Source organism: Nycticebus coucang, chromosome 7 (assembly GCF_027406575.1).
Source record: "Nycticebus coucang isolate mNycCou1 chromosome 7, mNycCou1.pri, whole genome shotgun sequence".
In the NCBI taxonomy this organism is placed as follows: Eukaryota; Metazoa; Chordata; class Mammalia; order Primates; family Lorisidae; genus Nycticebus; species Nycticebus coucang.
The window spans coordinates 92,202,136-92,274,224 of record NC_069786.1 but is presented as its reverse complement, the minus strand read 5'-3'; the positions used below and the strand labels follow the sequence as shown (position 1 = coordinate 92,274,224).

General features: G+C 37.0%; 1 non-coding gene and 1 pseudogene across 1 annotated transcript; both read right to left on the bottom strand.

Moving 5' to 3' along the window:
- Nucleotides 1-19,049: 19,049 nt before the first annotated feature.
- LOC128590592 (SWI/SNF-related matrix-associated actin-dependent regulator of chromatin subfamily E member 1-like) lies at nt 19,050-20,341 on the bottom strand (annotated as a pseudogene).
- Nucleotides 20,342-40,202: 19,861 nt separating this feature from the next.
- Nucleotides 40,203-40,309, bottom strand: LOC128590971 (U6 spliceosomal RNA). The gene has a single exon (XR_008381429.1). It is a non-coding gene; the product is annotated as a U6 spliceosomal RNA (small nuclear RNA).
- Between the last annotated feature and the right edge of the window lie 31,780 nt (nt 40,310-72,089).

The window sequence follows — 72,089 nt, the reverse complement described above, 5'->3', positions numbered from 1 at the left end:
AAAATATTTTTATGTTGAACATTCTTATGGGATTCTTAACTTTTTTTTTTTACTTCAAATTAATATGAGGGTACAAAATTTCAGGTTACATTGTTTTCAGTTCCTAGGTAAAGTTCAAGTGAGCCCTTCACCCAGCGGGCCCTGCTGACCACCCTCATATTGTGTACATTAGCTGGGATCTTGCCAATTATCCTCCCTCCACCTGCTAATCTTCCTCCCTCCTCCCCCCCTCACTCTCCGTCCTCTCCCCCCCACCTTTGCTAGACTATATATAGTTGTGTTTTTTCTTTCCTGTGGACACGTAGTTGTTTATATATTGCTTTCATATTAGTATTGAGTACATTGGACATTATTTTTTCTGTTCTTGAGATACTTTACTAAGAAGAATGCATTTCAACTCCATTCAGGTAAAAATAAAAGATGTAAAGTCTCCATCTTTTCTTATGGCTGAGTGGTACTCTGTGGTATACACATGCCATAGTTTGTTAATACATTCATGAGTTGATGGGCATTTGGTTTGCTTCCATGACTTGTCCATTGTGAGTTGAGGTGCAATAAACATTCTGGTGCAAATACCTTTGTGGTAAAATGATTTTTGTTCTTCTGGTAGATACCTAGTAATGGGATTGCAGAATCAAATGGCAGGTCGACTTTTAGTTCTTTAAGAATTCTCTTAACCTTTTTTGTAATTGAGGTTGCTCTGGCACTCTGTTGAAGTCTATTGTTATGCGTTGAATTACGTCCTCCCAGAAAAGATATGTTAGAATCCTAAATTCCAGTCCTTCAGAATGTGCCCTTATTTGGAGATAGGGTTTTTCTAAAGATTATTAAATTCAAATGAGGTCATTAGTGTAGTCCCAAATTTCAATATGATGATGTCTTTATACAGGGGAATTTTTTTTTTTTTTTGAGACAGAGTCTCACTATGTCGCCCTCCGTAGAGTGCCATGGCGTCACAGCTCACAGCAACCTCCAACTCTTGGGCTTCAGTGATTCTCTTGCCTCAGCCTTCCAAGTAGCTGGGACTACAGGCACCAGCCACAATGCCTGGCTATTTTTTTTTTTGTTGTTGTAGCTGTCATTGTTGTATTAGCTGGCCCCGGGCCACGTTTGAACCTGTCAGCCTCAGTGTATGTGGCCAGCGCCCTACCCACTGAGTTACAGGCGCCGCCAACAAAGGGGAAATTTGAAGGTAATCATATGTATGCAGGGAGAATAACAGGTAAAGGAGCAGACAGAAATTGTGGCAATGTTTCCATAACCCAAGAATATCAAATATTACCTGCTCAAGAAGATAGGGAAGAGTCACAGAACAGATTTTTTTCCTCACAGGTCCCTGTTGGAATCAACCCTTCTGACAACTTGATCTTGGATTTCTAGGTACCAGGACTAGGAGACAACAAATTTCTATTTTAGTCACCTCATTGGTTATACTTTGTTATGGTAGCCCTAGCAACTAATACACTTGTGGACTTCCCTTATCAGACTAACAGTTTTAAACTTATAAGAAATATCTAGGCGGGACTGGGTTTGAACCCAGCCCTGGCCAAACTGCAATGAAAATAATATCCAGGCCTTGTGGCAGGCTCCTATAGTCCCAGCTATTCGGGAGGCTGAGGCAAGAGAATCGCGTTAAGCCCAGGAGTTGGAGGTTGCTGTGAGTTGTGACACCATAGCACTCTACCGAGGACGATAAAGTAAGACTGTCTCAAAAAAAAGAAAAAAAGAAAAGAAATATCTAGGACTAAAAAAAGTGAATCATATTGAAATATAGTTATTAAAAATTATAAACATTTTATCATATTGTATAAAACATATTATTATCTATGATTACTTATGATCTCCCAGCAGGTAAAATAACTTCAACAATTCAAAATATTAATGGTTGTATGGGTTGTCTGTGACAACTACAATGTCATACAAAAATACCTGTGATTTCCTATGTTGATAATGTCACAAACACTGCTAATATTACTGCGGCTTTTTTTTTTTTCATTTATACTTGAAATTTTAGTGAGGACTTAGTGCAAATAAGAATGATAGGTTTTTTAAAATTCAAGTTCATGGAGCAGGTGAGGAATCCTCATTCTACATATGATTTTAAAAATGTTTCTACATTATGACATCATTGATTGTAGGATTCATGGCTTATAAGTAGTGGACACTCAAAAAGATAATAAATTTCTCAGTTTCAAATTTAAAATGATGGGGTTGGCTCGGCACCTGTGGCTCAAGCAGCTAAGGCACCAACCACATACACCTGAGCTGGCTGGTTCGAATCCAGCCTGGGCCTGCCAAACAACGATGATGGCTGCAACCAAAAAATAGCGGGGTGTTGTGGCGGGCATCTGTGGTCCCAGCTACTTAGGAGGTGGAGGCAGGAGAATCGCTTGAGCCCAGGAGTTGGAGGTTGCTGTGAGCTGTGATGCTACAGCACTCTACCCAGGGTGACAGCTTGAGGCTCTGTCTCCAAAAATAAATAAATAAATGAATAAAATTAAAAAATGTTGGGTCAAAGGAATCAAATCATGTATTCTACGAGACTTTCCACTGTGAAGTAGATTACCTTCAGCCAGCCCGGACGTACTAACCTTTAGATTCCTATATCTATTGCTGAACATTATCCCTTGAACGTCCTATAGGAACTTCAAACTCAACATGTAGTAATCTTGTTATTTTATTTTCTGGTACTAACCCATGTTTGCTAGAAAAGAGGACCTATAGAAAAGATTGCACGCTAGTACTATATTATGAGGCTTAATCCTACAGATGTCAGAGTGAGAAAAAAAGGGAAGTGAGTCAGGAGAGGGGGGGAATGGCACGTACAAGCGGCAGTGTTACCAAGCAGCCTCCAACTTACCAACAAGTCCCAACTGTTGCTTGGTTTCACAAGGAAGGAAGTATGAAATGATTGCAAGTGATATGACATCTTTTCTGGGAGAGAAGAGAGAAAAGAAGACTTGTCCTCTAGATCTTCTCATTTCCTATCTCTCATTGAACAATTTACTCAATGGGCTCTTAGCTCACCAGCTCTTCCAGGTTGTGATATCCAGCCCTCCAGAATAGCAGATTCCACAACAGCAGCAATAGCATTCATGGCACAAAATCCAGCACGCAGGGCCAACCCTAAGGTATTCTTGTCCTTCTGCAGTCTATAGCCTCACAGGGTCGGGGGTGGGGTGGAGGTGGTTACCTGGGTCCATGTGCAAGTGGTGAGTGGGCTCCCACTTGAGCCATAGGGTGAAAAGAAATCCCCAGGACAAGACGCAGGGGACGCATGTTATCAGGCATGATGTGGCATGCCCTCAGGTTGTGTCACAGGACTTTGGGGTCCCAGTGTCAGCTGGTGCAGTGAGCCTGAGTGGCCAAGCTGGTGGACAACTGAAATGAATTATCTGGCCATGGTTATAAAGGCAGAAGTTGAGTCCAAAGAGCCTTTGCCCAAGGAAAATTGAAAGCTCTTTTTTTGGATTACTTAAATATTGTTGGGCCAGGTGATTCTTTTAGAGGGACATCGAGCAGGAACATGGCTGAGCAAATCTGGGAAAGTTACAAAATGAGTCTGGTACAATCTTTTTCTAATTCATCCTTCAAAATTTGCTCTTTCCTTAATATCCCTATTGTATATAAACTCTGAGATAGCCAATGCATTAGACAGTCTTTAAGCTTATTCCTTAAGTATGTCAAGTGATTTCATCAAATCAGGTTATGAACACCACATAGTTAAAAAAAAAAAAAGAATGAAAGAAAAGTGCAATGAATGACGAGGGATATGGCATCAACTTTCATTTATCCTTTTTCTTGCATCTCTGGTTCCAGGGGAAGATAATCTCATGGGCCAAGTATTTTTCCTCGTGAGATAGATGATATGGCACATTTTAGAACATACGTCAATTGTGCTGGACATCCTGTCCCCTTTTGGTAAAGACAGAATGTCAGAAAATGTAGGATGGGTCTTCCTATCTAAATAGGTTCACCAACTTCAGCAACCCATTTTCAGAGGCTCTGAACCTGACTGTGGCATGGCTCCTTTTGCAAGGAAACAAATTCAGAGAGAATGCCTGGGGCAGACCTAGCCACCATTTGATTTGGCTTTAAATTAATAGGAACCAAGAGACAATAGGTAGTTGGTTTTGTGTTTCTTGGATTTTTTTTTGCATTTTGTGGCCCTATTTGATAGGCCTCCATCTCAATCTCAGATCACGTAGACAGTATTTTGACTTTGGGTAACCTCCTTGTCCTTCAGTCCTGCGATGCTCTCTTCTAATCTCCCACAAAGCGTGTAAAACTGGGGATTCAAGTTTGCAGTTCAGCTGGCTTGAGTGTTTACCACGCACACATTCTGAATCTGTTTATCCCTTTTCTCTACCCTGTGAATTACTCAAACAATGTCTGTTCTTGCTTTCCTGACCTTTGCCAGGTGTTTTCAAATGAAGGAGATATTACAATTTTCAACCCTTTTGCAGAGCCGTGCTGTGAGGGCACAGCTGACATTAAGATAAGGGGAGCACATAATGCTGACACGGTTATTAGTACAGGATTATACAAGTGGTTCTGTTATTTTTACCTCCCAAGTTATTTTCCAGCATAGATGTTCCTAGTTCTTTGTCAGTGCTCTTGGATCATACCAGATATCCCAGGGGTGTGGCCCATCCCCCATGCTCCTACAGTTTTGGGTGTTGATGGGATAATCTTCTTACACAAAAGCATCCTGAGCAAGCACTCTATTTTTTTCCTCACATGGTCTCATTTTATATTCCTCCCCCAACTTGAGTTAATAAATGCTTATTGTTTACAACGTTATTGTTAGTTTTCCTGAATGACCCATGCACTCATCTTCTTTCTTGTTAGTGGCTAGGGTGAAACCAAGGGGAGTAGAGCCTGAGTTCAGTGGCAAATACCACCTTGAGTGGTCCTCAAGGAGTTAGGGGAAGTACTTACATTAGAAAATTTAGGGATCATTGTAACATTCACAGCTTGTTCTATATTGAAACTTCACATTGACCAGAGACGTGCAGATTATTCACATTTGGGGAAGAGCTGCAGTTACTTAAGGCAAATCAGCAAATTATTCCCCAGCAAGAGCTCAATGCTAAGTGAGTACATCTTTAAACCTGAAATGTTTTGTTTCAGCTTTTACTGCTCTCCCTGTCCAGTACCATCTGAGCTGTCCTTCTGCTCCATTGTTCTTGGCAACAATCTCATAGTAGGAGAGGAGATTGTATGAACATGTTCCCACTGGGGTGTGCACTGTACAAATTATCTAGAGAAGAACTAAATAATAAAAGGCATTGTGCATTATTTGAAATACTCTTTTACATTTTTCTGAAATATCTCATTCCCTACAGCATATCAATGCTTATAAAAGGGATTCAATATAAATAATTTGAATCAAGTTCTTGAAATTAAACCTTTCTTCTTGACATTTGGAAAATTCTTGGAAAACTCCTAAGAAGGCCACTGAGAAGCAGCTTTAGAAATCAATGGGGTGTCCTGAACTCCAGAGAAATATGCCCAGGATTAAAGTAGAGTTAGAATAAAAGGAAAAATATGTTTACCAATCAAAACCTTCAAAAAATGTTTTAAAAAATAAACTTGCTTATATTCTGTTAGGTACCACAGACCTGAAAACTTTTAAGGATTGTATTGTGATAGTCAATAATTGTATAATTTAATTTGATTTCTAGAACATTTCTTTCTCAGTAGACAAATTCAGAACAGTAGGTAGAAGAGTCATAACTAGGGCAGTTATTGTCGCTCCTGATCTTCCTTGAACAAATGCGAAGGAAATTAGTTTAAAAAAGAATGTGAAGATTTATATACATTTTATTTTTAACAAATTCTGTCATGTATTTATTATGTCATGAATTATTTAATCTTCCTTGCATACAATTTATGGATTGAGGAGTGCATTTGTCAATATAGAACGTATTTTGTGACTTTATTACTAGGCTATATATTTTCTTGTCTGCATACGGTAGGCAACCTTTGTCATTTTTATATGCTTTCTTGAGAAAAATCTTCAACAAGCATAAACGAGTGACTCAGTGTTATATTTTTGTTCTCAAGATTGTACATATTCTCTTATCTGGTCTAATGTCTATATGGTTAATGTCTACAAGGTACTAAAGCATAAATTTTATAATCTCTTGGACAATTGAGTGCTTTATATTCGGATACACCAGGATTAAACTCTGGGTATTATCTTATCCAGCCAAAAGCCCTCCTGCTATTCTGTGATGCAAACATGAAGTGAGGGTATTGATCTTACCTGACAAGTCTAGATGTAGGTTCAGATACCAAAGGATGTGAATATAATCCCTGCTCAAAGTTTCTACACCTTATCCATATGAAACAATGCATTTGCTGGAGTTGAATGGAAGTGCAATTTATTTTTAAAACAGTACTCCAGTTCACTGTATTGTTATTACTTGTTGCAGAGCATCCAGGCTTGCTAACTAGGGACAGAAGTTTAGGCTTATGTATCTTTATTACATAGAATTTTGGAACATTGATTCTCTATACCTTAGTTGGAATAAAATTCTATTTTTTGGAGAAGGAATCATAAAATGGTATGTGGTGCTGATTAAAATAATTTGACATTCTTACAATGTTTAACTAATAGACTGTACTCTTTTAGGGTAAGAGCAGTAGGGTCTAGCACACCATTTTGTTAGCATTAGGGGACATTGGAAAGTGAAACATAAACTATGTTTGCAGTAGCAGGCTGAGGGGAGTCACACACTGTCTGTGGCCAAATGGAGAAAAGCATGCTTTTGGCTTACTGTTTTGGAACATCCTAACTTCATAGAGATTTATGAGTAGATGTCAGGGCCAGACTCACTGTATGACATCATGTGGACATAGACCATGTGCACGCATGAATGGTGAGATTTTCACATTAAGAAGACGTTTCATCTGCAACCAAAATGCTCTCACCTTGGGATTAGAGTGTGATGAGTGATTTCCCAGCTTCAGCAACACAGCACAGCAGTGTGTAGAAGGAACCAAAGGGTATAATAAGCAAATAATGCAAATTACCATAAACCAAATAAATCCTACCACTGCCCATGATTAGTAAAGGATTCAGCTCATTTGGCAGAAGGCTCTTTAGATTAAATTCAAACTCAGAAATGTACAGCTTGATCAGCAAAGTTTGTAAATGAATTTACAGATGAGGGGTACCCTTCAATGGTAAAGATGCACTGCAATCACTTGAGCATTTAAAAAACTCCACAGCCAAGATGTGCAGCAGCCCAGAAGCAGGTGCCTGGGTCTGTTTCAAGTTAAAAAGAGTCAGCAGAGTATTTACTTTCACTAAAAGCACAGGCCAAAAGGACCATAAATTACATAAAGTGAATGTCTTAATTATTAAATTCTGCAAGTCAATTAGCAGAGGAGGCAGCCATCTGACACTTACGTGGCGAAACTAAACAAAGAAATTTTAGCTTTATCAGGACTAATAATGATGTGGGGTCATGCAGTATATCTAGAATTTATGCTAGATCATAGTCAGCCTTCCTTAGGGAGGGCATATTCACAAGGAAAAATGACATGTGGGAGGAAAGTAATACTTTATTTTTGGCTGGTCTTGGGTCCTCAACCACACTGCAGGGAATTCCAGTGAGCTGATCTGGGTAAGGTGTGCTCACTGAGCTGCTTCAGAACTGGTTTTCAGATTTTACTACTGGTTGTGTATACAAAGCAACCAAATGGATGACGGTGCAGGGTAGGGAACTTGGAAATCAAGCAGTAGGGGTGAGGGACGGGGAGAGAATGAGAGGAAGAGAGAGAGGACAACAGGAGGAAGGTCGGAGAGAATGAGAGAATGAAAGAGAGGGGTGGGGGGAGGAGAGAGAGAGAGAGGCACATAGTTCAGGCACTTGCCAATTCAGGTGGATTTCACCTTTACTGCTTTAGTTCTGTTGGATGGAGAGAGGCAGATAGAAGTGACTGGAAATGTCAGCATGTTGCTTTGACTGCAGAAGAGTAACACTGTGTTACTCTCTTTACACACAGCTTCTCTAGCCTCTTATGAATGTGTCCCATAGGTGTCCAGACATAGGACAAAACAGATTTTGATTCCCAGTCGAGCCTCTCCTCTGAATTACTGATCTATCAAACTGTCTACCAGCAGCCACTAGGGGGTTTCACCAATTCTCAAATACAACATGTTTGAAGATCTTTGACTTTTCCTTCTACCCATATTCTTATTCCTTTCACACTCCCCACACCAGCAGTTTTTCTCCTTTTAGAAATCTACCTCCATCATCCTCTGAGTTTCTCAAATCAAAAATATAAGAGCCATCCTTGATTTATCCCTTTCCCTCATACCTGGCATCTAATCTATCAATTCAGCCTAACAATTCTTCCTCCAAAATGTCTCCAACATAGCCATTTTTATTAAACTTTGCTAACATCTTTTCTGTCTTTGTCTGTTTTTAATGCTACAGCAAAAATATCAAGTGGCTTCGAAATAACAAAAATTTGTTTCTCACGTCTCTGAAGGATGGAAAGTCCAAGGTCAATACGTCAGCAGGTTCAGCCTCTGGTCAGGGCCTGGCAGACTGTTGTCTTCTTGCTGTGTCCTCACATGGTGGAAGGGGCAAGTGATTTCTCTGGGCTCTTTTCTCTCCTTTTGTAAGGATTATAATCCTATTTACAACGGCTCTTTATGGCCTAACTTCCCCAAGTCCCCATCTCCTAATACCATCACATTTGGAAACTGGCTTTTGGGGGGACACAGACATTTGGTCTATAGAACCTTCTTCCAGGTCAACACCTTCTCTCACTAGGACTAGCCCAACACATTCCCTTATCTTCTCTTAGTCCCCTCCAATCCAGTCTCCATCCTGCAGCTAGAAGGATGCTCTTAAAACATAAATCCATCCGTGGCCCTCTGTTTATAACACTTGTGATGCTCTGTGGGCCTCAGAATCGTGCCTAAATGTCTTGTAATCGCCTAAAGAACTTGCCCTCTCTCCTTCTTGCTTCCTGTGCTCCTGACATTTTGGGCTGCTTTTCCTTCCTCAAACATGCCAAATTCTTCCCAGGCCCTGACACTTGCTCATATATTTCCTCTCTCCTGCCCCTGCAACTCTCTTGACTGACACCATTATCCTTCAGGCTCAATTTGCATGTTACCTTTTCTGAGAGGGCATCCCTGATCATTCTTCCTAAAACAGGTCCTCACCTCCCATTCTTACTTGGTTTAATTTTTTTAGAAATTTATTTTCTTTTTCATATTATAATTAATAATTATTTTATTTACTACTCCAAATTACATTTTTGGATGTAATAAACCATATTGGATATTTGGGTGACTTGGATTCAATCACAGGTAATGCCCACTCTTCCATCATGAGCTGTCTAGATATCACACAGTAGGTCTCTCTTTTGATATTCACTCTTTTTATCCATCCTACATCAAGTCCTCCCTATTCCATCTACCAATTTAGACTCTCACATGTCCATTGGAAAATAAACTTCAAGGACTACAGTTCTACCATTTAATAGACCATAAGTATAGTTTGCATGAAATGTGATTAGGGAAGACATCTCAATTAGATTCCATCTTATTAAACATATGAATGACATATGTTATCCACTGGAAATATTAGAACAAATGAGTAAAGATCAAATAAGTAAGAAAACTATTAGAAATTAAACTAGATTTTGTACATACTGAGGAGTAATGTTTTAATGGAAGATTACGTGCATTCCTAGAAAGGAATTTGCTATTGTGTTTAACAATTGCAGAGGAGCTGGATTTCTCGTAATGGGTCATCACTGCCTCCATTTATAATGATACACATGCCAAAAGGCTGCACATTCACTGAATTGACTATTGTCTCTAATTATACAAACATGAGACAGCAGGCAAAACCAGATATCAGAAAAATGCTAGTCTCAAAACCATATGCTTAGTTTAAAAGTTTATGTAACTTACTCCCTCCGCTCCCTCCCTCCCTTCCTTCCTGCCTTCTTTTGGAGGTGGTGGAAAGGTCATTGGAGAGAGCAATCATAGTCGCAAAACGATTTCCACTGTTCTGTTTTCTTGTTGTTTTGATCTTTGTGTTGACATTTAAATTAGTTTGCTATGGATGGCCATGATTATTGTGGTTTTCAAACTTTGGTATTTATTTATTTATTAGAGTTATAAGTAAAACAAAAATCTTTTTTTTTTTTTTATCGTTGGGGATTCATTGAGGGTACAATAAGCCAGGTTACACTGATTGCAATTGTTAGGTAAAGTCCCTCTTGCAATCATGTCTTGCCTCCAGAAAGTGTGACACACACCAAGGCCCCACCCCCTCCCTCCGTCCCTCTTTCTGCTTCCCCCCCATAACCTTAATTGTCATTAATTGTCCTCATATCAAAATTGAGTACATAGGATTCATGCTTCTCCATTCTTGTGATGCTTTACTAAGAATAATGTCTTCCACTTCCATCCAGGTTAATACGAAGGATGTAAAGTCTCCATTTTTTTTAATGGCTGAATAGTATTCCATGGTATACATATACCACAGCTTGTTAATCCATTCCTGGGTTGGTGGGCATTTAGGCTTAAAACAAAAATCTTTAGTAAAAAAGAATTCATTATAGGTAGAATGAAGTCTCAAGATAAAGCAGAATTTTTATTTATTATTATTTTTTATGAAAAAATTTATTTATTTATTTATTTTATTAAATCATAGCTGTGTACATTAGTATGATCATGGGGCACCATACACTTGGTTCATAGACTGTTTGACACATTTTCATCACACTAGTTAACATAGCTTTCGTGGCATTTTCTTAGTTATTTTGCTAAGACCTTTATGTTCCACATTTACTAGGATTCACATATACCCTTGTAATATGCACCGCAGGTGTAATCCCATTAATCCCCCTTCCTCCACCTACCTCCCCCCTCCCTCCCCTCCTTTTTCCCCTTCTCCGTATTCTTAGGTTGTAAGTGGGTTATAGCTTTCATGTGGAGGTCCTACTCTTCTTAGTAAAGTGTCACAAGAATGGAAGAAAAAGTACCCAATGTACTCACCCTTATTATAAAACTAATGTAGGAGCTCCACATAAAGCAGAATTTTTAGACAACTATAAAGCTGTAACACTACATACGAGAAATAATATTTGTGTTTGATTTTAAAAATTGATTTTATTTATTTATATATTGAAAAAGTAATTATTGAACTATCACTGATGCCAGGCACTGCATTAGGCATTGGGTGTATCAGTATTAATAAAGTAAAATTTCTCTCTTAAAAAAGTACATATTCTATAGGCAGAAGACACAAAATAGACAGACAAGCATGCCAAGAGTCTGATAAGTGCTATGAAAACAAACAACAATAGGATAAGGAGAATGGTCTAGAAGGGTCCATGTAATAGCATTTTTTTTTTTTTTTGCAGTTTTTGGCAAGGGCCGGATTTGAACCCACCACCTCTAGTATATGGGGCCAGCGCCCCACTCCTTTGAGCCACAGGTGCCACCCTGTAATAGCATTTTTTTTTGAAAGGGAAAATGATGACATTAGAACAGAAATCTAAAGGAAGTAAGGAGGGAAGAGGGAAGAGAATGAGCAAAGTTCTGGCACAAAGTGAGAAAGCTGGAATTAGAGGAGAGAAGCAGACCAGGGATAGTTGGTGTCCTAGGCAGAGATGAGGCCAAAGTGATGATAGTGGAGGCTCAGACCATGTGGGATTTCACCGGCATGACAAAGACTTTTGATTCAACTCAGTATATGAGAGCTCCTGAAAGATTTTGAGGATGATGTTTGCCTTTTATACTGTGAAATGATCTTTGTCTGAGACACAAATCTATATTTTCCATCACAAGTAGGGATATGGTAATCAATTTGCCAGAGTCAAAAATTTTAAACATGCTAGAAAAACCTCCAGATAGAATTTATTATTTATTAGTTATCTGTCTTCCTAAAATATTCAGACTAAATATATCATCAAAAAACATTTTTTCCCCTTGTCACAGTGTTGCATATGCTGGTGCTAGCAGTAGCAGATAGTAAAATTACTATTCTTATAGAATGGGCTTGATTGTTATTTGAATGATTTCCTTTATGATTCTATTAGAATGAGATTTTAGGAAAATATTCTGGTTACTAGATTATTTTCTTGATTAAAATATAATGAAAATATTCAAATTGCATTTTAGAAGCTACATACTAAGATATTGGTGGTGAAAACATTACCTTTCTGCCATTAAGTCAGAAAGGCCTTTTATCAAAGACATCTTTGGGGGTTCAGGTACTTTGCACAATGTTAAATACTCAAAATTGATTACACATTAAAACTACTATATATAAGATTTATTAAACCTACATATATATTTATAAGTTGGTCATAGTTAAATGATTTCTTATTTTACAAAGATTCCTTTTTATTACTTTTAATTGATGCATTAAATTGATCATTGATCAATTTAATTGATCAATTTAAATGATAATTGATCATTTCTGTTTATCTATAAAAAAAGAAGTCTCCTTTAGATGTGATCTTATATTGGCATATAACTTATACAGCGTAGGAGAAAAGAAAAAAGGAAGTCAAAGCAGTTTTGCTGGCTTTGCCTTTGAAATACTATAATAAATTTAAGACTGAGAATTGAGAGTGGCAATCAGAAATTATGTGGACTCTTTTAAGCAGAGTTACATTTCACTGACACAATCCAACAGGCTAGGTAATGGAGAAAATTCATAATAACTAGTTGCTGCTATATCAGTTTTAATATTCACACTCATTTTGAGAATTTGATATATCCCAACTCTCAAAGGTATACTTATAATTATGCTTTTGAGATGCTCAAGTGCTTTATCACAGAGAGACACTTGAACTCCAATGTGAGAAGGTTAATTATTTAGAATATCCTTGAAAACATTCTCTGGTATGAGTGGATTACATGAAGACACCTTGAAGTGACTACAGAAGTCCCAAGTAAGATAAATGTGAAAGTCAATGATTTCTCTATACTGAGTCTCAGAGGACTGCTTTAGAATATTAATGATATTAGCTGCTAATCCTGTTTCCAGAAACTGTTTAAAAATCTTATTTCTCCCTCTAACAATGCTGGAGGATTGTGGCTTAAATTGAGCTAGAATTTTGAATCTCCTGACTTTTGTTATGAGATTAATTCACGGAAATTCATTTGGTGATAAATAAACATGGCCTACCTGTCATGGGGTCTTTCATATGTGATTTTATAATTTTGAGACTGTTAAATAATTATAACCAGGGGATGTTATTATTTTGAATTACTTGTTAGACCACTTTTAGATTTAGACTATCCTCTATGTTATGAAAGTCTCATGAGAGGAAAGAATTTATCTAATTTCATAAGATTAAATTGAGGAGAAATTTAAATTTCAATAGTTTATGTCCTTGCCCACATATTAGATGTCCAAGAAATATTAATGAATGGATGTTCCTGGATTAAAGAAATTCATTGCTAAATCCTTATTTAAATTTTTCTGGTTTAACTATAAGCTTTCTTTCTTCATTAGAGAAATTTTTTTCTAAAAATACAAAATTTGCTTTCTTTATTCTATGTAACAACATTGAAGCCCGTTATTTTTCTCCTCAGACATTGTAGATTTTAATTTTTTTGTCTTCAGTGTTATCAGTGATCCAAAGAAAAGGGGTCCTTTCTCACTCTTAGGACCCCTTATCCAAGGAGTCCTGGTTCTTCTCAGAATTGCCTAGCAATGATTACAACTCACAACTGAACTTGGCTCGGCCTAGGTAGTAGCAGACTGCATGACACAACTCAGACAACGTCTTACATATTATATTATATTCTTACAGGATCTTAATATGATTTTTTTCAGAATCTTTTTTTAATTAAATCATAGCTATGTACATTAATGCAATTATGGGGTACAATGTGCTGGTTTTATATACCATTTGAAATATTTTCATCAAACTGGTTAACATAGTCTTCACCGCATTTTCTTAGTTATTGTGTTAAGACATTTATACTCTACACTTAGTAAGTTTAACATGTACCCTTGTAAAATGCACCGTAGGTGTTGTCCCACCAATTACCCTCCCTCCACCCAACCTCCCCACTCCCCTCCTCTTCGTCTCCCCTTCTTCTTGGGCTCATAGTAGGGCTGAGTACATTGGATACTTTTTCTGCCATTCTTGAGATACTTTGCTAAGAAGAATATGTTCCAGCTCCATCCATGTAAACATGAAAGAGGTAAAGTCTCCATCTTTCTTTAAGGCTGCATAATATACCATGGTGTACATATACCACAATTTATTGATCCATTCATGGGTTGATGGGCACTTGGGCTTCTTCCATGACTTAGTCAGAATCTTAATATGATTTGAACAACTGAGGAGGTGCTGGGATCTCTAAAACGGAATTTTTTTTTTTTTTTTGAGACAGAGTCTCACTCAGTTGTCTTGGGGTAGAGTGCTGTGGTGTCACAGCTAACAGCAACCTCAAACTCTGGGCTCAAGTGATCCTCTTGTTTCAGCCTTCTAAGTAGCTGGGACCATAATTGCTTGCCACAATACTCTGATAGTTTTTTCTATTTTTGGTTAGAGATGGGATCTTGCTTTTCCTCAGGCTGGTCTTGAACTCTTGGGTTCAGGCAATCCACCTACCTTGAGTACTAGGATTGCAGGCATGAGCCAGCGTGCCCAGCCTCCAAAACTGAATTGTGGATCTTCTCTTTACTATGTTGGTGTTAATATGATCTTGCTCCATTGACACCTGTTTCCATGATTCTTGGTATAACAGAAACTCCATTTCTCACCCTCTTAGAGAGAGAAATTATTTTGTTACTTTAGGTCTGGTTTTCATCCTGGTCAGTCATCTGTGACTACACATGGCATCTTCTAGTAGAACGTTAGAGAACCACTTCTATGGATCAGGTGCATTTTCCTGAGAAAGGGAAGTGATACTGAGTCAGGCAGTCAGTTTAGGAGCGTCTCCTGTACTCTCTAATAGGCTGTTTCTGCCCTGGGTAAAGGATCTGGAATACCTCAGCATTTAATTCCTTTTCCTTAGTGTAGTATTTACTAGATCTTATAATGCAGTGGTTCTCAACTTTTCTAATGCTGTAACCTTTTAATACAGTTCCTCATGTTGTGGTGACCCCAACCATAAAATTATTTTCATTGCTACTTCATAACTGTAATTTTGCTACTGTTATGAATCATATGAATCGTATGAATCATAACGTGATTCATCCCCTGTGAAACGTCCCGTGTTTGACCCCCAAAGGGGTAGTGACCCACAGGTTGAGAACCGCTGTTATGATTGATATTTTCCTATATGACATGCCTTGCTATCCTATATAATAATTTATGTAATTAAGGTAAAGAGGGGTTTCCTAGAATCTAAGCAAACTCTGCCAAGTGTCTTTTTTTCTCCTCATGTTCTTCCAGTCTTAGCTTTTCTCTACTGTATAATCTAGTATATAACTGTTTCTTCTGCTTAATTAAACAGATATTTATTGAACATATGCTGAATATTGGGCTAAGAAATGGGAGGCCCATTTTAGGACTACTAATGCTATTCAGTATAAAGTTCCTTTTTCCTTTGTTGGTTTAATCTCTCCTTTTCTGGTGTTTATGTAAGGTATCAAATGCTAATTAAATGCAAACAGTGCTTTCACTTTGCCCAGATTGCGTGCATTTTATCTTACTTATTCCTCTGAGACAAGCAGATAGGATGTTGTTATTCTGAAGCTCTGGGAAGTTGAGTGCTTTATTTGGGTTTTCATTGCTACTAAGTGGCAGACCCAGGATACAAGTGTCTGGTGTGGACCTAGTTCACATTGAAGATTTTGGTTTTATGATTCTCTCTCTTTACTATTGAAAGATCCACTAGCATCAAGTACTTTCAAGACATAGAAGTGTGAAACGAAAGATGACAAATTTTTGCTAAGTGAATTTTATACCTACGCATCTAAAAAACTGTCCCTAAACAATTTTGAAAATGTGTATCATAGGGTTAGTAATTTGGTTTGTACAGAAATATTGTCTTAGCCTGGCAAAAATCCTTTAGGTTTACCTTTGCTAAAAAATTAGGAAAAAAAAATTGAATAATTTTAAATCTCACTTCTTTTTCTCTGCCTCCCCTAAGACAGAGTCTCACTCTGTCACCCTGGATAGAGTGCCATGGTGTCATAGCTCACAGTAATCTCAAATTCTTGGGGTCAAGTGATCTTCTTGCCTTAGCTTACCAAGTTGCTGGGATTATAGGCACCTGCCACCATGCCTGGCTAGTTTTTCTATTTTTAGTGGAGATGAGGTGTTACTCTTGCTCAGGCTGGTCTCTTACGGCTGAGTTCAAGCAGTCCCCCCACCTCGGCTTCCCAGAGTGAAGGATTATAGGCGTGAGCCACGCTGCCAGGCCAAATCTCAGTCTAACTGTCTGATGACTAGTCTTCTTTGTTGTTTAGAGATGAAGAAATAAATACAAAACCACTATTCTATATCACTAGAGAAGATTTTTACAATGTAAATTTGCTAGTGATGAACAATCATTACTTGTACCAATTATCAAATTCTTAAATCTTTGGATTCCATGAAATAATTAGAATTTAAGCATTACTGCTGAATCAAATCTTATCTAGTTGGAAGGCTATAGCTACAAAATTAATTCTCCCATCAGAATATTTAGGTGGGTGCCATGATGAAGGGTGCACAAAGTAATTTTTTGAACAAAAACATCTGAGTCAGTGTCTATATAAATGCAATCAATTATCTTTTGAATCCACAATACATAGTATTTATTACATATTTCTTTAAGTTAATTTGGTCATTTGATTTGGTGAATTGTGCATCGAAAGGCTTATTGACATTTTCTACAATTTTTCAACAAAATTCCACATAAGATTTGAGACATCTCAGTCACTCTTACAATTTGAAAAATAGTTGTGGAAAACTCATCCCTGGGGTAATTCCTAAAACTTATTGCTGACTCTTCAGTAAGAAAATATCAAAGACTTTCTGAAATTAAAACATGAGAACTTTCCAGCACTACTTCATTGCCTCCTTCTGCTTTGCTGCTCTTCCCACAGGTTGCTTCCTGCACTCCCACTTTCCAGTCTTCATTTTGTGTCTCCACATTTTTGGAATTAACAACTTTGAGGCATTCAAAGTTAGCTCATTCATTTATTTAAATGCATATTTTAAATAACCCATTATGTAACAGACCCTGACCATGGTGAGAGGGAGGCTGTAGTCAAGGGTAGAGAAGATGATGGGATTTTATTAAGTTTTTGGCAGTAAGACTATAGAAAAGTAGATAAAGTTGAGCTATATGGGGGACATAATTACCCTTTCTTTATGACTGACGGATGTTGGAAGTATCTCTCTCCAAGGCTTGGCTACTGATTTGAACATATTAGTTGCTCAATAAATTTTTGTTACTTAAGTCCAAATTTATTTTTAATAAAAGCATTTAAAATTTGTGTTAGTGTTCCAAGATGCCTTATGAAGATAAATATATTTCTGAGAAGCATTCAGTTTTCCTGATGTTTGTTTTTGCATTATTATGAGATTTATACAAAATAAGTTCAACATAAACCTTTAAAACACACTTACAGAAAGTGGAACAGACTTGTCAACAACCCAAATAGGTTGTCAAAATAAATCTGTACAATGTCAGATAAAAGTTACAAACATTGAATAAAAAATTTCAATGTGTATTTTAAGGTTTCATTTTTAAACAACCGGAAACAAATGTCTTTCCAAAGCATTCTTCTGCCAGTAAGTGTTATTACTGAGGAAGGATAATTTCACTAGTCAGAGCATTCCTGCCACCTAATTTAGGAGAGTCCACAGCACCACAGATGTTCCTCAGACAGGCAGATGGGGACTTCATGGACGATTTGCCCTTCTTACCAGGCGCAAGTGTCAATCTGGAGGACATTTGAAATTCTGCCATTTAGTGCCGGGTCAAAATACTCACTTGATCTGAATCTATATTCCACTAGTTATCTCAGTGTGGAAATTTCTTTTTTCTTTCATTTTTTTTTTATTACATTTGGACCTTTAAGAAACATATACCATCAGATATGCCACTATTCAGTAAAAATCTATTCTAGTTTTTGGGAAGCACACGTGTCACAAATTATCTTGCTTCTAGTCTTTAAGTCTGAGGGTTTATTAAAAAGGTAGGCTCTGATCTATGGGATCCTAACCCTTGAGGTTTTGAATGTTTAGATTATTGTAAAACAATTTCAAGTGGATGAACTTAATTCCCAGCTGTTTTTCTTCTGGAATAGGCTAATCATTTTGAAGTTATCTATTCTATTACAAGAATATTCAATTCATGGAGCTTTGTAATCTATTCTGTTTTTGGAAGGCCTGGTAAAAAAGTAATTATTTTTTCTGTACAATAAGGATGAATTCACCAGACCATACCCAATATTACTTATAACAAAAGCAGCAGATAATGTGTATGTGCTGTTCCACTTTAATGAGTGCTCTTAAGTTAGTAACTAACTATGGAGACTATCCCTGGATCAATATGATACAAGGGTAGTAGCTGTACACTACATTCAACTCCTTAACTCAGATACTTGACAGTGATTAAAAGTAGAAAAGGGTAAGCAAACTGACAAATACTCGTACATGATTATGTTTTCAAGAAGGTACCCTTGTAGAAGTAAACAAGAGCGGGGACTTTCAGGAAGCTGTTGATGGGGATTGGGAAGGTTTAAAGCTATGGCTTTGGTAAGCACCCAAGTGAGCTGTAGGAAGGCATTTGTAAGAGTAGATTCTGCAGCATCAAAGGATAATTTTCTAAAAGAGGTGGGTGTTTTCTCAATTAACCTAAATTCTGAGGCTTTCAGCAGTTGAATGTTAGAAACAAGATCCAAAGAAAAAAGCCATCATCACGATGCTTAAGAAAGGTGACTGCCATTAGGCTCATGATGCTAAATGGTCCAAAAGCCTTCGGTGGTGTAATACGGACAATAAAAAAATTAATACACAAACCTATGACACCATTAAAACCAAAAAACATTTTTTCATTTAAAAAAGTATTTAGAACACATAAAACAAGGCAGCATCTATTCCTTTTTCTCATCTTCTGGTATGGGACCTGCTGGCGGCTCCTCACTGCGGCCCTGCGGCTCTCTGAGCCCGTGTTGCTCTCACTGGTTCCTTCCTCGGCCGTGCCGTCGACCCCCTCCTGCCCTCTCTCCTTGTCGTCAGGAGTCGATGTGCCTTCTTCACCATTCTGCTGGCTCTCTGTCGTTTCTTCAAGGTGTGTCTCCTCTGTGAGACATTGGAATGTTCTCGTCGTCTTTCTTTTCCTTGGCTTTGCTCGCCGCTTGCTCCTCCTCCGGGCCGACGCTGCTCTGACCGAGCTCGGCCTGTTCGGAGGCCTCCTCCTCCCTCTCCTCCTGCGGGCCTGCTCCTCTGCCTGCGCGATCTTGACGGCCATCTTCTCCATATCCACTTCTACCTTCAGACTGCACAACCTTTTAAGTTCATTGTTAAATGAATCTGTGCTTTCCAGAAATTTCCTCTTCCTTTATTTCTTTTCTTTTTTTTTGCACAGTTTTTGGCCGGGGATGGGTTTGAGCCCGCCACCTCCGGCACATGGGACCGGTGCTCTACCCCTTTGAGCCACAGGTGCCGCCCACCTATTTGAAGAAGTTCAGCTTCTAGTTTTTGCTGATGAACCATTAAAGATTAGACCTGTCGTTTGAGGACCTGCATCCTGGCTGTTGTGACAACTGACCGAACGTCCGGCACCACAGTCTCACTAAGGATTTCACTGAAGAGGCGGTGGTTTCTCTGGATACGGGCAGTGGCTGTATGCTTCACTGAAAAGCCATCATCATCATCACATCATCATCATCTGGATCTTCAGCAGGCTGAATGCTCATGTAAGCTTCTCCTTTCTCCAGGCGAGACTGTCTCTGTCGACTTTCTTCCTCTAAAGCAGCTTCTGCACGACTTTTTGCATTTATGTAAGCAAGGTACGCGGGGGAATTACGATAGGCCTCCATAGATTCATTGTACTCTATCTTTTCTGCTTCATATTCGTTTAAATATTCTTGTTTCTCTTCATCAGTGAGATCTCGCCACATGCCACCAATAATCCTGCCAATCTCCCACAACTTGAGGTCAGGGTTAGAAGCCTTTACTTGGTCCCAGACCTTTCTGCTGTACCTCATGTAGGGCATCAGCAGCTTATCTGGTAGCTTTGGGGGTTTGGGAATCGTAATACCAGAGGACGCCGGGTTCCCTCTCAGCCTGTAGTTGTTGTAGGCGAGGTGACTGTATGGATTGTATCCCACAAACCCTGGTGTGCTGGGGTGGGAGGTGGGACGTACGATGGTCTTTTTGACATTTTGGAAGATTAAGTTCTCAGTTCCTTAAGAATGAATCTGAGACGCCGCGGGCAGGAAAAGCGCCCGCAGCTCCGGCTCTGCTTCCCTTTTCAGTGTGGAAACTTTTATCTCATGCTTACTGTGTAAATAAAAAACTCAACACAAGACAAGGTGGTGTCTCACAATATCATGGATTGAAGTGTGTCTACTTCTCTCATTTTCTTTCCATAAAAGAACTCCATCCCTTGGCTGGTTTTTTAGTGACACATTTCCCTTGAACAGTGGTTCTCAATCTTCCTAATGCTGCGTTGTATTTTCATTGTAACAAAAGGGTCGACCCACAGGTTGAGAACCTCTGCCCTAGAGAATAATATAATCAATACTTTGAAATGTGCCATGCAGCTTAAAAATAAAACTCGAAAAAGTTGAAGAATGCTGTGTGATCCTTTTAGATCACATTTCTCGCTATAGCCATCAAGAGGTGGTCTCTGTTTTAAATTTTGGGTTTCCTATCTCATGCATTTCTTTATAAAACTTTAAATAAATAGTGTGCTGGTTACTCAACAATTGCCTCTCAACTTAGCACGCATTTTTCGCGCTCTGTTGTATGATGCTGGGGCTGAGACTCTACAAACTGCATTTCTGCTTTGCCAGCTGTTCCCCGATTAGTGTTTGCCAGTGGAGACACTAGAGAGACTAGAATTTGGAGCAAGAAGAAGGGACTTGGTTCCTGTTTGCTCCCCATTTTTAGTTTGTTCCTGCCCCTGTTTGTTACTCTTAGTTTGGCAACTCTTTTAAACCCTTGCAGCAACAGTTCCTTCCATTAGCAGTGGCTGAGTCCAGTTTGCAGTTTTTGCACTTTTAGAACCAGCCTCATTCTTGCCTCCTCAAAGAGTAGGCACCAGCTTTCAACGCCCCTCACCCTAGGGTCTGCAGCCAACTCCACGGGGTCCTCCTTGTTTGCAGACAATGGCCGCAGTCAATTAGTCCCTCTTTTCTCAGGTCTGATTTTTAGCTTTGTTCCCACAGCCCTAGTAGATGAAGCTGCTTCCTGCATTGACTGTCCTGTGACTCCAAGTGTTCCCTGTCTGCTTTTAATTACTTAGTTTTAACTAGATATAAAGTTGTTGCTGTTAATGATTCATTTTGTTAGATTCTCAATGTCTTCTGATTCTAATTCAAGTGGGATCATTAATGCAGGTAATATCCTCGAATATACAGTTTTTAGCCAGAGTTTGGTTTGTGAGGTTAGTCTATGATACTTTAAAAATAATTTTTACTGCTATAGTGTATTTAAATATATAAGCACAATATATTTTCTATTCTTGGGAAGGGTTATTAAAAAAATGGTGCTCTAAATTATTTTTGTAATGGCTTACTAGTGCAAATGTTGATCGAACATTTTATGTGTGTTGCAGATTCTCAAAGCAGTTACCAGATTTGCTGATCTGTAAAATACGTGTTTCTCTAAATTTACACAATTTTGTTAAATAGCTTTCCAAAGTTGCATCATTTCACACTCTCAAGAAGAGAGACATAGAAGTTCCCCTTTTTTCACTAGGTATTGTCAGGTTTCTAAATTTCTTAATTCTTAACGTAAAATGGTATTTTATTATGATTTTAATGTACATTTCTCCAAGGAAACATTTTTCTCTGTGTTTATTGGTCATTTGGATTTCTTCTTTTCTTGAATTTTTTTCAATATATTTTGTCCATTCTTTTCTCAGGTTATTAGTCTTTAATTAGTAATATTTTCTTTTTTTTTTTCTTAAATTCAGATTAAGGTGAGGATATAAACAACTAGTTTACAATGTTTGCATTTGTTCGGCAGAGTCCCTCATGTTGTGTCCCGTGCCCAAGAGACTTAGTAATATCTTTACATGTATGTTACAGACTATAATCATCTGCTTTTAAAAATTAATTTTCAAATATTTTTTCCTTAATCTGTGCTGTCTCTTTCCATTTCTTTTTTTCTTTTTTTGTAGAGACAGAGTTTCACTGTACCGCCCTCGGGTAGAGTGCCGTGGCGTCACACGGCTCACAGCAACCTCTAACTCTTGGGCTTACGCGATTCTCAGCCTCCCGAGCAGCTGGGACTACACTCGGCTATTTTTTTGTTGCAGTTTGGCCGGGGCTGGGTCCGAACCCGCCACCCTCGGCGTATGGGGCCGGCGCCCTATTTGAATCAAGGTATCTTTAGATAAATATTTAAATTTTGAATGTACTCTAATTTTTGAATCTTATCCACCTGAAGAACACTAGGGAGAGGCTCTTTAAAGGCATATGATACATACTCAGGAAGAGGGCACTGCAGTTAGAATACGTGTGGCACGGTAAACCATGTGTATAATCAGGGAAGTAAAGGAAGACAAAGGTTTTTAAAGAAAACATGAGGAGGGTTGCATAATTATTTTGGGTTGCTTCTCTTTGGCTACTGGGATCAGTAACAAGCATGTACCAGTTCAGGACTGTAGAGGCATTTGCTGGGCAGATGTCCTTGCAGAAGTATTTTTTATGGAAGGTGGCCATGGCCTCTGTCAAGGCAGTAGTTTTCGCTGAGTCCTTTGTGATAGTCTTTGCTATCAGGCAATTATATCTAAGAACTCCCTCTTTATGACTCTAATTTTCAGAGTTTTTTTTTAAATATAGTGACTGTTTGGATTCTGGCAACTTTGACTCTTCCTCCTTTTGACCAAATCTTTCTCTGAAAGCATTAGGATATGGAGTTTTATTCTGATACCATGGAAAAAGTTGTTTACAACATTAAGGCATCAACTTTTTATCTTGGTTTGTAGTTTGAATGTCTCTGGTTTTGACATTGGGCAGTTAGGTGAACTTTTTGTATGTCCCCTATATCAGGCATGAGATTTGTTCCTTAACATTTATCTAGTTTCAGCTGTAGAGCTTTATTTATTTTTTATTTTATTTATTTTTATTTATTTATTTTTTTCCTTTTACTAAGTCATATACACATAGATAATGAACACATTTATGCATATGTGGGGTACAATGTGTTGATTTTTTTTTAATACAATTTGGAGTGCTTACATCAAACTAATTAATATAACTTTCACATCATTTACTTGATTACTGTGTTAAGACATTTATGTTCTATACTTGATACATTTAGCTTGTACCCTTGTAATAGGCTCCATAGGTGTTTATTACATAGGTACCCTTGTAATAGGCCCCACTGTTTACCTTCTCTTTATCAAACCTCCCCCCTCCTTAAAAAAAGATGGAGACTTTACCTCTTTTATGTTTACATGGATGGATCTGGAACATATTCTCCTTAGTAAAGTATCTCAAGAATGGAAAAATAAGTATCCAAAGTACTCAGTACTTTTATGAAACCAATTTATATTTACTCACACTTTCTTATGAAAAATAGATCACAACTATAGCCCAGGATAAAGGAGAGCTATAGAGCTTTAGAAACAGAGAAGTTCCTGTTTTTTAGTAATCTGAGGGAAGAACGTTAGATTGGAGGAATCTGAAGGAATTTAAGATCTAATCTAGGTAGATCTATCTATAGGTAGATAAAAATAACTTGAAAACAATGCACAAAACTATAACTTAATAACAGGTGTGTTATAGTTTTCCTTTAGAAACATAACTTTTTCTCTGTATACCATGGAATACTATTCAGCCTTAAAAATGATGGAGACTTCATATGTTTTGTTTTAACCTGGATGGAGGTGGAACATTCTTCTTAGTAAAGCATCATAAGAACAGAGAAGCAAGAATCCAACATACTCAATTTTAGTATGAAAGCAGTAGAGGATCTAATACAAGATGGGGGATAGAGGAATGAGGAAGTGGGGAGAGGGGAGCTGGGAGGAGGATGGGGACCCTCTTAGGGGCCGGACACAATTATAAGAAGGTCTTTACCTAACAAATACAATCAATGTAACCTAATTCTTTGTACCCTTAATGAATCCCAAATAATAATAATAATAGTACCCCTGAGAGTAAAACCAAACAAACAATAACAACAACAAAACCTCTTCAGGCTAGGAAATCAAATCAAGGCAGTCTTTAGATTTAATCTAGTCTCAAGGTTTCTGGGCCTGCCAGGAAGTGACCCACTGTAGGGCTGGGAAATCTTTGAACCAGGCATTCTATGCACATTCTCAAACATAAAACATTTTAGTCAAAGCCTGGGCAGTATAACCAATTTTTACAATTATGTTCTGCTATAAAGAGAGAGTAAATTTTTGTTGAATTTATGCGAATGCCATACTTCCATAAAAATAAAAATATTTATGAATAATTTTTGAATTTTGGACGGATCAGGTATGGAGATAAAACAAATATTTCTACGTACTTTACAAAAGTATACTTTACTAAATTACTGTAAACTGTAGATATAAAAAAGATACGTTTTTCTTAAATCTGGAAAATAAGAAATTTAAGTAAAAAACCAATACAATTTCAAATAGAAGTGATAAAAACATTTTCTTCATCAGTTAATCTCACATGATTAGTTTTATTCTGTTTAATATTGATAAGAAGTTTAGTGAATACATCAGTTTTTTAATTAGAGTTTTGAAAAGCTTTTTGCCCATTTATCTTCAAGTTATTAGAAATCTATATTTAAGAATACTTGTTAGAATCTTTTCCATGAATCTGATTACTGATGCCTGAGAAGGAAAAAAAATCAAAACTGTGACTGACAGGGTAACCATGGTTAAAAATCTGACATTTTATTTATAATAAGTAACTGATAAGGAAATTTGGTTATTTTTGTAGCATACAACATAATAACCAGAGTTATGACTGATGACCTTAGCTTTCTAAGAGTTTTATACAATTTTGGAGCATTTATATAACTAACATGTCTATAAATGTGAATGTAAAAGCTCTAACATCACATGTCATTTGGCAATGTTTCTCTTGTAATCTGCCAAATAAGTTTGATTATTTAATATCTCTACAAGATGAGAGAGACATTCTTTGAATGTCTACATGGGCCCAGTTGGATAATCTCATAGTTATTGGAATCTTGACTTAATGTAGAATCTTGAATTGAAAAATACCATCAAAGATACCTAAAATGTTTAAAGCACTTAATCAAAATGGGATTACGGGTCATTGTGAAATTATAGTCATTCATTTAATCAAAATAATACTCAAAGGTTTTTAAAAGCAACAAAGAAAGTTACAGGTCAGGTCTGGGGGAGAGAGATTTAAGAGAAGAAGAGAATGGGTTTAAGTGGTTGGTATTCTGCTGTGGTGTCCGTACCTTTTTTTCTCCCACAGATCATTTCTGGGGTATTTGGAAACTTTCCTTTCTGAAAACTTCAACTCTTATTCCTATTTTACTGGCTAGATCACCTTTAATTGACATTTATGACTTAAACTTTCAATTCCTACTTTTAGGAGTCCATTTCTTTTTTTTGTTTAGAGTCCCAATCATGGTAGTTCCATGCTGGTGGCATATTCGGACAAACCTTCCCCTCCCCCAAACAAACAAACAATGCCAGCAGAAGTTCCACTCACTCCTAATTCAGATTAGCCTATCTCTGCTCTGCTGTCTTAAGTCTACAACTTCTCACTTCTGTATTTTCCAGATATGTTTAAGAAGCTATCTGTGTGTGTTCCAAGCTCTAAACTGTACACAGAGCAGTTCCTGAGATTTCTATTTCTCTTGGCTCAAAAATCTCTCTCCCTGTTTTCCCTGGCAGTTGTCACTGAGGAAGTGCACAACACTCCAATAGCTCTCCGTTAAGGAATCTTTTCTACTATCTCTTTAGCAAGCTGTTCACTCTTTAGCTACTTTTTGGTATGTCCTTATATTACATGATGAGCTGAGGTTCTCCAAATTGGTTTTGTACCATTTGTTCTGAAAATTTTAGTTTTCTATCATTTCTTCTGCTAATTCTGCAGAAGGTAGACTAAACTCTTGCTTTAGAATGTGCAATTATATGGGGTCAACTGTTTTCCTGTCCTTTGTGACTTCAAAAAAAAACAGAAAAGTGTCTTGTTTCAATATGCACTTGTAAGATGATCCATGTTTTTTAAAAAATGTATCAGTATAGTGAGCTGGATAAGTAAATGCTCTATTGTTAACTATTGTTGCATTTTATTTATATTTATAAGTAATTATTCATAAAATATTATCCACACTTACCTGAATGGAATCAGTCTAATTGCCATTCCTTTGCATGTAATCTTTGTCTTCTCTCTGGGTGCTTTCGTATCTTCTTTTTGTCTTTGGTGCTCTATATTTTCGTTATGATTCGGGTTTTATTTATTCTGTTTGAGAGGTCCATTTTTTTCCCTAAAGTTGAGGATATATGCTCTTTATCAATTCATGACAAATTTTAGCCATAATCTCTTTCACACCTGCTTCTTTCTCATTTCTCCATTATCATCTACTATTCCAAATAACAATAAGCACAAATAAGCACGATTCCCTGTGTCTCTTAACTTCTCTTTTATTTTTTATTTTTTATTTTAATTGTTGGGGATTCATTGAGGGTACAATAAGCCAGGTTACACTGATTGCAATTGTTAGGTAAAGTCCCTCTTGCAATCATGTCTTGCCCCCATAAAGTGTGACACACACCAAGGCCCCACCCCCTCCCTCCTTCCCTCTTTCTGCTTGCCCCCCCATAAACTTAATTGTCATTAATTGTCCTCATATCAAAATTGAGTACATAGGATTCATGCTTCTCCATTCTTATGATGCTTTACTAAGAATGTCTTCCACGTCCATCCAGGTTAATACGAAGGATGTAAAGTCTCCATTTTTTTTAATGGCTGAATAGTATTCCATGGTATACATATACCACAGCTTGTTAATCCATTCCTGGGTTGGTGGGCATTTAGGCTGTTTCCACATTTAGGCAATTGTAAATTGAGCTGCAATAAACAGTCTAGTACAAGTGTCCTCATGATAAAAGGATTTTTTTCCTTCTGGGTAGATGCCCAGTAATGGGATTGCAGGATCATGTGGGAGGTCTAGCTTGAGTGCTTTGAGGTTTCTCCATACTTCCTTCCAGAAAGGTTGTACTAGTTTGCAGTCCCACCAGCAGTATAAAAGTGTTCCCTTCTCTCCACATCCACGCCAACATCTGTAGTTTTGAGATTTTGTGATGTGGGCCATTCTCACTGGGGTTAGATGATATCTCAGGGTTGTTTTGATTTGCATTTCTCTAATATGTAGAGATAATGAACATTTTTTCATGTGTTTGTTAGCCATTCGTATGTCATCTTTAGAGAAAGTTCTATTCATGTCTCTTGCCCATTGATCTATGGGATTGTTGGCTTTTTTCATGTGGATTAATTTGAGTTCTCTATACATCCTAGTTATCAAGCTTTTGTCTGATTGAAAACATGCAAATATCCTTTCCCATTGTGTAGGTTGTCTCTTTGCTTTGGTTATTGTCTCCTTAGCTGTACAGAAGCTTTTCAGTTTAATGAAGTCCCATTTGTTTATTTTTGTTGTTGTTGCAATTGCCATGGCAGTCTTCTTCATGAAGTCTTTCCCCAGGCCAATATCTTCCAGTGTTTTTCCTATGCTTTCTTTGAGGATTTTTATTGTTTCATGCCTTAAATTTAAGTCCTTTATCCATCTTGAATGAATTTTTGTGAGTGGGGAAAGGTGTGGGTCCAGTTTCAGTCTTTTACATGTAGACATCCAGTTCTCCCAACACCATTTATTGAATAGGGAGTCTTTCCTCCAAGGTATGTTCTTGTTTGGTTTATCGAAGATTAGGTGGTTGTAAAATGTTAGTTTCATTTCTTGGTTTTCAATTTGATTCCAAGTGTCTATGTCTCTGTTTTTGTGCCAGTACCATGCTGTCTTGAGCACTATGGCTTTGTAGTACAGACTAAAATCTGGTATGCTGATGCCCCCAGCTTTATTTTTGTTACAGAGAACTGCCTTAGCTATACGGGGTTTTTTCCGGTTCCATACAAAACGCAGAATCATTTTTTCCAAATCTTAAAAGTACAATGTTGGTATTTTGATAGGAATGGCATTGAATAGGTAGATTGCTTTGGGAAGTATAAACATTTTAACAATGTTGATTCTTCCCATCCATGAGCATGGTATGTTCTTCCATTTGTTAATATCCTCTGCTATTTCCTTTCTGAGGATCTCATAGTTTTCTTTATAGAGGTCCTTCACCTCCTTCGTTAGGTATATTCCTAGGTATTTCATTTTCTTTGAAACTATGGTGAAGGGAGTTGTGTCCTTAATTAGCTTCTCATCTTGACTATTATTGGTGTATACAAAGGCTACTGACTTGTGGACATTGATTTTATATCCTGAAACATTACTGTATATTTTGATGACTTCTAGGAGTCTTGTGGTTGAGTCTTTGGGGTTCTCTTAAGTATAAGATCATGTCGTCAGCAAAGAAGGAGAGTTTGACCTCCTCTGCTCCCATTTGGATTCCCTTGATTTCCTTGTCTTGCCTAATTGTATTGGCTAGAACTTCCAGCACTATGTTGAATAGTAAAGGTGACAGAGGACAACCTTGTCTGGTTCCCGATCTAAGAGGAAAAGCTTTGAGTTTTACTCCATTCAGTAAAATATTGGCTGTGGGTTTGTCATAGATAGCTTCAATCAGTTTTAGAAATGTGCCACCTATGCCTATACTCTTCAGTGTTCTAATTAGAAAAGGATGCTGGATTTTATCAAATGCTTTTTCTGCAGCTATTGAGAGGATCATGTGATCTTTATTTTTGCCTCTGTTAATATGGTGGGTAATGTTTATGGACTTGCATATGTTAAACCAGCCTTGCATCCCTGGGATGAAGCCTACTTGATCACGATGAATGACTTTTTTGATGACAAGCTGTAATCTATTGGCTAGGATTTTGTTGAGAATTTTTGCGTCTATATTCATGAGTGAGATTGGTCTGAAATTCTCCTTTTTGTTTGGGTCTTTTCCTGGTTTTGGTATCAGGGTGATGTTTGCTTCATAGAAAGTGTTGGGGAAGATTCCTTCTTCCTCAATTTTTTGGAATAATTTCTGCAGTACAGGAATAAGCTCTTCCTTGAAGGTTTGATAGAATTCTGGAGTGAAGCCATCTGGACCAGGGCATTTTTTGGTTGGAAGCTTTTTTATTGTTTCTTTGATCTCAGTGCTTGAAATTGGTCTGTTCAGGAGCTCTATTTCTTCCTGGCTGAGTCTAGGGAGAGGGTGTGATTCCAAATATTGATCCATTTCTTTCACATTGTCAAATTTCTGGGCATAGAGTTTCTGGTAGTATTCAGAGATGATCTCTTGTATCTCTGTGGGATCAGTTGTTATTTCCCCTTTATCATTTCTGATTGAGGTTACTAGAGATTTTACTTTTCTATTCCTCGTTAGTCTGGCCAATGGTTTATCTAGTTTATTTGTTTTTTCAAAAAACCAACTCCTTGTTTCATTAATTTTCTGAATGATTCTTTTGTTTTCAATTTCATTGATCTCTGATTTGATTTTGGATATTTCTTTTCTTCTACTGAGTTTAGGCTTAGATTGTTCTTCTTTTTCCAATTCCATAAGATCTCTTGTGAGTTGTTGATGTGCTCTCTTTCTGTTTTTCGAATGTAGGCATCTAAAGCGATGAATTTTCCTCTCAAAACTGCTTTTGCAGTATCCTACAGGTTTTGGTAGCTTGTGTCTTCATTGTTGTTATGCTCAAGGAAGTTAATGATTTCCTGTTTTATTTCTTCCTGCACCCATCTGTTATTCAACAGAGGATTGTTTAATTTCCATGCCTTTGTGTGGGGTTGAGAGTTTTTGTTAGAGTTGAGTTCCACTTTTAGTGCCTTGTGGTCTGAGAAGATACAAGGTAAAATTTCAATTCTTTTGATTCTGTTGATATTTGTTTTGTGTCCCAGGATATGATCAATTTTGGAGAATGTTCCATGGGATGATGAGAAGAATGTATATTCTTTATCTTTGGGATGGAGTGCTCTATATGCGTCTATCAAGCACAGTTGTTCTAGGGTCGCATTTAAATCTCTTATATCCTTGTTTAATTTCTGTTTAGAGGATCTGTCCAGCTCTGTAAGAGGAGTGTTAAGGTCCCCTTTTATTATGGTATTATCAGATATCATATTGCTCAGACTGAGTAAGGTCTGTTTCAATAGTCTGGGAGCGTTTAAATTGGGTGCATAAATATTTAGAATTGAAATGTCTTCTTGTTGTATTTTTCCCTTGACCAATATAAAGTGACCATCTTTGTCTTTTTGGACTTTAGTTGCTTTAAATCCACATGTATCTGAAGATAAGATTGCAACTTTGTTCTGAATTCCATTTGCCTGAAAAATTGTCTTCCAACCCTTAACTCGGAACCTTAATTTGTCTTTTGAAGCCAGGTGTGTTTCTTGCAGACAGCAAATGGATGGCTTGTGTTTTTTAATCCAGTCAACCAATCTATGTCTCTTCAGTGGGGAATTCAAGCCATTAACATTTATTGAGATAATTGATAAGTGTGGTAGTATTCTATTCGTCTTATTTTGTGAGAGTCCATTGCTTAGTTTTATCTTTTGCATCAGTGTGGACGTTAGGTTCTGTCCTTTAATTTCTGAGTTCTTACTTTGCTGCTGATCCATTGTGGTGGTCAGTGTGCAGAACAGGTTGAAGTATTTCCTGTAGAGCTGGTCTTGTTGTGGCGAATTTCCTCAATGTTTGTATATCCGTTAATGATTTGATTTCTCCGTCAATTTTGAAGCTTAGCTTAGCAGGGTACAGAATTCTGGGCTTGAAATTGTTCTGTTTAAGTAGATTAAAGGTAGATGACCATTGTCTTCTTGCTTGGAAAGTTTCATTAGAGAAGTCTGCGGTCACTCTGTGGATTTGCCTCTGTAGGTCAACTGGCGCTTACTCCTGGCAGCTTGCAGAATCTTTTCTTTTGTCTTGACTTTGGACAGGTTCATCACAATGTGTCTTGGAGAAGCTCGGTTATAGTTGAGGCGACCTGGGGTCCGATAGCCCTCTGAAAGCAGTGTGTCAGAATCTTTGGTGATATTTGGGAAATTTTCTTTTATAATATTCTCAAGTATGGCTTCCTTTCCTCTGGGGCATTCTTCTTCCCCTTCTGGAATTCCTATAACTCGTATGTTGTAATGCTTCATGAAGTCCCATAATTCTGACAGTGAACGTTCTGCTTTCTCTCTCTTCTTTTCTGCCTCTTTTACTATCTGAGTTATCTCAAAAACTTTGTCTTCTACCTCTGAAATTCTTTCTTCTGCATGGTCTAACCTGTTGCTGATACTTTCCACTGCATCTTTAAGTTCTCTGATTGACTGTTTCAGTTCCTTCAGCTCTGCTATATCCTTTTTATATTCTTCATATCGTTCATCTCTTATTTGATTCTGTTTTTGAATTTCCTTTTGGTTATTTTCCACTTTATTAGCAGTTTCCTTCATTGTTTCCATCATTTCTTTCATTGTTTTCAACATGTGTATTCTAAATTCCCTTTCTGTCATTCCTAACATTTCTTTATAGGTGGAATCCTCTGCAGTAGCTACCTTATGGTCCCTTGGCGGGGTTGTTCTGGACTGGTTCTTCATGTTGCCTGGAGTTTTCTGCTGATTCTTCCTCATCAGTGATTTCTTTTATCTGTTTCCTTGTCCTAATTTTCCTTTCACTTCCTCTTGCTCTTTAAGTTCTCGTTCCTGTGGACTGAGGGTTACAGGACCAGAAGGGTGAGAAGGTTTAAGAGCAAAAAAGGGATGAAAGAAAGGATGACCAAGTGTTAAGAAAAAAAAAGAAAAATAGAGAAAGGAGAGGGGGTGGGTAAAAGGTGTATTGACAAAAAGAAGAGAGGCACAGAAAGAGGGAGACAGAGCAATATAGGTTTACAGTAGGGTACTTTGATACAACCTTAAAAAAAACCACCTTCTGGGGTTGCCCAGTTAGGTGGTTCCCTTGAGGTCAGCAGCTCTTTGCTAACCTGATCAGACACAGTACCCCACCTCCACCAAGTAGAGAGGAAAGACAAAAATGCTATAAATCAAACCAAAACAAGCAAACAGAAAACTTTACGGGATAAAATTGGGTGGAAAACCAAATTATAGCGGTAGGAACACTAAAAAAAATGAAGTTCTAATTATTGAAATAGGCAGCAATGGGAAATTATAATTAAACTAGAAAAATTGAGGAAAAAAAGGATCTGTATGGAAAAGGTTGAACTTAAAAAACAAAACAACATCAACAATATTAAAATAAAGAAAAAAAACAACCAAACCAAAAAAAAAAAAAAAAACACAACCAAAAACAAAGCAGTATGTATATGTTATTGAGTATTGTCTGGGCAACACTTGGTCTTCTGGGGTATGAGATGTTAATCACAGTTCTGATACGACTGGAGGCTGCTAGATTTTCAAACCCCAGCAGGTAGACACCCTGAATCTCTCTTCAGCCCACTTCAAAGGCACTTTGAACTTGTTCACTTGCTGAGCAGAAGCTTTCCCAGGGAAGTGCTTGTCGCTGGAATCACTGCTGAAGTGGCTATCTGTCGGTGTCGCTCTGCCGCCGACCAGCAGGGACGAACACACCAACGCAAACAGCTTTCAGCAAGTTTATTATCGGGGGCAAGCAGCTTGTCCGGGGAGAGCAGGATGGAAAAGCTCTCACCTTGTTTACAGCACTCTGTATATATACTCTAGGACACATCCTGTTATTGCGGTTTCTTGACCTAGGTATCTCTCCAATGAGCGCAAAGGGCACGGGGCGGCAAGGTTGTTGCCAGGGCGCAGCCTGCCGAGCAGGTTTCCTAAAGTACGCCTCCGCCATCCTGTTTTTGTGCCTGATCGACACATTGTATAAGGGCCCTCCACATCTCCCCCTTTTTATTTATTTATTGCGAGTTGTGACCATGCCTGTCTTAGGTTGTCCCCCTGTCCGAGTATAGTCTTACCCGTCATGGAGGGTATAGGCAGCGGTGGCCTGTCCTCTGTCTTAGGTTGATCTACATCGGGGGGGATCTTACCCGTCATTGGCTACTGGTCCAGCATGCTAATCCAGATTTTGGGGGGAACCTCCTGCTTGGAGGGCGAGGAGGGCCTGCTGGACGATGACGCGGTCTCGTTGTTGTCTTTGGTGGAGGTTAAGGAGAAGTTTGATGCAAAAGACTATGGCAACTAGAAGTATAATACTTAAAGCCGCGGTGCCGGCCCATTTGCGGGCATGGGAGAGCAAACTAGTTACTTTTCCTAGAATATCGCGAGTGGTAATTACTTGCACTCAAGTGCTATTGATACTAACAATATGAGTCAACATTTGGCGGGTGAGGTTTTCAAATTCCGCATCCCAGCTCCCCAGAAGGTAACGGGATATTTGTAAGGAAGCATTACGCAGGGTACCATTAGGTTCAAAAGTTATGGGGGTAACACACAAGGAGGGCAGGGGAACTAAACAACCAAAGGAGAGGTATCTCTCCATATCATCTATTTGTTGTTGTAAAATGTCCACTCTTTGATTGACCAATAACAGTCCAGCGCGAAGGTGTCCGTCTGTGGCAGTTTGGGTGCGCAAGGCCTCCGCAACTGAGGCGGACAATTAGTTGACAGCGGTAGCAGTAGGGACTGTGGTGGCAAGGGCAGCAGTTGCGGCGGTGGAGGCAGTGAGGGCTGTGGCAATGGCCGTGACAATGGCGGCAGTGACTCCGAAGTCGCGCTTCGATGTGGCTCCATGGGCGCGGCTTCATCGCGTGAGGGGTTCACTGGACGGGTGAGTCTTTCTGGGACCCACACCGGGGAGCTCTGGTCCTGTGGAGAAACACAAACTGCACCTCGGTTCCAGATGAGAACCGGGTCTGGGCCATGTCAGTGGCCAGTTAACAAATTTTTAAATGAAATTATTAATGAATTTTTGAATGAATTTTTTTTTTTTTTTGTCGTTTATGCGGCTATTCATGCGGCTATTCGGCGAAAGGCCAGGGTAGCTCCCCCTTTTTTATTTATTTGTGAGTTGTAAGGGGAGGCTACTGTCACTGCCTTCACAAAAGCCTTGGCAGTTTTACCTTTCAAAGGGGTACCATTGCGTTTCAACAGTACCTGCAGCGGGGCCTGAAGCCACACTCGGTAGGTTTCATTCCCCCACTCTCTGTTCAAGAACCCAACGGCCGCGCTCTTAACTCCACCGGCTGTTAGATGAGTGAATGAGGACAGGTAACGAACCTCTGTTCTCACTCAGACTCAAGACAGATACGACAAAAAAAAAAAAGGCTACGAACACCAGACAGTACACACACTTAACAAAAGACTAACACCCACCACTATGGTCGTGGCCAATGCCCTGTGTACACAATCCCCCGCTCTGATCGCAGGCCCTCGCTTTTGTCACAAGCTGGAACCCTTTTCCTCCCCCGCTTTGAACGCGGGCCCTCGCTTTTGTCGCGAGCTGGATCCCTTCTCCTCCCTTGCAAGCTCTGCAGCTACCGCAGAAGTCTCCCCCACCACTTATCTATGTGGTGGGGCTACCCGGACAACCCCTGGCACGGGGGGCGGCTTACCTGTCAGCTGAAAGCAGTCTCGAGAGGGGATCCTGAAGTTCCCGGGTTTCGGCACCAGTTGTCGGTGTCGCTCGGCCGCCGACCAGCAGGGATGAACACACCAACGCAAACAGCTTTCAGCAAGTTTATTATCGGGGGCAAGCAGCTTGTCCGGGGAGAGCAGGATGGAAAAGCTCTCACCTTGTTTACAGCACTCTGTATCTATACTCTAGGACACATCCTGTTATTGCGGTTTCTTGACCTAGCTATCTCTCCAATGAGCGCAAAGGGCACGGGGCGGCAAGGTTGTTGCCAGGGCGCAGCCTGCCGAGAAGGTTTCCTAAAGTACTCCTCCGCCATCCTGTTTTTGTGCCTGATTGACACATTGTATAAGGGCCCTCCACAGCTATCCACTTACCCTGTGTGCCAAAACTGGTTGGCACAGAGGGCTGCCCCAGAGGGAGACTGCAAGGCGGCTCAGACCCCGCCCTTAGGCTACTTGGTCGCTGGGTTACCAGCTCCCACCCAATTCTAGCTTTGTGACCCTGAGGGCGGAGCTTGCCGGGGCAGATCGCTCACAATGGCTGCCTGTGACCCAGAGCCAAACACTATTAGCTCCGTCTGGCTCATTGGCTCAGACTGGGGCCCTAGGCAAAGGCCAAAGTTCTCTGCACTCCCGCTCAGGCTCTCCCCAAGGCAGTTCAGCTGAGTACCATGTCCAAAGACACCAAAACAGTTCACAGGTAAGGCCTTTCTGGTTTGCAGTCTTGCTGCTACTGAACTTATAGTTGTGGGCGGGTTTAGACGGATTGAACACACGCGACCACTTGCCGGTTTTCCACTGTTTTAGTCCTCCTCTTGGGGTCCAGAAGTCTCTCGCTGACTCCCTGTATCCTCTCAGGGGTGATGATAGGCAGATCCCACCAGCCAGAGATGCCTGGAGTCCTATCTCCCCAGACTCACAGTGTCCAGATGCAAGGAAGCTGTTACTCGGCTGCCATCTTGCTCCGCCTCCAACTTCTCTTTTATTTTTTCTTTCTCTGTCTTCCTGGATAATTTATTTAAGGCTCTTTTTCTGTTCATAAATAATATTTTCAAACATCTCTAACTTGTTATTGCATGTATTTATACTATCTTTTATTGCAATTGTTATATTATTTGATTCACTTAAAAATATATCTACTTCAGTTAGTGCATTTGTTCTGAATTTTTTGAATCAACCATTTATGTTTTCACAAATTTAAAGCATATTCATCAGAATTCTCCAGGAAACAGAAGCCAGAGGGGATTGATAGGTGGATTGATAGATATATTGATTGATTGATAGACAAGAGGAGATTTATTATAGGAATTGGCTCCTTTGGGTAGGGAGGCTGAGAAATGTCTCCATATGTTGTCTGCAAGCTGGAAAACCAGGGAAGCTGGTAGCATGGTTCAGGTCTGAAGGTCACAGAATGAGGGAAGCTGATAGGATAACTCACAATTTGAGGCTGAAAAACTGAGAATGTGGAGGGCTGCTGGTGTCAATCTCAGAGCATAAAGGCCAGAGATCCTGAGATTTTTCTGTCCAAGGGAAGGAGAAGAGGATATCTCAGCTCCAGGAGAAAGAAAGTGTATTCACCTTTCCTCTGCCTTTGGGTTCTATGCAGTATCTGAGCCCTCAGTCAATTGGATTGTGCTCACACACATTGGGTTTGGGTCAATTAGTCTTACTTATTCCACTGGTTCAAATGCCAATCTTTCTGGAAACATTCTCACAGACATACCTGGAAACAATGCTTTACCAATTATCTGGGTATCACTTAATATAGTCAAGTTGACAACTAAAATTAACCATCACATTTGGGTTTTGTAATTTCAAGAAATTGTATTCTCTATTGATTGACTTCAATCCCAACTGAAGTCATTGGGTATATAATTTGTTTTTTGTTCAGAGTGAAATAAGTCTGCTTTTCTTAATAGTGGCTTATTTCTTCATACATTGTAGTTGTATAATTATCACTTGGGACAAATGTTTGGGGGTGTTTTTCATCAGTATTAGTTGTCAGTCTCATTTTGACAATATCCAGGAATTGCTCTAGGCTAGGGACATCTTTAATTTCTTATCTTGGGGTTTTCTGAACAATGTAACATTGTTTTGTTGCAGATGTTAGTAATGTAAGTTCTTATGAGGACAGTCCTGTGGCTGAGAATTTTCAGGACAGACATTTATTTTTTTCTTATCTAGAGTCATGTCCATTTTTATTTGGTCAGATTAGTCTAGATTTTACTATAATATCAAACCCTGAATGCTCATTGATTTGTTACAACAAATGTTAATTTATTGTTCATGCCACGTTCCATGTGAATGAAGACGGGGGCTATTCTTCACCTGATAAATTAAGGATCCAAGTTCCTTTTATCTTGTGGTGCCATCATCTCAATACATGGCTTCCAAATTTGTGTGTCAGGGATGATATTTAGACTATAATATTCTCAATATAGAAATTATGTGGATGTCTTTAGTGTAATTCTTTATTTGTAATCAGTTAATGGTGTTTGAAACTCAAGAAAAACAGAGCTTTCTATATTTGACAGACCTAAGAGTTATTGTTTTTTAAAAAGATTTATGATACACTACTGTGAATTTATGTATATGTGTGTGTGTGTGTTTTGGGTTAAGATATATGTATTAAAATATAGGTGTGTCTATGTATCTATGTTTATTTTTCTGTGTATATGCTATATATAGATTTGTGTTTGTGTATATATGTGTAAAAAACAATATACAAAAGACACTATTCTCTAACATAGCAACGTGGAGGAATAAAAATTCTCTAAGAGTAAAATTGGTATAATACTAGATGTTTGATTTATTTCCTAATTATTATTTTGAAAGTATTATATTTTAATAGATTTAGAGGGTACATGTCTTTTTATTACATGGGTGAATTATATAGTGGTGAAGTCTGGGCTTTTAGCATACCCAATAGGTAATTTTTTGTCCCTCACCCACTCCCATCCTCCCTTTTGTGAGTATCCAGTGTCCATTAGGTCACTCTGTATGACCATATGTACATACCCCTGCTTAGCTCCCATTAGTAAATGAGAAGATGTAGCATTTAGTTTTTTGTTTCTTGGTTACTTCACTTAGAATAATGGTTTCCAGTTCCATACCAGTTGCTGCAAAAACCATTATTTTATTCTCTTTAATGGCTGAGTAGTATTCTGGGGTGTGTGTGTGTGTGTGTGTGTGTATCTATATCACATTTTTTTAAATTCACTCATCTGTTAATGGGAACTTAGGTTTGTTCTACATCTTTTCTATTGTGAATTGTGTTTAAATAAACATAAGCACACCGGTGGGTTTTTTAAAGTATAAACTGATTTCTTTTCCTTTGGGTAGATTCTCAGTAGTGGTATTGTTAGATCAAATGGTTGATTTGCTTTTAGTTATTTGCGAAATCTCCATACTGTTTGTACTGCATTTGTGCCAACAATGATCACTTTTTAACTTTTTAAACTTAACTTTTGTTTAATCATAACTGTATACATTTATGGGGTACAATACGATGATTTGATAAACAATCTGGAATGCTTAAATCAAACTAATTAACATAACATCCACCTCACTTATTTTTGTGGTATGACATTTATAATATACTCTTAATTGTTTTGAAATGTGCCCTTGCATTGTGTACATTAAGTGAGATCCCACCAAATATCGTCCCTCCACAGGCCCTACCCTTTCCCTCCTTTCCCCTCCTTTCTTTCTCCTCTCCCCTCTTTCTTTCTGGACTATCTTTGTATTTTATCATTCGTATGAATATGTAAGTGTTTATATATTCGTTTCATAATAGTATTGAGTACATTGGATAGTTTCCCCCCCCATTCTTGAGATACTTTACTAGGACGAATATGTTTCAGTTCCATCCAGGTAAAAATAAAAGTTGTAAAGCCTCCCTCTACTTTATGGCTGCATAGTATTCCATGATTTACATATACCATAACTTGTTCATCCATTCATGGGTTGATGGGCATTGAAGCTGCTTCTACAACTTGGCTGTTGTGAATTGGACTGCAATAAACATTCTGGTGCAAATGTCTTTGTTGTAAAATGCCTTTTGTTCATCTGGGTAGATACCTAGTAATGATATTGCAGGATCGAATGGTAGACCAACTTTTATTTTTTATTTTTTTTATTAAATCATAACTGTATACATTGATATGATCATGGGGCATCATACACTCGCTTCATAGACCATTTGACAGATTTTCATCACAATGGTTAACATAGCCTTCCTGGCATTATCTCAGTTACTATGCCAAAACCTTTACATTCTACATTTACCAAGTTTCGCAAATACCCCTGTAAGATGCACCACAGGTATAATCCCACCAATCCCCCTCCCTCTACCCACCACCCTCCTCCCTCCCCTCCCTTTCCCACTTCCCTCTATTGTTAGGTTGTAACTGGGTTATAGCTTTCATGTGAGAGCCCCAAATTAGTTTCATAGTAGGGCTGAGTACATTGGGTACTTTTTCTTCCATTCTTGAGATACTTTACTAGGAAGAATATGTTCCAGCTCCATCCATGTAAACATGAAAGAGGTAAAGTCTCCATCTTTCTTTAAGGCTGCATAATATTCCACGGTGTACATATACCACAATTTATTAATCCATTCGTGGATTGATGGGCACTTGGGCTTTTGCCATGACTTAAGCAATTATGAATTGGGCTGCAGTAAACATTCTGGTACAAATATCTTTGTTATGTTGTGATTTTTGGTCTTCTGGGTATATGCCCAGCAGAGGAATTACAGGATTGAATGGCAGATCTATTTTTAGATCTCTGAGTGTTCTCCGTATATCTTTCCAAAAGGAATGTATTAATTTGCATTTCCACCAGCAGTGTAGAAGTGTTCCCTTTTCTCCACATCCACGCCAACATCTCTGTAGACCAACTTTTAGATACTTGAGAATTCTCCATACTTCTTTCCAAAAAGGCTGTATTAGTTTGCAGTCTCACAAGCAGTATAGAAGTGTTCCTTTCTCTCCATATCCACGCCAATGTCTGCAGTTCTGGGATTTTACTATGTGGGCTAATCTTCCTGGAGTTAGGTGATATTTCAAAGTGGTTTTGATTTGCATTTCTCTGATGATTAAAGATGATGAGCATTTTTTCATGCACCTATCATCTTCAGAGAAGTTTCTGTTCAAGTCTATTGCCATAAAGAAATTGGGTTGTTTATTCTTTTCTTACTGATTAGTTTGAGTTCTCTGTGGATTCCAGTTATCAGACCTTTGTCAAAAACATAACCTGCAAAAATCTCCCATTCTGAAGGCTGTCTGTTTGCTTTACTTAGCTGTGCAAAAGCTTTTTAGCTTCATCATATCCCAGTAATATAGTTTTGGTATTGCTTCAATTGCCGGTGGGGTGGGGGGATGTCCTCCTAATAAAACGTGGAATGCTTCACAAATTTGTATGTTGTCCTTGTGCAGGGGCCATGCTAATCTTCTCTGTATCGTCCCAATTTTAGTATATGTGCTGCCGATGTGAGCCCACTTTTTGACTTTTTAATAATGGCAGGAGTCTGACAGGAGTAAAGTGGCATTTCATTAGGGTTTTAATTTGCATTTCCCTGATGGTTTGGGATGTTGAGCACTTTTTCATATGTTTGTTGGCTATTTCTTTTGAAAAAATTTCATATCTTTGCTCATTTTTTAATGGTATTTTTTTTTTTGCAGAGTTGTTTGAGTTCCTCATAGATTCTTAATATTAGTTCTTTGTAAAATATATCGCTTGCAAATAATTTCTTGCATTTTGTAGATTGTCTTTCTTTTGTTGTGAAGAGCTTTTTAATTTAAATATCATTTATTTATTTTACTTTTTGTTGTATTTGCTTTTGGGGTCTTGGTCATAAAACCTTCACTTAGACCAATGTCCAGAATAGTTTTTCCTAGTGTTTCTTCTAATATTTTTATGGTTCCAGTTCTTAAATATACAAGTACATCTTTAATCCATCTTGAGTTAATTTTTATATATGATAAAGGTAAAGGGATCCAGTTTCATTCTTCTGCATGTGGTTATCCAGCTTTCCCAGCACCGTTTATTGAATAAGATGTTTATTTTGTAGTATAAGTTTTTGTTTTCTTTGTCAAAAATCAATTGGTTGTAGGTTCTGGTTCTCTATTACTTTCCATTGGTTTACGTCTTCTCTTATGTCAACGCCATGGTCTTGTGGTTGCAATAGATGAATAGTATAAATTGAAGTCAGCGTGATGCCACCAGATTTGATTTTGCTTACAATTACTTTGGCTATTCTAGCTCTTCTTTGGTTCCACATGAATTTTAGGATTTTAAGAATTATGTTAAAAATGACATAGCATTTTTTTCTTTTTTTAAGCTATCTTGGGTAAGTATATTTCTTTTTTTTATTCATGTATACATTAATGCATTTATGGGGCACAATGTGCTGATTTCATATAGAATTAGGAATGCTTACATCACACTGTTCAATATATACCTCATCTCATTTACTTAGTTATTGTGTTAAGACATTTATACTCTATACTAAATGACAAGGTATTTTGATAACAATTGCATCAAATCTGTAGATTGCTTTGAGCAGCAAGATCATTTTATATTGATTCTTCCAATTCATAAGCAAGGGATGTTTTTCTGTTTGTTTGTGTCACTTACCTTTTCTTTTATCAGTGATTTGTAGTTTTCCTTGAAGAGATCTTTCATCTACTTAGTTAAAGATACTCTTAGGCATTTTATTTTACTTTTTTGCAACTATTATTGTAGAATTGAATTCTTGATTTGGTTCTCAGCTTGGTTCTTATTAGTGTATTAAAATGCTATTTATTTTTGTGTATTGATTATATGACCTGGGACTGCTGAATTCACTGGTCAAACCTAGGAATCTTGTGGAGGAGTCCATAGGGCTTTCTTGAGCAAAAAGAAATAATTCAATTTCTATTTTCAAAATTGGATGCCTTTAATTCCCTTCTCTGGCCTGATTCTCTGACTAGGACTTCCAGTGTGAAGTTGAATAGAAGTGGTAAAAGTCGACATTCTTATATTATTTCAGTTCTTGGGGGAAATGCTTTCAACTTTCCCCCATTCAGTATGATATTATATGTGGGCTTTTTATATGTGGTTTTTATTATTTTGAGGTATGTTCCTTCTATACCTAGTTTGTTGAGGGTTTTTTTTTTTATCATGAAGCTGATTGAATTTTATCAAATTTTTCTGCATCTATTTAGGTAATTATATGCTTTTTATTGTTAATTCTGTTTATGTGGCTTATGACATTAGTGATTTGTGAATGGCAAACCATCCTTCCATCCCTGGGATGAAATCTTTTGATTTGGTTTGCTAGTATTTTATTGAGGATTCTTGTTTATCAAGGGCGTTGGTCTGTAGTTTTCTTTTTTTTGTTGTGTCCTTTCCTTGCTTTGGTAAGCAGATGATACTGGATTCTAGAATGAGTAAGGGAAGATTCCCTCTTCCTCAATCTTTTGAAAGAGTTTCAGTAGGATTGGTACCAAGTCTTCTTTGTATGTCTAGTAGAATTCAGCTGCAAATCCATCTGGTCCTAACATTTTTGTCGTGGAGATATTTTTCATTACTGAATCAATATCATTGCTCATTGTTGGTCTGTTCAGGATTTTTATTTCTTTCTGATTGAAGCTTGGTAGGTTACATGTCTCCAGAAATTCATACTTTCTTTCTTTTTCGTTTTAGATTTTCTAAAATCTTTGTGTGCACAGGAGATGTTCATGGTAGTTTCAGGTAAGATTTGTATTTTGGTGGTATCAGTTGTTATTAATTTCGAATAAAATTTTAGTTAAAGTACCATTAATGAGTTGCTATGACTAGTCATATATTAGCATTTGGCTCTTTGCGTAGGTCAAAAATACCTTAATTTGTATCCTATAATCTTGTGTTTATTCTGTCTCTGTGTCTAATTTATGACCCCTTGCTGCTTTTCTTTCATAATGGCTACCAGCATTAACTCAATTAACACAATTTTACATTGTGTTTTTTTTTTCAATTCTCATTTATTATTGGCTCTTGGAGCAGTGTTATCTTTTCAATATGAAAAAATACAGAAGGCAAACAAGAAACAAAGTTTACTAAGAAAGAGAAAGATAGGTTTGCAGAGTAAGAGCAAGGCATAAGGTCATAGAGCAAGATACGCTCAGCATAGGCAATGAATGGGCCCCCACTGTTGTGACAAAGAAGAGGCAAATAGGCCTTTCCTAGTGCTTTAATGTTAAATTGGGCTGTGCTCTTTTTTGGTTGGAGAATGATAATTTCCTCCCACAATCTATAGCTTTCCAATGCTTTTTTCTACTCACTTCAGATTTATCTCTTCAGTTCATTCCTTTTATCTTTGTAGTTCCCAATCTAGGAATTCTAAACTATGTCACTTTCCTGGATCAGATTAATATTTTTCTTTTGTTATATAAGGTAAGATAAATGTTTTGTGAATATGTTTAAAATAAAAATTAGATGCAGTTAATTTGAGTTTTAAATTATCAGCTAAAGTAACCATATTCTTTTCCTTTGCAATTAAAAGACATAATTCTTAGGGGAAATAGAATACCGAATTCCTTTAGTGAAAGCTTGTGTATACCATGGTTGAGATAAAAGGTCTGTGAAATCTTTCTGGTTGAATAGATGCGAGTCCAGGGACCAGTTCTAGCTTGCTAAAATATTGTTTAATTTCATTCTTCAGTTCTATACATGTTTTAGAAGAATTTGTTTTTCAATAAATGTACAGGGAAAAATAGGATTTGCAAATTAGATACACCTTTTGGTAGAGGTCAAAGGTAAAAATATTAGTAGGATAAATTAAAAAATGATTTCTTCCCTTTCACCTCAGTATTCTTCAAAAAATAGGTTGACATGCTTTGTCACAAATGCTGACCTTCTGAAAACTTGATTTCTCGCTCCTCCTACTCAAATGTAGTCTCTTTCTTGTCACCCATAAACAAATTGTCACATTTAATTTTCCCTTCAGTCCGTATCTTCCTTGTCCTTTCTGAAACATGACATTATTGACTTTCTTTTGCTCATGCTCCTTTGATCCAGTCTTATCCTCATAGTTACCTTTTCTGAACACACTCATTTAAAAGGTGAATATATATATAAGACTTTCTTATTCTCCTCATCTCTTAAATGAAAGCATTAATCAAGATTTATTTCAGCCCACTGATTTTCTCTTTATATATTTTTCTTCAAAGGGCTCCTTCATTCTTATAACTTCAAGTCATCACCACTCCTGTGCCCTTAATTTCAGGGTTTCTTGGGCTGTGTTAGAAGTAGGTGAGTGAACATAGCCTACAGCTCTTTAAATTCTTGAGGAATCTGTAGGCTTTTAAATGTCCCACTATGGGAAAACCAAAGGAAATCATTAGGTGGAAAATTAATTTTCTGGAATGTAGCAGCACTGCCTCTCAAGGCTGGATGAAGTGAAGCTGTAGACTTCATGCAGTCTCAGTTCAGAGCTTCTAATTCTCTCAGTAGGTTCTTAACCTCTCCATGATGGCCAATGAGGTGAACTGATTTATGTGAACCTAGAGACCCTATCTGAGTGAATATAGATGCACTAAGAAAAAGTAATTATAATTTTTTACACATTTCTCTGTTTTCATTTGCATTCACATACAGTTCTTTCTTCATTTTTTTCTAGGTCACTAAAAATACCAGCTGTGAATACCTGTGGTTTGATTCATTGCTATAGCGAAATTTTGTGAAAACTTGAGTTTTGGTTTGAAGCTTCTGGCTCTGCTCTGAGAAGGATATCATGAAATAGCTTTCTGCCCCCTTTATTCACTATGTCCTTAAATGGAGAAATGTTATCTTTTAAAATTGGTTGAAGTGAAATAATTGGGTTATAAAACAGCTATGACAGATACTTATACAATCTCATAAATTTTTTTTGTGAAACAGTTTTTGAAAACATTTATATTTGTGTAGAAGTTCATACTTCTGTAGCTAAGTTCATTTAACTATGAATAGAATTGGAGAGAGAGGAAATTTGGAATGAAGAAACTAGAACTCCTAGAGGGAATTAAATGATTAACACAGCAGGTCTGTAATCCATTCTCTTGCTGGGTTGTATTAGGGGATATGTTACCCTTAGAAAGAATGAAGATAGGTGACCAGATCTAATCTCCTTATAACATGTTAATGACAGATTTCCTGGCAAACACATCAATGATGTTTACTAGCAGGAAGTTCTTATCTGTAGAATCTTTACCAGTATGTACTTAATTGTCCATGATTGGTATAGTAAACAAAACTGTGGATTTATGTGGATGGCTTCCTGCAAATTGTCATATAAATTCTGCAGCTAACTGATATAATCTGCTCTGCATGAACCCCTTCATTGCTTATATTCTTGACAAAATTCTTAACAAAATTTAATCCTGTGGAAGATCTCTGGTTTTCGAATGTTTGATTTGATTTTTTATGTAAATGAAACTCCATTATGTGTATGTAGCAAGTAAAACTAGCTTTGGAAAAGATAGATCTGGGTTCTGGCATTTAGATTTGTATTATTTAACTTCCACAACTTCAGATTTTTCTAATCTTTATAAAGAGAGTACAGACTTGTTATGTGAGTTTTGCTAGTATTAAATGGTGTAGGAGCACAAAAATTTCACCTCCGTCTCTTAAAGGCTCAGCTGAGTTTGGAGCATTAAATTGATATAACATAGATTAACAGAAGAAAAGCATACTATAAGCTTTATGTGGCATAGGAACCCTCATAAGGAAACAAAGATCCAAATGAGTAGAGTTAGTTATTTATTTACTGATTAAATAAATGAAGTGGAGGAGCAACGAGGTTGTAAAACATTGTTCGAATTGTAGTTTGAGCTTAGAAAATACATTGTGTGAAAATGGAGATATCACATTCTTGTTTAATCTTTTTACAGGCTAGGAAATGTGTAAATTTCTAAGTGTAAATAAGAAACAACATGGGCCTTAAGAAGTTACATATTTGTTTATTTAGATGGACAATTCTTACTGATAGTATCTGTTAATTGGAATCTTATATTAATTATAGCAAACACAATACTGTTTTGGATTTAAATTAAATTAATTTTTGTATTTAATTATTGTTACCTACAATACAATTTACTGAATAACTCTGTAAAACATTCTTTTCACACATTGTCAGTTAATTTGTATAGTTCTATAGTATTTTGAAGTATATTACCCTGGAATAAATTCTCCATTGACTTCTAAATGCAAATAAATACATAAACAAAGAGGGGAGGCTCAAAAAATATGAGTAATTTTTCACAAGTCTATTCAGAATTTTCTTGGCTTCAACTTCTTGTCCTTGAGGATAAGAAAGTTGTATCTTTCTAGTACAGGGAGGGAATTTCATTTTCTGCTTTGAAGAAATAGCACAAAGATTAAAGTGGTCTTTTTTGCACTTGCTGTTTTTTTAAATGCCTTTAACTTAAAGCGTTAATATGGCAGAGTTATATATTTTTATCTCCTTTATGCCCATGTCTGAAACTTCTAAGGAGACTGACTTGGTGGCTTTGAAGAGAAGAATTGGCTTGATAGCTGAGTGGCAAGATATTTACAAAGGGAGAAAAGAACATAAATTGGAACAAACAGAAAAGATCAAATCTAAATATATTGTCCAGTATCTTTTTGACTCAGTCTCTTAGTAATATGAGTAGTGTAGTCTAGATAAACAGGTGAGTCTCATTTTAAAAGGTGATGTTGAAGGTGGACTTCCATCTAAGTTAGGCCTGAAATGCATTTCTAGGATGCATTTCTTTGGAAACAAGCAAAGGAACAAAAAACAAACAAAAAACTCACAAAGATTGATTAATAGTGGTGATCATGGAAGTAAGTTATCAACCCACCCAATTTTTGAGTACAAAGAGCAGTCAGTTGAGAAGATTTCTAGAGGTTGAATTTGAAGCATTCTTCAGTTTGTCTCCAGCCATATCTCAGTGTCCTATATGACAACAGGCCCCAGATGTTTCTGTTGTGGAGATTTTTCCTGAAGTCTGTATCAAATTGCTCAGCATTATTTTGCAGACCTTCAAAAAAAGAGGGGGGTCAGTTTTAGTTTTTAGTGATTCCACTTCAGAAAGGTGAGAGCAGATGTGGTGGCTTTTGCCTGTAGTTCCAGCTAAATGAGAGGCTGAGGTGGGACGATCACGTAATACCAGGAATTTGATATCAGCCTAAGGAACATAGTGAGACCTTGTTTCAAAAAAAATGAGAAATTGGAAATGTTAATTATTGATGGACTGTACAAAATGACGGGAGCCTGTTTACAAAGTTCAAAGTCAGTGAACATGACACTATCCAACATCCCATATGGATGTGTTATAATTTTTATTGAAATGTAGAAATTATTACCCATAAGACCTCTATTTTTATGAAAGATAATGAAGATAAATATAATTTTCTTGGAAAATAAGTTTGATTTTATAAAATTTGGCCTAATTTTTATGTAAGTGCTGCAAAAATAGGGATTGACTATACAAACTTTTTAAGGCTTGCTTTGCTGGCTTTTAATAAGGAATTTTAGATTAGATTATTAAAACCTCTTGAAGATAGGAAGACAAGCCAAGGACTCGCCAACAAACTTTATCTGTAATACCAATAGTCTTCACAGAATTTCTTTCTTCCTGAAATTTCCCAAATAATTTTAGAGTCATTGGCCTCCCAAGAAGTGATATTCCTTATTCACCCGCAAGGCCAGGAATCCTTTAAATTAGGTGTCAGGCTAGTTTTTCAAAGGCACTTTATAAACATTTATTCCTAGTCAACTGTAGTTCCTTAAAGTTATTTGGTCATATGTGAAAATATGACTTTTAAGTCAAAAATTGGTAATATATATAATGTTTTCAATTGTGTCCTATTATAAAGGAAAATATTTATATTGAACAAATGTACATAAGCACATGGCTATGAAAATTTGAATACTCTCTGATAGTTTCTAAATTTTGGAGAGAATAGACAAAGATAAATGTTTCAAATGTGTTTACAAAGTTATATTTTACCAAATTGCTGTAAGCTATAGATACTAGCTTAGGAGAAAAAGTTTCTTTAAATATGAAAAATTATATATTTAAGAATCAGCAATGGTTCAGACAGACCAAAAAAATTGCTAAAAAGGCTTCACTAATTTATTTATTCCCATGCAATTAATTCTTGTTTTATTTGAGTTAGCAGTTTTATGAATCCATTAAGTTCTTCATTATAGTTCTGGAAATTCTTACCCAGTTCAACGGTATGATCTTAAAGATATCAAAAACCTATATTCCAGCACACTTGCCAGAGTCTTTTCCATAAACATCCCTGAAGTTAAAACGGTTTTGGAGTGTAGCTAATTGTAAATGTTTTCAGAGAAGAATCAAAGTAAACCAATAACCGTGAAGTCACAAAATGGCCATGGTTAGAGATCTGATGAGAGTTCATTACAATAAAGATCCAATTGGCAGGAAATTTGGTTATTTTCTGTGACATGCAACAATTTAACATAATAACCCAAATCATGATTTATAACATTACACTAGGAATTTTCAGATTTTCAGGAATTTTATACAGTTTCTAGAACACATATTAATGATATATCTGTACAAGTATAACTCAAAGAAGGTCACATACTATATTTTGGATTATGCTTCCCGTATAATTTAACATATGAAATAAGCCTGATTAGTTTAATATCTTTTTATATTGAGTAAAAAGAGAAGATTTTTCAAGATCTTTCAGAAACACATCAGAAAAATTGCAAAGTTAGTTTGAAATTCTAAAGACTTAATGTAGGATTTGATTTTGAAAAGTTTGTCAAAAGGTTTAAAATACTTTATTAAAACAGAATCTGTAGATCATTATAAGAAATGCTGCTAGGGTTTGAATTTGTGCCTCAAAGTTCATGTGCAATGGTGTTGAAAGGTGAGACCTTTAAGAAGTGTTTAGGTCATAAAGCCTCTAGGTACTCACAGGTAGATTAATGTTATTGCAAAAGTAAGTTCATTATCAGTGGCACCCTGATAAAGGCTGAATTTGGCTTTCCTCCTTCTCCAGCACTCTTTTGCCCTGTGCTGCCTTCCACTATGTCACAATGCAGCAAGAAGGACTTCACCATATGTGATCCCTGATCTTGGACTTCTCAGCCTCCAGCACTGTGAGCCAAATAAACTCTTGCTTATAAATTATCTATCCTGTGTTACGCTGTTACAGCAGCACAAAAGTGGATGAAGACAGATATCAAAGAGACAAAAAATATCAGAGACAAATAGAGAAAAGTTATTTGGTTGTGAATAAAACTTTAGCTCTTTTAATATTGAGAGGACTTAAGATCTTAAGTAACCGAAAACCTAAGAAGGACAATATGAAACATAGCAATTATTTTAATAAAATAAAAGCTGTGATTACTAAGCAAATTATTTACAGGTAAAGAAAAACACCTTTAATCTCTTATCCAGAGCAGAAGAATATTCCAAAATATGTATATATATATTTTTTTAATGGAGAAGACCCAATTTTAGTTTTGCTTCAGTTTTCTCATATTAAGGCGTATCTAAAAAGCCCTTGTAATAAATTTATTTAATTTAGTCAGCTGAACTATGTATTAGTCTCTCTTCTGTTCTCGCTCTTTCTAGTTTTTTATATCCATTCAGTTTTCATTCTTAATTGAATTATTCTGGAACAACACCTGGGAGAAACTTCCAAATTAAAACAAATTACTATTTTTGACAAAAGTGTATATTTTATTATACCTTATAATTTTAAAATTTAAAAAAGCTTATTTTTCTTATGTACTTTGTATACGGAGTTGATTCCCCTAATATTTCTGGTTGTTTTGATTACATATGTTAATTAGAATTCTTTCCTCTTATTGACATAAATTTCTTCCAAACACTAGAAAACTAAGAAGTAAACAGTCACAAACATCTTTTATAGATTTGTGAATAAATAACTCCTAAAAAATGTTTCCTCATAGCACAAATTTTCAACAGTGGTACAGCGCTATGGTTTAGGTCTGCAGCCCTTTTTAAAGCTCATGTTGAAATTTGATCCCAGGGTTGAATGTGGGGTCTGGTGGGAGGAATTTGGGTCATAAATGGCTTAGTGGTCCCTGGGATAAGGATTGCTTCCCAGGGGAGCTGGTTGTTTAAGGGAGCAGGTCCCCACCTCCTACTCTGTTTCTGACTCCTTCGCTCACTGTGTGACACACCTGCTCCCTCTTTACCTTCCACCCTAACCGGAGCCTTCTTAATGCCCTCACCAAAAGCAGACACTGGCAAGATGCTTCTTGTACAGCCTGCAGAATGATAAGCCAAATAAACCTCTTTTCTTTATAAATTACTCAGCCTCAGATATTCCTTTATATCAATGAAGAATGGACTAATACACACAGGAAATATTTATTAACAGAGCAAAATATCTATTGTTCTATTGTAGTAAGAAGCCAAAAGTATATACAATTAAATTTACATTTAGTAATTATTTCAGCATTATATCTTATTTGAAAATGATTCATATATTCAATAAATATCCATCATTTTATTACTTTATTTTTTGTGACGCAGTCTCATTCTGTTGCCCAGGCTAGAGTATGTGGCATCAGCCTAGCTCATAATAATCTCAAACACTTAGGCTCAAGTGATCCTGTTGCCTCAGCCTGCTGAGCAGCTGGGACTATAGGCCAAGATGCATAGATAATTTTTCTATTTGTAGTAGAGACAGGGTCTTGCTCTTCTTGCTCAGACTGATCTTGAACTCCTGAGCTCAACTGATCCTTCTGTCTTGGCTTCCCAGAGGGCTAGGATTATAGGCCTGAGCCATGGTGGCTGGCTACTGTTGTTTAATTTAACTTAAAGTATAACTCTAAGGTTTTAAGTTACCAAAAAGATTTTGGTGTTTTAATAGATATATTTTTAAAACCATAATTACTGTTGAAAATTTTATTTACAAACTTTGATCCCACCTATGTTTTAAAAATAATGTTCGAATTCTTCCTGAAAACTTTGTGAAACACTAAACAAAGGTAGTCGTTACCTTAAGTTATTTTTGCTTATAGATAAATCAGGAAAGTATTTTAAGAAATCACAGAAGGAAAGAATCTAAAAGTCAAAACATATGGCTCTTTCTGACTATTTTGTTCTTCATACATCAAGAAATTTAGTTTTTCTTTATACATCTTGTTCTCAGATTGAATTTATACTTTTATATATATATTTTTTTCACACAGAGTCTCACTCTGTCACCGTGGCTAGAGTGCCATGGCATCATCGTAGCTCACAGCAACCGCAAACTCTTGTGCTCAAGCGACTGTCTTGCCTCAGCCTCCAAGTAGCTGGGACCACAAGTACCTGCCACAATACCTAGCTAGTTTTTCTATTTTTAGTAGAGACGTGACCTTACTTTTGTTCAAGCTGGTCTCAAACTCCTGAGCTCAAGTGATTCACCTACCTCAGGCCTCTCAAAGTGCTAGGATTATAGGTGTGAGCCACCACACTTATACATTTTTGGTCTTAAATACACATATGCTTTTTAATTAGTATGTTGATAGCTCTGAAGATATGCCAGTTTTAATTAAAACAACAAATTTAAACTAGCTTTTTTATGTACCCAAATTGTCCCAGGTCACAAGAACTTGTAAAACTTTTAGGGTCTTTCCAATTTTTCTGAATAAATGTATAATTTACGTTTGTGTTTATTTTCTTCCTATAAGGCAAATCTTCCCATGTGTACTAATAGGACAGTTGTTGATGATGACAGCTCTCTAAAAAATGTGTTTAGATACAAAAGTCTGACTCTCTAAAGTATACCTGCTTTGTGATTCAAATCCAAACCCCCCTTTTTATTGATGAAAACCAATAAGCCTTTTGTAGCTTAATCCTGGTTGCCAGCAGTGTATTCCCCGAATAGAGTCCGAAAGATGGAGTTCCCCTCAAGATGCGAAGTTTCTCCCAAACAATGGCTATGATGCAAAGTCCTTCATTACTAATAAGGCAATGAAGGTTGAGGCGATTATGAGAAATATCCCCGCGTTTCAAACTCCTGGTCTGCTAGGCGGCCGCTTGACGCAACCTTGGCAACTTGCATCCCCCCGCCCCCCAGACAGAAACCAGACAGAATATTGTCACTAGTCACAGCCAAACTCTCAAGACATAAAACAAGAAAGGAGAATCTTATTATGCTTTTCTTCCTTATGACAAATTGCACAAAAGCCAGAGGTAAGAAAAACAAGGACCCATTTTTTTGAGACTATGTATGGATAACCCACAGGTACCCAGAATAAAATTCACAAGAGTATCAATTCAAATACAGTATTGCCCCCAGAATCCAAATGCCTCAGAATGTGAACAACGTGGAATCTGAACAAAAAATTTGAGCAAATTTTCCCCAAGTCTGAATGCTGCTTTGGGGTCCGAACGCCCAGCGCGCTGTTCTCCTGTTTTTTGTGCGTGTGTCCCCAGCGCTCCGGACACCCACGGCTTGGTCGTTCAGTTCATTGTGGGAAGCTGTAGTGAAAGCGTCTTGGGTGGTTTTCACTGCTAATTTTATGCTTTTGTGCCTGTTATTATTTTTTAATATAATAACAACTAAGTGTGTTCGCCATGCGTCCTGAAAAGTGTAGCAAGGAACATAAGAGTAAGAGGAAAGTTGGGGGGGGTTCGATAGAGGGAGGGTTAGTAGGGGGACCACACCCATGGAGCACATTGCAAGTACAAGTTGGATCTATCAGGTGTAGAACACAAACGTCTTAATGCTGTAATGGGGTAAATGAGGTGAAAGCTATGTTGATTAGTAGGATGTAAGCACTCCAATTTGTACAAATAATCAACACATTGAATCCCATAATAGCATAAATGTATTTATGATCTATGTACAAATGACTTAATAAAAAAAAAAGCAGGAAAAAAAGAAAAGTGTAAGAGGAAAGCTGTTAGAACTACAGTTGAAGGTAAGAAAGATCTTACCGCCAAGAGCACGAAAGCGGTACCCGTGTGGCTGACCTTGCTGCCGTGTTCCGGAGGTCTAAACTAACTGTACGATTTTGAAAAATAAAGAAGCTATCAAAGCAGCTGATGTGGTGATGGGGATATGACACTGACCTCTAGGAGATCGAAAAGTATGAAAGAGAGAAAAATTCCTCCTCGTTTGGATTAATGAAAAACAGCTGGCTGTGATTTCTGAGGCTAATTTGTGAGAAAGCCAAGGTCCTCCCTGATGATGGAGAGAAAGGAACCGCTGATGCTAGGGCTTAAGAAGAGGGGTTTAAAGCCAGTAGGAAAGGTGAGAGAACTTTTTTAAAAAGACTGGGGTCAGTAGTGTTGTTATGCACAGAGAAGCTGCCAGGTCCAATTCAGATGGAGCAGAAAAGTTTACAAAGGCGTTTATACCGTGACAGGTAGGTTTAGAACCAGGTGTTCAATTGCAATGAAACAGGCCTTTATATTTTTAGGTTTTTATATTTTTAATTGTATTAATTTACATTTTTATTCAAATATTATGTGTTAATATTTTACCTTAACACCAGTGTATTTAGTGTTAAAATCATTTTGAAAATCTGAGTTTGTGAGACCCATGAATGGATTCATCCAATTTCTGCTATTTTATTTATTTATTTTCCTTTTATTAAGTCATATACACATAGATCATGAATACATCTATGCATTAGTGGAGTACAGTGTGTTCATTTTTTTAATACAGTTTGGAGTGCTTACGTCAAACTAATCAACATAGCTTTCACCTCATTTACTTAATTATTGTGTTAAGACATTTATGTTCTATTGAAAGATTTGACTTGTACCCTTGCAATATGCTCTGTTGGTGTGGTCTCACCGTTTACTTTCCCCCATCAAACTTCTCCTCTTCACTCCCATCCTCCTCCATTTCTCTCCTTCATCCTGGGCTATAGTTGTGATCTGTCTTTCATAAAAAAGTGTGAGTAATTATAAATTGGTTTCATAAAAGTACTGAGTGCACTGGATACTTTTTCTTCCATTCCTGAGATACTTTACTAAGAAGAATATGTTCTAGCTCCGTCAGTTTCTGTTATTTTAAAGGGGGAAATTGTCTTGGAACTCCAACTATTTGGAACTTGAATGGGGTTCTGGAATGGATTAAGTATCACTGTAACCACTTCTTACAGATGTTTTTCTTCTACCAATTTAAATTTGGAAAAGAAGGAAGAAGGATAAAATGTCTTCTCTCTCAACTGGGTACTAGAGAATAAATCCGGGAGAAGTGACTTTGGTAAGAAATCCTACTTTCTGGTGATTTTGTCAGGCCTCTTAGGATCTCATCTGTAGGTTCCAAAACAAGTGGGGTAGCCAAGCCTTTTAAGGTCCCATCTTAAAATTTGCCAGAAACTGTAAGAGTGGAAAAATTTCACCTACATTCTTTTAGGGTCTCAGCTGGGTTCAGGAATTAAAAGATATACCACAGATTAACAGCGGAAAAGCATAATACAAATTTTATGTGGCCTGGGAGCTCTTATAAGGAAGTCAAGATCCAAAGAAGTAGGCAGAGTCGGTTACATACTGAACTGGACAAGAGGAGTAAGTTGAGAAGAAGCAACTAAATTATACGCGGAATCTTAAGTCTTAAGAAATGAGTTTTTTTTTTTTTACAAAGTTTATGTAGAATTCTCTATTTCAACTGCTTGTCCTTAAGGATAGGATGTTTCATCTTTCTAGTACAGGGAGGGTGTCTTTCACGTGGGAATTTTATCTCCTTCTTTTAAGAAATAGCATGAATGTCAGAGTGATCTTTTTGCACCTGCTGTTTTTTCCTAATTGCCTCTAACTTAAATACTTAATATGCCAGAAAAACATTTTTAACTCCTTCAATGCTGAACTTGTTTCAATCACCCAGGCAGGTATTGGCACATGTCAATTTCAACCTGATGACAAATTTCTGGAAGTCTGACACCCTGACATATAATTTTTTATATCCTACATCCCTGCTGCTGTACCAATATATAGTAGTTCCTCAATAAATGTTTATAGAATAAACTAATATTTTTGGTGGCATAAGATGGTGAGCAGAAAATTTTGTGTGTGTGTGTTCATGTTTGAAGTAACAAATATGGTGATTCAGAAATATGTTAAGCATAAATTCAGCACAAGGCAGCGTTATGGGGAAAATTGCTAAATGTGCATCAAAATATGTTTTTCCTTTTTTGATAAGAAATAAAGTTATAGTGGGGCATGTGCCCACAAGCTGAGGACTAGGTTTCCAAACCTCCTTCCTGCACTGTCTTTATGTGACTAAGTTCTTTCCCATGAGATGAGAGCAGATGTAACTTGTATTACTTCTGAGTGTGAGCCTTAAGGCGCTGGAGGTACACAATTGCACCTGCCTTCTTGTGAGCTGAGCATCGATGTTCTTGAAGCTTGTTTTGACAGTGCAGATAAGAACCACACCTCAACCGGGGGGAAGTGAGGGGGGGAGTTAGGGTGGAGGAAGGGTAATGGGTGGGGCCACACCTATGGTGCATCTTAGAATGGGTACAGGCGAAACTTACTAAATGCAAAATACAAATGCCTACATACAGTAACTAAGAAAATGCCATGAAGGCTACGTTGAACAGTTTGATGAGAATATTTCAGATTGTATATGAAACCAGCACATTGTACCCCTTGATTGCACTAATGTACACAGCTATGATTTAACAATAAAAAAAAAAAAGAACCACACCTCAAGGGACAGCAGAGCAGGACAATGAAAGTGATCTGGGTGGTAAATAACTGAAGAGAGTGTGGCAAATGCTTATTAACCTTGGAATTTAAAAGAGAAATAAGAAAACTCCTTCATCTACTCAACTCTGGGTCTCACCATTACAGCAACTTAGCTTTTTTATTCTATTAGAATCAGGAAAAAGCAAAAAAAAAGAGTTTTGTTTCATAAGGAGATCTAATTCATTTCAGCAAGTTTAATATTTCTCCTAATAATATAGGAGAAAAAAGACATGTTTATGATTTTATTTCTTTAGTCTATTTTTAAATTAAATATTTCAAGTATCATTTATATTTCAGAAATTGTTTTACACTAACTCAAAATTAAACCTCAAAGTGATACAAAGTTGTAATCAAATCTCAAAGAGAGACACATTTTTAAGATCTTCTCTTTACATTTAAGATACTTCTATCATCTTTTAAAATGACATACTGATACCAATGAATTTAGAAATACTTGAGAGATTTTAAGCCCCCTAAGGAGTTTAGAAAGAGTAGATTTTAGTGCCTAGGAGTTTTGCTTACTTGGTCTATTTTTTCACATTTGAGTGAAAAAATGTGAGAGGGCTTGAGTAAGCCCTCTCTTTTAAAACAGAAGATGCTCCTGAACTTATGATGAAGTTACTTCCTGATAAACCCATTGTAAGTTGAAAATACTGTGAATCAAAAATCCATTTAATACACCTTGTCTATTGAATATCATAGCCTAGTCTACTTTAAAGATGCTCAGAACACATACATTAGCCTACAGCTGGGCGAAATCATCTGGCAGCACAGCGCACTGCGCCGTTTCGGGTGTTTACCCCGTGGTTGCATGGATGACTGGGAACAGAGGATTGCCGCTGATGCACAGAATCATGCACAGATTATTATACCACATATGGCTAGCCTGGGTAAAGATCAAAATTGGAAGTTTGAAGTATGGTTTTTACTGAATATATATCACTTCTGTACCACTATGAAGAAAAAAAAATTGTTAGACCGTTGTTTAGTTGGTACGTCTGTATTTGAATTATATTGCTTTTGCTCTGCGGAGTTCATTGCATTACCATTTCAAGAGAAATTTTTCTTTTTTGGCTGGGTTCACCTTACATGTAATTGCTTCAAGTCAAACTTTGGGGAAAGTAATTTGTTTTCTCTTTTTAAATTCTTCTCCATATAGGTTAAATTTCTGAAATGTAGGAAACATGGGCCACATCATTTCAGAAATAGTTGCTATGGGAAACAAACATGTTAAAATGTAGCTGGGTTTTAGCTTCAGGTAAAAAATAATTTAAAATAAAAAAAAATTTAAAATAATTAGTTTCTTATCAAATAAAAGGAAAGAAATTCTAGGTTAAATACCAATATTATCAATCTTCTTAAGATTGTGTATGAACTTATAGCACTTGTTAAAGTACAATTTTATTTTTTGTTTATTTATTTGAGTCATGTCTTTCTCCTTCTTCCACTTGTACCTGTTTTTATTATTGCTTTGTGTCCAGTTCCTTGAATAGTGTCTGACACTTTGTAAGTGTGCAATAAATATTTGAAACTTAAAGAAGCATCTGAAGTTGATTGAAGATTTTCTTTTAATTCAGACTTGATATAAACAAATTGATGTTATGTTTTTCTCCTACCTGGAATTTTTTTCCTTTCTTTCAATTTGTTTTGAAATATGTAAATTCTAGTTAAACACAGTAGAAATATAAACACAACATAAACAGGCAAATAATTACATATTTTAAGGCATTTGAATGTGTAATTTAATATAATAATGTCATAATTAAAAATGCAAAAAGACCCTGCTCAGTAATTCCATATAAAGAAATAGAGACTGCAGTAGCAAAAGAATGATTTTTGGTAAGTCAGAGTGCTCATATTTTGACAAAAACAAAAATATATTCCTTTATATTTTTAAAGTACTATTAAAAATAGAATATAACAGGATGGCTCTTATGGCTCGAGGGAGTAGGGCGCTGGCCCCATATGCTGGAGGTGGTGGGTTCAAACCCAGTCCTGGCCAAGAAACTGCAAAAAAAAAAAAAAAGACTATAATAAAGATAAAGAATGATATACTATCCTATGATATCTAGGGCTTAGGGAAATTAGGGCTCTGTATTATTTCTTGGAATAATGCAGTGTCGTTATATATATCACAAGCCTTAAAAATGTGCATGTTATGATAATGAACATTTTAAATCTTAGAAATTTATTTTAGGGAAACAGTCATTCCTTACATTAGTAAAACAGGAAACAATCTAGATGTTCGAGAATACAAATAATTAACTCAATATAGTTTTTAAACTCATATATCCAAATGAATAACAAGAAATAATAAGATACAGTAAAGTAATTTACAATACCCATTTATTCAGGTTAATCACCTTCACTCTTTTGTGGGTACTAACTAAGTGGTGAATCTCAATGGTGGTGTTTTTGGTATGCCCTCCTGACATCTTTTGATTAGAACAATATTTGCAAACTTTAAAACCACAAAATCAAGAACAATAAAGATTTGTTCTTCCCATTTTATTCTGCCCTTTTGGGAGGAATAACAAGTTCATATATACTCATATACGCAGAAAAGAAAAGAAAACGTCCTATAATTTCCTTTCAAAAATGAGAGGATTAAAAACGAAAAGAAATAATTATTAGATCACGTGATTTAAAGTCTTTACTTCCATCCACTGAAATAACTTTATGTGGGTTTTGAAGACAGTTATACCATGTATGTGGTATTACGAACTTGGAAATGTGACTGGATTTAAAGTCACAGTCATAGTTAGAAGTATAAGACCAAAAGCAGCAGAGGTCAAGTGTTAACTAGATTTATAAGTGTTTGCAAGAAGTATGTCATATCTGGTCAGCTGTTCTTCCTTAGAAGGATTTGTTTCTTTCATTGGAGGTTATCCAATTTTCCTCGCGAACTCATACCAAAGATTTACCAATGTTGAATTATATTTACAAATCTGACAATTTAAATTTAAATTTAGCTCAATGTCAGAAATAAAAATATGATTAAAAAGAAAGCCTACTTCATTTTCAGATGTCAAGAAATAATTGCTCTCCCTAAAAAAATCATTCTTTTCATCTCAAACTTGAAAGTACTCCAACTTTTGTTTTAACAGGGCTGACATTTTGAAGTGATTTTTTTTTTCCTGATTTAAAGTGGTTTTTACCTATAAAGGGGTACATTTAATTTTTAGAACAAATTTCATTTTTTAACATTTCAAATAAAAGATCAGTTGTTAATACATTTCATTTACATAATGCTTTGGGACTAGAAGGCCCCCAGTGAGTCTTAAAATGTTGGGTACAAGTATAGTGGAAAAATCCTGTATCCATCAGAGAAATACAATAGCATCCTTAACAGAGCCCATTATAGTCATTCAGTCTGTAACATATAGAATAATAATCATTAATGTGATGGGTGAGAGAGCACAGCCTTGAGTCCTTTCAAATTATTTCCTTTCTTTCTCCAGCAATTTTTCTTCCAGGGACAATTAATATTATACTTTTGCTTGACAGGGGATTAATGAGGAATTTCTTTTTTCTAAGATTCTTTTACCAAGTGGGCTGCTAGCATGACATTCTGCTATTTTAATTAATTTAATATTATTTTAAAAATTAATGGTGTGTGTTTGCTATGCACTGAGATGTAGGATTTTGATCAGCTAAGTAGTACAGGAAATGAAAGTTTATGTTAGAGCAAAGGTCAGGGTGGCTAGACAAATTTTATCTTCATTGCATCTATAATTTCCTATGTATTCCAAGTTTTATTTCTCTTAGAATAATGATGTTATTGTCTTTGTAAAATACGTTATGAAGGCATTAGAATGAATTACAGAGAGTTCAAGCTGTGTAGGGAAAAAACTCACCAAGTTTTACTACTCAGAAATAACCTTTGAATTAGTATTATGTAATTATAATTTTAGATTTCTTTCTATGCACTAGAATAAAAGGAGGCTAAATAGAAGTTAATAGTTTTATAAAAATGAGATAATATGGTAAGTGCTATTTAATAATGAAATACATTAATTTTAATTTTGGTTGAATTTAGCAGAAGGAAAAATATGCAAACTATAGAAATAGCTAAGTTTGTTTCCATCACAAGGATTATTAGTTTCTGAAAGAGCTTTTTATAATTAAGAAAAAAATGATGAGAGACATTAATGTATTATTGTATTGTCTAATTTTGTCACTGATATGTTTTTGAAACACATTATAATTCAATCACTTGTAAATAAATCACTTCTTCAGTTTTAGTTCTGTATTCGTATGTATTCAGTGCTAATTTCTTGAATTCTTCCATATTTGGTAATTTCTACCTCCTATGACAGCTTAGCTGGGTTTATTTCTTGGTTCACATTTTATTTACCTGAAAAATTTGTGAACATTGTTTCCATAGTATAGTTTGGTCTTGTACTTTATTTAGAGTATTTTGAAGCCAGATTAATTTTTTGCTCTTTTTAGGGATTCATTTTCTTTCCTACTTCAATATCTTAAGAAATATTTCTTGTCTGGGAAATTCAGTATACCTTAAAAAAAAAGAAGTATTTTTATTTTTGGTTGAAAAAAAAAAACCCTCCTGAGTATTATAAATTATTTTTTCTTGGAATATACTATACCTTTTTATTGAATATTTATATTTTTCTTCATTGAAAATTTTAAATTATGCGGCACCTGTGGATCAAGCAGCTAAGGCGCCAGTCACATACACCTGAGCTGGCGGGTTTGAATCCAGCCCGGGCTTGCCAAACAACAATGACGGCTGCAACCAAAAAATAGCCGGGTGTTGTGGTGAGTGCCAGTAGCCAGCTACTTGGAAGGCGGAGGCAGGAGAATCGCTTGAGCCCAGGAGTTGGAGGTTGCTGTGAGTTGTGATGCCACAGCACTTTACCCAGAGTGACAGCTTGAGGCTCTGTCTCAAAAAACAAAAAAAAAAATTTTTTTTAAATTATGTATTTAAATACTTTATGTGCTCTGAGCTTGATACTGCAGGAAGGCTAAATGTCTTTTATTGAATCATCATCGTCATTTTTATTATCCAGATGAGGATCTTTATTTCTAATTGTTTTTTTCTCTCTCTCATTTTCTTATGTCTTTGCTGTGTTTAAAGAGCACTGATTCAGAAAACATTGCAGATTTTTTAACATGCCATCATTAGATTTTTAAGATTCACCAAGGGTAGGATATATAGAGGAATTGGTAAATCATCCTGATCACATATTTTCTTATAGTAACCCATTAAAATGTTAGTAGCTACTCCATCTATCTCCTCCTTTTCCTTTTAAAATTAACCATGTGGTCCATCCAGTTTGTCTTGTTTTTCTTTTCTTTTTTCTTTCTGAGTTTTTTCATTCATTCCTTTCTTTTTTTCTGAATAGTGCTAATCATTTCCATCATTCAACCCTACTTATGGGATCTGAGGCAGGAGGTCAATGACAGCTTTTCCTTACATAATCCTGCTCACTTGCTAGTAGATTAACACCAAAAGCCCAAACATCTGGAAACTCTTCAATTACAACATCTGTCATCACTTGAGTCAAAGGCATAAAATTAGTCATTCAGTATTATCATCTAACCAATCCAAATTTGCTGGTATTTTCAACATTTCAGAGGCTTCAGAAGAGTTATTTCATTGTCTAATTCTCCCTTGATAGATAGGTTTTCTGTACCCTTGCATTATCCACCTCTACAGATCATGCATTTAACTCTCTAGCCACATCTTTGCAAAATTAGCAGTTAATTGAAGATCCTGAATAAGACCAACATACTCTTCCATTGGACAGTATGTAATGTAGGAGAAATACTTCTTTTGATCTGAATGCATAGAAACAATTTTAGCAGAGGCTTCCAACGAAGCTCTTTTTAATTTTAATTTTAATTTTAATTAATTAATTAATTAATTTATTTTTTAGAGACAGAGTGAAAGTCTGTCTCCCTCGGTAGAGTGCTGTGGCATCACAGCTCATGGAAACCTCCAGCTCTTGGGCTTAGGCGATTATCTTGGCTAGCCTCCTGAGTACTTGGGACTACCGGCATCCACCACAACGCTTGGCTATTTTTTGTTGTAGTTTGGCGGGGTCCGGGTTTGAACCCGCCACCCTCAGTATATGGGGCCGGCACCCTACTCACTGAGCCATAGGTACCGCCCTCTAAGGAAGTTCTTTATATCATTCCACAAATGACTTAACTCTTTGACTAAATACCCCTCTGTTTCATTTGTCATTTTTCCCTCCTCCTGCAAGATGTACATGTGCAGGCATCCTCAAACTTTTTTTTTTTTGTAGAGACAGAGTCTCACCTTATCGCCCTCGTTAGAGTGCTGTGGAGTCACACAGCTCACAGCAACCTCCAAATCCTTGGGCTTAGGCGATTCTCTTAACTCAGCCTCCCAAGTAGCTGGGACTACAGGTGCCCGCCACAACGCCCGGCTTTTTTTTTTTGTTGTTGTTGCAGTTTGGTGGGGGCTGGGTTTGAATCCGCCACCCTCCGCATATGGGGCCGGCGCCCTACCCGCTGAGCCACAGGCGCTGCCCCATCCTCAGACTTTTTAAAGAGGGGGCCAATTCACTGTCCCTCAGACCGTTGGAGGGCCGGACTATAGTTTAAAAAACAAAAACAAAAACTATGAACAAATTCCTATGCACACTGCACATATCTTATTCTGAAGTAAAAAGCAAAATGGGAACAAATACAATTCACACCGCCTCATGCGGCCCGTGGGCCGCAGTTTGAGGACCCCCGATGTAGAGTCTTTAGTGATTCTCATTCAGACTGAGCCACATTTTGGTGAAAAGAAGTATCTGCCCAATTCCCATTGGGCATACTGTCCTTTCCCTTTAGAAACTCCTGCTATAATTTGGTGAACCTACAAGTTTCAGTTCTTTCTGTTATTTTCATATTTTTCAAAGTAGCCAAATTACAAAATTCTTAGCTGACTTCCCCTCTATCCGAATCTCTTAATCTCCTTAGCTCAGAACCTACCATCTCCAAGTCCCATTGGTCAGATTTCCCTCCTCTCAGTAGTTGCAGCATTTGCCTGAACCCAGAGCATAAGTGACCTAGGAGTTAGCCTATCATCAAGGATTGTCATGTCCTTCTCTTCATTTTTCTTTTTCTCAAAGTTTTAGCATCACTTAAAATTACAGATTCAAAGTTCACTTGAACACTCTACTCTCTGTGCCAATTGCATCAATTCCACAAGGTCAGAGAACCTAAAGGATTCTATAGGACATATTCATATTGGGCTTTAATAAAGGTAAAGGTAAAGAATATCTCCTCCTGATACTGTAGGAGAAAGAAAACATAGGCAAACATCAGCGATACCTGAGATTCCCAGACATACGCTGCATGGTTTTTTCTTAATTTTGCAATTTGTACTTTGGATTATGACTCACCGAGATATGTGTGAGATATCTTCGTCTTAGGGTGCTCAAGCATAAGCTTCTTGAGGAATCTTTTATATACATCTGGTCAATAGCTAAACCCGGGCTGTGTAACTGGTTCAACCAGGTGCAAACTATCAATTTATATTCTCAGCAAACAATGTAGATAAATTGCTATTGGGTGCCAGTAAGGGAGTCACAATGAAAACTGCATGTTATAAATATAAACATTTATCCAGAATAAAACTGTACACAGGCCAAAGGCCAATACCATAGTTCCTAGAACTCCTTGGAAATAAGAACAGAGCTATACTTGCTTAGACCACCTGAAAGTTCACCCTATTTTTATACAATATTCCTTTACTGTATAATTTTTAGCTTTTTGTGGAGTTCGCATTTGCTTCTTTTTTTACTTTGTTGGTTTACTACTACATCATTCATTACCCTCCACTTTTGTTTGTAGGGAAATATATATTTTTTTTCTCCAAGGCTCACACATCCATTATTATTCTCTATTTCTCCACTAATTTTCTCTCATTTAACAATTAAATATTGAGTTTCTACAATGTGCTAGATACTGTGTTCATCCTAAAGAGCTTAAAGTCTATTAAGAAAGATAAACATGAAAACATATAAATGGGATTGAATGTTGTCAGTAACATGGGAGAATTGTGTTTTGGGTACAGTGGAACACAAATAAGAGGGTTTCCAAACCTACCTACTGGTTTAGGAAAAGTTTTAAATAAGAATTGGGGCTTGAAGGATGAGTTGTAGTGAAGGATAAATAGGCATGCTAAAAACAGATATATGGTACACTGCGTAATAAATAGGAAGTCATTGAAAGACTTTTTTTGTTGAAGAATAGGGTGGTTAGATTTAGAAACATTATTTTTGTGACAGTTGGATAACGAACTGGAGTTAGGAAAGACTGGGAGCAGTTAGTTTGTTACAGTCCGAGGTTTTAGTGATGCATCTTCTGTATCCTCCACACTCATCACAAATCATTAAATTGCACCAGTAGTCACCTACATCTACTTAGCTGTAAACGCAGTGATCCCCTTACAGTACTAATATTCTCTGATACATTTGATACTGTTTGCTCTTCTCTCTCTTTTGAAACTGCCCTCCTTTGACTGGCAGGGTACTATTTGCTGGAAAAAAGCATTTTCTGTATTCCTGAAGAGCTGGCAGCAGAAATCGTGATCAAACACCCAGGAGCACTGACTACTTTCTTCCCTCCAGGATGATGTGGCCTTCCTGATGCTGACTTTGGTTTCAGAGCCAGGTTTGCCTGATATTGAATATTCCTTTGGGGTGTCACCTGTGGCTCAAAGGAGTAGGGCACCAGCCCCATAAGCCAGAAGTGGCGGGTTCAAATCCAGCCCCGGCCAAAAACTGCCAAAAAAAAAGTGAAAATATTCCTTTAAGTAGAAGTGCAATAGTTATAAATGTAGTTTCTTTCTGGATGAAGGTACAAAAAAAAAATAGCAGTCAAAAATGTGTCTATTTTCTAATTTTGGTAGCAGTGCACTTGAGAGGGTAAGCAGACAGCACTGAAGTATGTTTGTCACACATCCAGTAGATTTCAATATTCTTGGTTAAATAAATTTGGAAAGTTTACTTTTAAGGTTTTGGGAGGGAGCAAGTCTTGGTAGTGGCAGGAGGATGGATGGTACTGGATTATGGGTTTGCTTCCAGACGGTTTGTGAGTCCTCTGAAGTGCCTTCCTGTCTCTCCAAGGAGTCCTGTTCCTTGTTTATTTGGTGCGTCCTCAGTGGCCATTCCTACTGTTGTAGACTCTACATCCAAGTGACACAGATGGCCTGAACTCTCAGCACAATGCCTTTGTTGCCCTTCACCATCTCTTCTTCCCTGTGTAATACACTCCAATGATCTACTCATTTATTTTTAATAGGAACAGCTTTTCTACTTTCATTCTGGGATAATGAAGCCACCCTGGGAAGACCTTTTATAAAGGCAGAGCCAGAATACTAGTTTCTCATTCTGAACCTCTGCTCAATTAATCCCTAAAACCTAGCAATAATGCCAGTCGACAGCTTGCCTCTCAAGTGGATGCCAAGCAGTTTACCCTTTTGGGGTTCTTTCCTTAACATTAGGGGCAATGGTTAACTATATCTCAAAGGGCTTCTATGCATTGTGTTTAGCAAAGATAAGCAGAGAACCAATGAAATAAATGAAAGAAGTAATTGAGAAAAGCATTTATAATGTGCTGGCAAAGTTGAAAGTACTATTACCCTTCCTTTCATAAAAGGAAGTAAGAATAACCTGCTGGGCAGAACCAAGAGCTGCCTTTCTCATGAGGTTCTTGAGGTTATTAAGCCACATTCGCTCTGTAGGGAAGCTTTTAATATCCATCATCCATTTAAGACTCTGAAAATTGAGCTTATCTAAAAAAGGAATTCTTAGTTTTTCTTTTTAGAATAAATGATGATGAGGCTAACAATGATGTAATAGTTGTTCATATAACACATGCCTTAACGTGCATTGACCAGGGAAGATAGAGTGCTAGGAATAATGGTAATGTGAATTCAGAAACTAGCCACGTGTTCAAAACTATTTTAAAGACAGATCTACAGAAACGAAACAAAACTATGTGCCCCAGAGATTAGAATCCAGTTATGCTTTAAGCATTCCACTGCTTGAAAATATATTAGGATTCTAAACTAATATTTGGGAGGTTCCTAAAGGGATAATATAGCAATTTGATTGCTATAAAATGAATGTTTACTGATCCTGGAAGGAAAATATGTGAACAAGGTTTAGAAGCAAACATACGAGTTAGAATTAGAAAGTACTAGTTCCTCTGTTGCTAAAAAATTTCTGCTGAAAGAAGCTCAGAATTTTTCATAGAAGTCTGTTAATAAGAAACAAAAGTAATAACGAATAAGTCAATAAAATATAAAGTGAAGTGTGTTTAACAAGGATCTACATTGTTTAGGAAAAAACAGCATGCCTTTTAAAGTCGGGAATTCAAGTTTCTGCTCTATTCCTTAGTAGTATGAGGACATGAAAAGTTCTCAGACCTCAATTTTTAAAACTCTAAAGTGGGTTATAAAAACTACTTTAACAAGTATCTATAAGGATTAATTGAAGTTAAATGTATGTGAAAGTATTATAGTAAGCTGTAAAGCATGATATGAATACTACTTTTAAATGCTACTTTTAATCACACCGTTATGAGTGGCACTGTATTTACTATCATATCAAGACCTATTAATTTACAAACAAGAGGAAGCTGACTTAAATTGATTGGTTTATTTATTTATTTTAAGGCAAGCATGAGAGAAAGTTTATTGAGGGAGAGAAAGATAGGCTTATATAATAAGAAGTTGTAAAGCAGGACAGGCTCACCATGGACAGCAATGGGCCTTCATTGCCAAGATACACAGGCAAAGAGCCACCAAATTTGGTTTAAATTTAAAAAATATGATGAAACGTTAGACAAAACAGATTCAAGTTCTTAAATGATGCTTTCCACTTCTCAGTTGTTCTTTGTGTTGATTTTATCTTCAGGAAAGCTTTTTCTGGCTGTTTTTAGAGAGGAACTTAGCAACCCCCAGAGAAAAAAAAAATGCTTCTTTTTCTGAAGAATTCCAGCCTGTGTGGGTATTGAGTTTTATCTTGCATTATGTGAGCATTTAAATGTGTCACTCTCATTAGTCCTCAGAATGCTATTATTCATTCTTGTTCAAATGCTTCTTTTGATGGTAGAGTCAGTTCTATTTGTTTCACAAAGAACAGCTTAGTAAGATGTCTTAGTTTCTTTTTGCTGCCATAACACACACTGGGTAATTTATTTTAAAAAAAGAGCCATAGTTGTGATCTATTCTTCATATGAAAGTGTGAGTGATTGTAAATTGGTTTCATATTAGTACTGAGTACATTGGATATTTTTTCTTCCATTCTTGAGATACTTTACTAAGTAGGATATGTTCCAGCTCCACCCATGTACACATAAAAGAGGTAAAGTCTCCATCTTTTTTTTTTTTTCTTTTATTTTTCTGCAAAGCAAGTGACAGTTTTTATTGAAAGCCAAAGTACACTGTCAGGGATGAGGAGTGGGGAGGCTCAAAGGAGAGCAGTTGCCCTGGGAAGAGGTAGTTTTAGATCTTTTTTTTTTTTTATTAAATCATAACTGTATACAATGATATGATTATGGGGCATCATACACTCACTTCATAAACCATTTGACACATTTTTATCACAGTGGTTAACATAGCCTTTCCGGCGTTATCTCAGTTACTGTGCCAAAACATTTACATTCTACATTTACCAAGTTTCGCAAATACCCCTGTAATATGCACCACAGGTGTGATCTCACTGATTCCCCTCCCTCTACCCACCCGTTCCCTTTCCCACTTCCCCCTGTTGTTAAGTTGTAGCTGGGTTGTAGCTTTCATGTGAGAGTCCCAAATTAGTTTCATAGTAGGGCTGTGTACATTGGGTATTTTTTCTTCCATTCTTGGGATACTTTACTAAGAAGAATATGTTCCAGCTCCATCCATGTAAACATGAAAGAGGTAAAGTCTCCGTCTTTCTTTAAGGCTGCATAGTATTCCATGGTATACATATACCACAATTTATTAATCCATTTGGGGATCGATGGGCACTTGGGCTTTTTCCATGACTTAGCTATTATGAATTGGGCTGCAATAAACATTCTGGTACAAATATCTTTGTTATGTTGTGATTTTTGGTCTTCTGGGTATATGCCCAGCAGAGGAATTACAGGATTGAATGGCAGATCTATTTTTAGATCTCTGAGTGTTCTCCATATATCTTTCCAAAAGGAATGTATTAATTTGCATTCCCACCAGCAGTGCAGAAGTGTTCCCTTTTCTCCGCATCCACGCCAACATCTCTGGTCTTGAGATTTTGTGATATAGGCTAGTCTCATTGGAGTTAGATGATATCTCAAAGTAGTTTTGATTTGCATTTCTCTGATGATTAAAGATGATGAGCATTTTTTCATATGTCTGAAGGCTGTGCGCCTGTCTTCTTCAGAGAAGTTTCTCTTCAAATTCCTTGCCCAGCCTGCGATGGGATCCCTTGTTTTTTTCTTGCTGATGCGTTTGAGTTCTCTGTGGATTCTGGTTATTAAACCTTTGTCAGAGATATACCCTGCAAATATCTTCTCCCATTCTGAGGGCTGTCTGCTTGCTCTGCTGACTGTGTTCTTAGCTGTGCAGAAGCTTTTTAGTTTGATCAAGTCCCAGTAGTGTATTTTTGAAGCTGCTTCAATTGCCCGGGGGGTTCTCCTCATGAAATACTCACCCAGACCAATCTCTTCAAGGGTTTTCCCTGCATTCTCCTCTAGTATTTTTATAGTTTCATGTCTTAAGTTTAAATCTTTGATCCAATGAGAGTCTATCTTAGTTAATGGTGAAAGGTGTGGGTCCAATTTCAGTCTTCTGCAGGTTGCCAGCCAGTTCACCCAGCACCATTTGTTAAATAGGGAATCTTTTCCCCACTGAATGTTTTTAATTGGCTTGTCAAAAATCAAATAGCGGTAAGTAGCTGGATTCATCTCTTGGTTCTGTATTCTGTTCCAGATATCTACTTGTCTGTTTTTGTGCCAATACCATGCTGTTTTGATCACTATCGATTTGTAGTAAAGTCTGAGGTCTGGTAGTGTGATTCCTCCTGTTTTGTTTTTATTTCTGAGTAATGTCTTGGCTATTCGAGGTTTTTTCTGATTCCATATAAAACAAAGTAATGTTTTTTCAAGATCTTTAAAATATGACAGTGGAGCTTTAATAGGGAGTGCGTTGAAATTATATATTGCTTTGGGTAGTATGGACATTTTGATGATGTTGATTCTTCCTAGCCATGAGCATGGTATGTTTTTCCATTTGTTAACATTTTCAGCTATTTCTTTTCTTAGAGTTTCATAGTTCTCTTTATAGAGATCTTTCACGTCTTTTGTTAGGTAAATTCCCAAATATTTCATCTTCTTTGGCACTACTGTGAATGGGATAGAGTCCTTAACTGCTTTTTCAATTTGACTGTTGTTGGTGTATATAAAGGCTACCGATTTATGAATGTTGATTTTGTAACCTGAGACGCTGCTGTATTCCTTGATCACTTCTAGGAGTTTTGTAGTAGAGTCCCTAGTGTTTTCCAGATACACAATCATATCATCTGCGAAGAGCGAGAGTTTGATCTCTTCTGACCCTATATGGATATCCTTGATCGCCTTTTCTTCCCTAATTGCGGTGGCTAAAACTTCCATTACAATGTTGAAAAGCAATGGAGACAATGGGCAGCCTTGTCTGGTTCCTGATCTGAGTGGAAATGATTCCAATTTAACTCCATTCAATATGATATTGGGTGTGAGTTTGCTGTAGATAGCCTCTATCAGTTTAAGAAAAGTCCCTTCTAGACCAATTTTCTTGAGTGTTCTGATCATGAAGGGATGCTGGATATTATCAAAAGCTTTTTCTGCATCAATTGAGAGAATCATATGGTCTTTGTTTTTTAATTTGTTTATGTGCTGAATTACATTTATAGATTTACGTATATTGAACCAGCCTTGAGACCCTGGGATAAAACCAACTTGGTCATGATGTATAATTTGTTTGATGTGTTGCTGGATTCTGTTTGTTAGGATCTTGTTGAATATTTTTGCATCTATATTCATTAGTGATATTGGTCTATAATTTTCTTTTCTTGTTGGGTCTTTTCCTGGTTTGGGGATCAGGGTGATGTTTGCTTCATAGAATGTGTTGGGTAGTCTTCCTTCTTTTTCTACATTTTGGAACAGGTTGAGTAATATAGGTACTAATTCCTCTTTAAAGGTTTGGTAGAATTCTGACGTGAAACCATCTGGTCCCGGGCTTTTCTTTTTAGGGAGGTTTTGTATAGTTGATGCTATTTCTGAACTTGATATGGGTCTGTTCAACATTTCCACTTGATTCTGGTTAAGTCTTGGAAGGTGGCGTGCTTCCAAGTATGGGTCTATTTCCTTCAGATTTTCATATTTCTGAGAATAAAGTTTCTTGTAATATTCATTAAGGATTTTTTGGATTTCTGATGAGTCTGTGGTTATTTCGTCTTTGTTGTTTCTGATTGATGATATTAGAGATTTTACTCTTTTTTTCCTGATGAGGTTGGCCAGAGGTTTATCTATTTTATTGACCTTTTCAAAAACCCAGCTTTTTGATTTATTGATCTGTTGTATTATTCTTTTGTTTTCAATTTCATTTAATTCTGCTCTAATTTTGGTTATTTCTTTTCTTCTACTGGGTTTGGGGTTGGAATGTTCTTCCTTTTCCAGTTGTGTGAGATGTCCTATTAAGTTGTTAACTTCCTCTCTTTCCGTTCTCTTGAGGAAGGCTTGCAGTGCTATAAATTTCCGTCTTAGAACTGCCTTTGCAGTGTCCCAGAGGTTCTGATAGTTTGTGTCTTCATTGTCGTTTTGTTCCAAAAAATTGGTGATTTCTTTCTTAATCTCATCTCTGACCCAGCTATCATTCAGCATAAGGTTATTTAACTTCCATGTTTTTGTATGGGCATGCAGATTCCTGTTGTTACTCAATTCAAGTTTTATTCCATGATGGTCCGAGAAGATGCATGGAATAATTTCTATTCCTTTAAATTTACTGAGGTTAGACTTGTGACCTAAAATGTGATCAATTTTTGAGTAAGTTCCGTGGGCTGATGAGAAGTATGTGTATTCAGTTTTGTTGGGATGAAATGTTCTGTAGATGTCTGCTAAATCTAAATATTGGATGGTTAGGTTTAAATCTAAGATTTCTTTGCTCAGCTTCTTCCTGGAGGATCGATCCAACACTGCCAAGGGAGTGTTGAAATCTCCAACGATTATGGAGCTGGAGGAAATCAAGTTACTCATGTCTGTTAGAGTTTCTCTTATAAATTGAGGTGCATTCTGGTTGGGTGCATAGATATTAATAATTGAGATCTCGTCATATTGAGTATTACCCTTAACAAATATGAAGTGACCATTCTTGTCCTTCCTTACTTTTGATGGTTTAAAGCCTACTGTATCTGCAAATAAAATTGCAACACCTGCTTTTTTCTGATTACCATTTGCCTGAAATATGGATGACCATCCTTTCACCCTGAGTCTGTATTTGTCTTTTAAGTTGAGATGTGACTCTTGTATGCAACAAATATCTGGCTTGAGTTTTTGTATCCAGTCAGCTAACCTATGCCTCTTTAGAGGACAGTTTAAGCCATTCACATTGATGGAGAGTACTGATAAGTCTGGTGGAATTTTGGGTATCGAGTTTTTCAAAGGTCCAGTGGACATTTTTAATCCTTTCGCCAGTGTGGAAGTTGGAGTTTGATCCGAAGTTTCTGAGTGAGTTTACTTTTGTGGTATAGGATTGGGTTGGTCATTGTGGAGGATAGGTCTGAGAACATCCTGAAGAGCTGGTTTACTTATGGCAAATTTTTTCAACATATGAAAGTCATTGAAGTATTTAATTTCTCCATCATAGATGAAACTCAGTTTAGCTGGATACAAGATCCTGGGTTGAAAGTTTTTTTGCTTTAGGAGATTAAAAGTTGATGACCAGCCTCTTCTTGCTTGAAAAGTTTCAGCAGAGAGATCTGCAGTTATTCTAATATTCTTACCTTTGTACGTTATAGTTTTCTTTCGCCGGGCTGCTTTGAGAATCTTCTCTTTCATGTTAACTTTAGTGAAGCTAATTATGATATGTCTGGGAGATGGCTTATTGGGGTTGAATCGTGCTGGGGTTCCGAAGCTGTCTGCTATCTGAATTTCAGATTCTCTAGGCATGTCTGGAAAATTTTCTTTCATAATTTCATGTAGAAGGGCTTCTGTGCCCTTGGCAGCCACTTCATCGTTCTCCGAAATTCCTATAACCCTTATGTTGTTTTTTTTCGAATTATCTGAGAGTTCTCTGAGTGAGTGATCCGTTTTTGCTCTCCATTTCTCTTCCTCTTTGAGAGATTGGGAGCGTTCGAAGACTTTATCTTCAATGTCAGAAATCCTTTCTTCTGCTTGCTCCATTCTGTTACTGAGGGATTCTACTGTATTTTTCATATCTTTGAGGGCTGTAAGTTCTTGTTTCAGTGTGTCTAAGTCTTTGGTGGTTTTGTCTTTAAATTCGTTAAATTCTTGAGACAATTTTTGAATTTCTCCTCGAATTCCTAATTCCATTTTATTAATCTTGTCTGCAAACCAAATTCTGAATTCGACTTCTGA